General features: G+C 39.1%; 2 protein-coding genes across 2 annotated transcripts; both read left to right on the forward strand.

Annotated features, from left to right (window-relative positions):
* The first annotated feature begins 22,918 nt into the window (after positions 1-22,918).
* PRLR (prolactin receptor) lies at positions 22,919-39,499 on the forward strand. The gene is made up of 12 exons (XM_075138453.1): positions 22,919-22,988; positions 24,119-24,251; positions 26,366-26,535; positions 27,225-27,391; positions 28,968-29,109; positions 30,598-30,730; positions 31,947-32,116; positions 33,357-33,526; positions 35,759-35,903; positions 36,734-36,833; positions 37,771-37,840; positions 38,474-39,499. Exons 1-12 carry the CDS (start codon positions 22,919-22,921, stop codon positions 39,497-39,499), a joined length of 2,496 nt encoding a protein of 831 aa, XP_074994554.1.
* An 8,622-nt stretch (positions 39,500-48,121) lies between these two features.
* On the forward strand, positions 48,122-62,616 carry AGXT2 (alanine--glyoxylate aminotransferase 2). Its single transcript, XM_075137112.1, has 14 exons — positions 48,122-48,191; positions 49,608-49,693; positions 50,102-50,286; positions 50,594-50,717; positions 51,842-51,936; positions 53,093-53,186; positions 54,274-54,367; positions 55,401-55,501; positions 56,616-56,708; positions 57,541-57,673; positions 58,347-58,435; positions 59,972-60,121; positions 60,482-60,580; positions 62,110-62,616. The coding sequence occupies exons 1-14, from the start codon at positions 48,137-48,139 to the stop codon at positions 62,218-62,220; spliced, it is 1,509 nt and encodes a 502-aa protein (XP_074993213.1). The 5' UTR covers positions 48,122-48,136; the 3' UTR covers positions 62,221-62,616.
* Positions 62,617-63,525: the final 909 nt, after the last annotated feature.

Consider the following 63,525-nt stretch of genomic DNA (forward strand, 5'->3'; position numbering starts at 1 on the left):
AACAGCAGTAGCTTACTAGGGTTCATTTTCATGATCTATTTGAATTTTGTTTCCTTTTGTAGAAATGTACATGTTCATATTAAATTGCTGCTGACATGCCCTTTTTTATGTAGGTCAAGTGCACTTTTCTTTTTCCTTGATTGTTGGTACTTAGCCAATGTGACTGAAGGAACTGCAGTTTTTGTTTTACACTGTTTTCATTTGCTTCTAAGAGGGAGAAAGGGCCACAGACATCACAGAATGAATATGCAGTTACTGCATCAGGTGGTCAGCCTAAAATTCAGATAAGTGCTCCAAGAGAGTAAAAGTTTTGGATTACAACCAGACAGTGACAACAGGACAGTAGAGCTATAAACAGAAAGGAAAGTATCGGCCTGCATTTTCCTGATGGCAGTCTTCCAGTACCTGCAGGGAAGTTATTGAGAAGATGAGAGCAGGCTCTTGCTGCAGTGCATGGTAGGAGGACAAAAGACGACAAGCATATATTGAAAGAAGAGAGGTTCTAACTGAATATAGAGTAGTATTTGTTCACCTTAAGGTCAGTCAAGCAGTGGAACATGTTGCCCCAGAAAGGCTGTTACAGTATCCATCCCTGGAGATTTTCAAGCTATAAGTGCACAAGCCCAGAGCAACCCGATGCGGTCTCACAGGTGACTGCTTTCAGCAGAGGATGGATTAGAGATCCCCCAAGCTCCTTTCCAACCTGAATTATTCTTTGATTCTGTGGTTCTAAGCTGTTCTACTTAACCTTAATAGGTCCCATGAAATTTAGGTGACCCTGCTGGGTCTTTCTACACTTTTGTTTTCCAGTTTTAGTGCATTTCTTACAATTTGCTTCCATACAGACACATTGTCTCTTTCTGTGTGCAGCATTTCCTGAATTTAGTGATTCCTGTGTGCATGTCTGTGCTGGTTTGGAATGGAATAGAGTTAATTTTCTTCATAGCAGCTAGTATGGGGCTATGTTTTGGATTTGTGCTGGAAACAGTGTTGATAACACAGGGATGTTTTCGTTACTGCTGAGCAGTGCTTACACAGGGTCAAGGCCTTTTCTCCTCACCCCACCCCACCAGCGAGTAGACTGGGGGTGCACAAGAAGCTGGGAGGGGACACAGCTGGGACAGCTGACCCCAACTGACCAAAGGGACATTCCATACCATATGACGTCATGCTCAGCATATAAAGCTGGGGGAAGAAGAAGGAAGGGGGGGACTTTCGGAGTGATGGCATTTGTCTTCCCAAGTAACCATTATGCGTGATGGAGCCCTGCTTTCCTGAGGATGGCTGAACACCTGCCTGCCGATGGGAAGTAGGGAGTGAATTCCTTGTTCTGCTTTGCTTGTGAGCACGGCTTTTGCTTTACCTGTTAAACTGTCTTTATCTCAACCCACAAATTTTCTCACTTTTACCCTTCCGATTCTCTCCCCCATCCCACCGGGGGGAGTGAGCGAGCGGCTGTGTGGGGCTTAGTTGCTGGCTGGGGTTAAACCACAACAATGTCCCACACAGTTACCTCTGCTTTTTTAATTCTTCACTAGCAGTGCCCCCAATAAGAAGTAAAACTTCAGTAGCTTGTACTTAACTGGTCTTTTTAGTCTTGGCAATAAGATTAACCTGCCACATCTAGCTCAGTGTAATTAACACATGTAGGAGAATATATGGATACCTTGGTTCCTAACCATAAACCTTGCTTGTTTGTTTACTGCATACTACGTAGCTCCAAATGTTCACAGCATTTCATGGGATTCTAAGCAAACAGGTTGTATTTGGTTTTCCACTTTCCTAACTTAAACAGCTGTTGTACGTTTAGAGTTAAGGTCAACTAGCTTTTTTGGCTATCTTACTTGTGTTCAGCCAAATACCATTGATTTGTTCTTCAAGACTATTTTTAGAACGTTTCTTTTGAACGGAAAGTTAAATATATGCTTCTGCATGTCTAACTTGACAAACACAGATAGTGGCTAATTTCAGACTCCAAGGATGGTGACTCCACAAGCTCTCCTATGCAAACTTCTGCTATTTAATACGCAGCTTGTGAAATATCAATTAAATTGCTGAGTAATTGATTTCTCTCTAAAAAAAATTGCAAAAGGCAAGTCGCTTTGTCCCTTTCCCCCTACAACTGTCTTCTCTTCTTCCTCAGCCTCCCCTCCCTTCTGCGTACACACGTGTACGGACATACACACAACAGGAGACAGAAGTTTTCCTTTTATTTCTGTCTTCCCTAACTCTCCTGACTACTACAGCATGTCTTCTCTCTTCTTTCTCTGCAGGAGTCTACTCTTGATCCTCTTGCATTCTCCCTCCACATATTATTCTGAATCTCATCTGAATCGACAACTCACCTATCTTCTCTGTGGTGATAACCCACGAATCTACATCTACAAACCTTTCCTTTTGCCTTTTGTCCAAACAAAAATATTGGCCTGTGTCTCTGACATTTCTTTGTGGATTTGTCACCAGCAAAGCAAGCTAGATAGATAGGCTTGAGGACAGTTCCTGATCAGTCACCCAAATCCTTTATTTCTCACATTCTTCCGTAACTACTGCAGAAGACCGAACCACTCTGCCAGTTAAGCAGCAAATCACTTTTCACATCTGAATTCAGATCCAGGCTGTCTTGCACATTCCTTTGCATTGCTGTTCCAAAATATTGTGTTTCCTGCCCACCACATCTTTTCATGTATTTTACAGCATCCATTTTAAGCATCCACTGTACAATAAACAGAAAATTTGGGCAAGGAGCAATCAAACCTCATTCTTTCCCAACAAAGTACTCTAAACAGTAAGCTATAGTCACATTCTGTCCTGGTTATCTTTTTTCTGTCTCTGTAACTCTTGCATTCATAGCCAGAATGGAAACAAGAAGGGTAAAGAACAATTCTAGCCTAGATTACTCTACACCATAAGAAATAAGAGATTTGGGATTGAATTTCTCTAGGATGAGATGAGAATTTAACTTATGCCTCCTGGTTTGAGGCAAATGGCCAAACAGGTCTATTTTTATCCAAGTGAGGCAATAATTTGTAGTCCACATGTTTTTTGAAAGCCTATGCCCTGTTTGCTCAGGTGGCAACCCATAAAAGAAAAGTGCATGCTCAGAGTGAACAGAAACACTGCTACAGACTTACCAGAAAAATAAAATTAAAATTGCTCTAAAATTACAAAATAATCATTGGAGATTTTGATATGTGAAACTGCTCTTGGTTTACTAGGGAAGTGAGGCTAACTGATCTCATAATCTATAGGGCCCATTTCTCCCAATATTGTATTATCCTGTTGCCCAGTATAAATCATAATTAAAAGAGGGTAGAATTCCCAAAGATAATAGAAGCATAAAATTTTTCTGATAATTGTCAAATGAATGGAAAAGAGAGACCCTAATTAGCGTTCTTCGTCATGTGGAAGGAAAATTGTGCAGAATTTAGCTAACATGGCATTCCATTTGGCAAAAGCCCGTTAGACCGTCAGCATATACATGCTTGCCATTCAAGCCAACTCGTGTAGAAGCCACCTCATCAGCATAAGTTTATCTCCAGCCCAGCCATAGCCTTTCAGTCTCTTGGCCAATGGAGTATCATAGAGGATGTCATGAAGGAGGAAGCAGGTATTACAGTGGCAAGGTGAAGCAAATTTGTAGAAAAATCAAGCTTTATAAGTTCAGTGCTCATGGAAAAACATGATTTTTTTCCAGGCTGGTCTCAGCTTTAATCATGTGTTATTGCCATGTTTTAGAACTTAACTCCTGTTGACTCTGTATTGCAAAACTGTTCGAAAGAGCTTTTGTTCTCACAAAATTACAGGCTTACTATATTCAAGGGCAAAAAGTGTTAGCAGTGGCCAAGAAATGTTTGATGCACCTGGAGGTATAAGAGATAAGCAATGTCTCTAAGCCACGCATTACACCTTGGCACCATCAACATAGGTCAATACCACTGTGTAGAATGGAACTATTTGAAAATAATTTTGTTTCATACTAGCTGTCTGTGATTCAAACCTCATCTCCTGGCTTGAGAAGAAGGATGGTATATAAATCATTACAAACACCGGGATGAATAGTCTCTTCCTCCGTGCTACCATAGTCATAACTGGCAGAGAGCCCATCTCCTCAATTCACAAGGTCCTTAGGTACTCCACCCAGTACTACTTTCATGATATAAGTAGGAGGCTTTGCTGGGTTTTAATGTCAAAAATAGTTATACACGTAAAGCTGCAGGAAAAACACAGACCTGCATATTTTGTAGGTGCTAAAAAGAACAAAGACTCATGTTCCTCAGTAATGAGAAATGTGCTGCCACTCCGAGGTTTCTGTAAAGTGATAATCATTAAAATGTTCTGGGATGTAATTTCAGTGCAATCATTGAAAATGTCACTCAAATAGAAATGCCAGGCATATAATTTTTGTTAGGGGTTACCAACCTGCATGCTAATGGAGGGAGAGAAAAAAATATCAAGAAATGACAAAGCTTTTCTTTTCCATGCAGTTAGCCAAAGACAAACAGATGAACTTTCTGAAGAATGACAGTTTGTTCCCAGGTTGAGAATTTATATGACTTATTTAATGGTTTGGCTGTAAAGTCAAAAGTAAAGTGGTTTGTAAAGGAATTCAGTTATTGGCTGCTGCTTTTGTTATGAACACAGTTCCTTTAAAAAAGGAATCAGATTTTGACTAATGGAAAAATATCATATAAAGGAAAATAAAAAGAGATTCAGGATTAGAACCAGAATTTCCTGAACCTCAGTGCCAGTTCTTATACATATTCACTAGTGGAAAATGAGTATAGCGGAGCTCTAACGCAAAGTTCTTCTCAGAGCTGGCCTCATAATCTCTCCCTTTCTCAATGAATGGAATTAGTTCTATATTTTAGCTTTGTTTTTTGAGTGTTGTCCTGAAGGGTTAGATAGTCCTAAGTTTAAAGTACCTGGAGTGCTGTGTCCAATTCGGGGCTCCCTAGTAGAAAAAAGACATGGGCATACCGGAGTGAGTCCAGCAAAGGACCGCTAAGATAATTAAGGGACTGGAGCATCTCTCCCATGAGGAGAGGCTGACAGAGCTGGGACTGTTCATCCAGGACAAGAGAAGGCTTGGGGGAATCTTATCAATGGGTGTAAATACCTGATGGGGAAAGTAAAGAAGATGGAGCCAGGCTTTTCTCAGTGGCATCCAGGGAAAGGACAAGAAGCAATGAGCACAAACTGAAGTATAGGACAATCCCCTTAAACCTAAGAAAAAACTTATTGACCATGAGGGCAGTCAAACAGTGGAAATGGTTGCCCAGAGAGATTGTGGAATTGCTATCCTTGGAGATATTCAAAACTCAACTGGACATGACCCTGGGCAGCCTGCTCTAGGTGACCCTGCTTTGAGCAGTGGGGTGGGACTAGACAATCTCTGAAGGTCTTCCAATCTCATCCATTCTGTGATTCTTTGAAATGTTTACTAAAATTCCTGCCACTTGGGTTTTTTTTTTTAAATTATTTACAACCACTATCAATAATTCTGCTCATGAATAATCCCTTCAATCTGAAGTCCTCAAAGTATCTTGGAAACATTAATTTCAATCAACATGGAAATTATAAATGTAGTTAAAAAGATACACATCTCAGTAAGATTTAGCATCTGCCCATTTTGCAGGTGGGCAAGAGATGTCCAAGATGTCAGAGACTGAGCTATTGACAGGGGTGGGGGAAGAACTCTGGAGCTTCGTCAGCAGAACATGCACCTGCTTTTTGATATTCACTTCTGTCTCCCCCATTTCTTGGATGGTACCTGGAAGGCTTGGTGTCCTCCATGATTCTCTGCCCTAGAATTTTTTTTTTCCTCCTCTTATCCACAAATTTGTGCTCCAGAACCTAAGCTTTCACTGAGGAAAGTAAAAATAGTATCAGGTCTTACACAGCAGCAGCAAGTTTCTTAACTGAAAGCCTAGTTTCAAAGCCTTTGAACCAATGCAGATTCCTACCATTGTCACTTGCAGACAGCCTGCAGAAATGCCTCTGATTTTAACAGTTGCCCCCTGTATTTCTGCAGTGTTTTTTAAGATAATGATATTACTGGTGTTAGCAGTGCTTCCTGCTGATTGTTTACATATCCAATTGATGCATTTAGCCCATAATCTGGAGTATTTGCTCTGTCATGGTACAAAAAGCACAAACTGTTTCCCATCCTTTTTAGTTTCTAGTAATGGATTGATTTATTATCAGTATTTAATTTACTTAGTGGCAAAAATGCATTAATTCAGTGAAATAAAATTTATTTCATATCAGAGTATATACTAGTGAATTTAATTCCATAGCAAAACTGACCTTGAGAAGCTGCTATGAAGCCCTCACATTCCTCCAGGAAAACGCTTACTTCCTGAAGAATTTGAGCAAAAATTGTGTCAAATCAGGCATCACTCCATAAAATTTTTCAATAATTCACGTCCATTTAACTGTTTTAAGACTCCACTTATGATATATTTTACTCCACATTATATATTTTACATGTAGCAATTCATATTTTGTAGATATTATATTTTAAAAAATCTTTAGATGCTATGATACTTAGGGTTAAAGAAAAATCTAAATAAAGCAGTGTGTAACTCCCATTATGTTCATCACACAGAAGACTGAGAAATCTCAGAAAGTAAGTTCAGATCAATAGGACTCTCAAAGGAGCAAAGAGGTTCATGCAGACAGCATAGTAAAGGACTAAGGCCATGTGCTTGATTGCTGAGCCTTATGAAGTATGAACATATCATTCCTAGAAATTATGCTTGGTAATAACACCAAAAATTAAATCTGTCTGGCCTGTGAAATTCTCATGAGAGTGAGTGAGTTTTAACAGGTGAAATTATCAGATGTGGAGCATGTAAAGAAAATATAGTATTAATGATATGAAAATCCATCACATGGAAAAATAGGATAACAAATGATTCCTGAAACACCAATGGTCTTAATAGCCTTTTTCCTCAGTAGAAGAGTCTTGCCTTTGCCACATAAAGGATCTTAAGACTGCTTTTTTCTTGCATCTGCTATTTGCAGTTGTCCCATGAATACATCATTGACATCTAACAGAGCTTTAATACTATGCTCAGAGGAAATATTCACGTATATCTAGTCTCATAAATGTATCTGCTCAGGATGTGATCCTGTAAAAGGAATCACAGCATTTGTTTACATTTTTGAATGTTGTAAGTTATTTGAAGGACAAAGTGATTCAGGATTGAGTATTAAAATGAAAAGGAATAACCTTAAGCTAATAAATAAATGAACTAAAAATAAATAGTCATACTTTGTACAGCAACACGATTGTTATTGTGCACTTGTTGACTTGGTGATTTTCTGTTTGTGTATACTGTTGTATACACGACATATGCATACATACATATATTGTGAAACTATTCTAAGTATATGCAGGTATAAAAAGTAAGCACTCTTGCTCAAATCAGAGTTTTTGAGATCTAGAAAATAGCCCTTGACCTTTTCCTTTCATATGCTTCTACGCATACATGAGTATTTTCAAGTACCAGTTTCACCTTTCAGAGAATGAATTTTGTTTAAGCTGTTAAAGAGTTAGGCAATTAAATTAGAGTTGGAAACTGAAATAGTGGAATAGATTTTGAAATGCAATGCGCATCAACATTGCAGAACCAGTGTTCTTCTGCACTACTGGAGGAGGAATGTACCAGAAATCTCTATTAAAAAACTTTCCTCTTGATTTTCCTTTCATATCAAAGACAAAATAGGCTGTGAGAAGTGGCTAAATGTTACTGTGTTTATTTAACCTTCCAACAACTGAGGCATTGCCTATCTCTTGTCTGTATAGGATAACACAGCATTCTGACTGCACCTAGAGCTTCTGTCGAAGGGCAGTAGTATATCCATACATGAGGTTAGTGGTTGTGTGTTCAGATCTGTACACCTGTCACTCTCAGTCTGTGTGATTCTGGATGCCTGCCCTGAGTAGCCCACACTATAGTCCAGAACGGAGAAACGAGGTTTGCATCTGCATGCGGCTTCATTGGCAGTAGGCATCTGAAGCAGTTCCGGAACATTGCAGAGGTGGTGAACTGAGTGTGTCCTTAGTGTATGTTATTCAGCAGCATTTAACTGTGAAGAAGAATTGATCTGTATTATTGAACAGCTAGTAATTTCTGTGCCAGTCAGCATACTTCATAGAAGGTAGCTATGTAAATGGAAAGTAAGACAGCAAATATTTAAATGCAGCTAGGGCTCTGAAAGTGAGGTAAAAATCAGTTTGAAGAAATCTGAGAAAAAAAAAGCAGACAAACGGTATTTATAACCCAATGGACTTTGATGACTCACTTGGTCTACTTATTTCTAAAATGTATGTTTACATCTAAAGATTTCAAAATGCCTCAATTACCCATCCATATTGTCTGCAACTAATTTACCTTCTTAAGGTCCTATTGCTATTTGTGCTGTCTTGAAAGACCACCTCAAGGCAACCCTCAAAACCTGTTCTTCATCCAGTTTTGCAAGCTGAGTCCCTACACTCTCTGAGCTGCACCTGGGACAAAATTCCAGAGAGGAGGAAGGACAGGTGCCTCTTCCACCCACTGCCGAGGCTGGTTCTTAGAGCCCGAATAGTTTCTGTGTGCTTGAGCTGCTTCACAGCTGCTTTGTTCTGGGTGCTGGTGATAGCCGCCCAAGACTGTTATACCAGCAGCCTCGTCAGAGGTGTAATCATCCTTTTCTCATGCACCCTGAAGGATGCACAAATTTTGAGTGGAAGAAGACCTTAAGGGAGACAGAGAGCTGACTGTTCTGGCTCAAGGTTCCTACCATGCCCAGTTAAACAATCAATCTGAATTGGATTTGAAAGTCTGGTGCCAGTGTCTATTAAACAGTGTCAGATCATATATTCAACATACTGTCAGTGGACCAACTCAAGGATTAAATTAAAAGAGTAATTTAAAACATGGTTGTGTTATTCTTCAATGATTTTTCCATTTAAATAATATAAAATATGCTGCTACCTAGGGCGTGCAGCCAAGAAGATGCAGGCATATGGCCATAAAAGGCATCACTGAAAAGGCAACTTGAAAAGATACAGATAACAATAATGACTGAAAGTGTGGATCCAAGTTTCAATAAAAATTACTTTTATATCAATTGAAAAGGTCAGGCTTTATGTAAGCAAGGACTTAAAAGCCTGTGTGGTTATTACCTAAAGCAAAACCCACAGTTACGGCATTTTTTCCTCCTGCCATTTCATAAATGTCAGCATAAGGTTTTTTTTTCTGGGATTGTGGAAGAAATATTGTGGATTAAACACAAAATGAATGTTTTTACCATTTGAAATATGATTGGGTCACTGGGTGCCTACAAAAAATTACTAATTAAAGTTGATTGTAATGGGATATAAAACAAAATGTGTTGATGTTAATTATAGAGGCTGATAGTTGATTTATAGTGATCTAAATTACCACGCTTAAAATTATTTCAGCTGTTAGTAAAATGTACTAGTTTGCTGCAGTTTACCATGAAGTCCACCATACAGAGGGCAAGCATGAAGATTCCTGATGCTTGCCCTTTTTCTTTGATTCCTTGTAAATATCAAATACTTCTAAAAGAAGTATCTTTGATATTTCACATTTATTACCTTCACATTTTCTTTTTTTGACATTCTTGTGAGATGATAGTTTTTGTCTGATTAAAACATGCAGATCTGACATTTCAGATGCTTGGGCATAAAAGTCATCTTTGTCCACCTGCAGTTATTGAAACCTTTGAATTTTCATCAGAGTTTTCTTTTAGGTGAAAATCAGATGGTTTTACTTGCAAGCAGTTCTGAATTGACCACCAAATAACAGGAAGGTACTGAAGAAAAATGCTAAAATAGATTTTTGCTCTCGTACAAAATATATTTTTTGTTCCTTGAAATCTTTTCTTCTCCAAATTCTGTTTAGTAGCTATTTCTTCATTATTTAACCAAGAAGTGTGCAAACTCCACAGGGCGAACGGAAACATTCATGTTAAATTTAATTGGACATATTTGGTGTTACAGCAGAGCTAAGGGAGAGGAAGTCGACCGACCTGGCTGAACGGGGAGCTCTGGCTGGGACTTAGGAAAAAAAGGAGAGTTTATCACCTTTGGAAGAGGGGGCAGGCAACTCAAGAAGAGTACAGGGATCGCGTTAGGTCGTGCAGGGAGGAAATTAGAAAGGCAAAAGCTAGAACTCAACCTGGTCACTGTCATGAGAGACAACAAAAAATGCTTTTACAAGTATATTAATGACAAAAGGAGAGCCAAGGAGAATCTCCATCCTCTATTGGATGCGGGAGGGGGAACATTGCCACTAAGGATGAGGAAAAAACTGAGGTACTTAATGCCTTCTTTGCCTCAGTCTTTAATAGTCAGAGCAGTTATCCTCAGGGTACTCAGCCCCCTGAGCTGGAAGACAGGGACGGAGAGCAAGATAAACCCCCCATAATCCAAGAGGAAGCAGTTAACGACCTGCTACGCCACCTGGACGCTCACAAGTCTATGGGGCCGGATGGGATCCACCCGAGGGTACTGAGGGAGCTGGCGGAGGAGCTTGCCGAGCCGCTCTCCATCATTTACCAGCAGCCCTGGTTAACTGGGGAGGTCGCGGACGACTGGAGGCTTGCCAATGCGACTCCCATCTACAAGAAGGGCTGGAAGGAGGACCCGGGGAACTACAGGCTGGTCAGCCTGACCTCGGTGCCGGGGAAGATCATGGAGCGGTTCGTCTTGAGGGCGCTCACAAGCCACGTGCAGGACAACCAGGGGATCAGGCCCAGCCAGCATGGGTTCATGGAAGGCAGGTCCTGCTTGACCAACCTGATCTCCTCCTATGACCAGGTGACCCGCCCCATGGATGAGGGAAAGGCAGTGGATGTGGTCTACCTGGACCTCAGTAAAGCCTTTGACACTGTTTCCCACAGCATTCTCCTAGAGAAGCTGGCGGCTCATGGCCTAGACAGGTGCACTCTTCGCTGGGTAAAAAACTGGCTGGACGGCCGAGCCCAGAGAGTTGTGGTCAACAGAGTTAAATCCAGTTGGCGGCCGGTCACGAGCGGTGTTCCCCAGGGCTCAGTTTTGGGGCCAGTCCTGTTCAATATCTTTATCAATGATCTGGATGAGGGGATCTGGATGAGGGGATCTGGATGAGGGGATCCCTCAGAAAGTTTGCAGATGACACCAAGTTGGGCGGGAGAGTTGATCTGCTGGAGGGTAGGAAGGCTCTGCAGAGGGACCTGGACAGGCTGGATCGATGGGCCAAGGCCAACTGTATGAGGTTCAACAAGGCCAAGTGCCGGGTCCTGCACTTCGGCCACACAACCCCAGGCAACGCTACAGGCTTGGGGAAGAGTGGCTGGAAAGCTTCCCAGAGGAAAAGGACCTGGGGGTGCTGGTTGACAGCCGGCTGAACACAAGCCGGCAGTGTGCTCAGGTGGCCAAGAAGGCCAACGGCATCCTGGCCTGTATCAGAAATAGTGTGGCCAGCAGGAGCAGGGAGGTGATCGTGCCCCTGTACTCGGCACTGGTGAGGCCGCACCTCGAATCCTGTGTTCAGTTTTGGGCCCCTCAGTACAAGAAGGACATGGAGGTGCTGGAGCGTGTCCAGAGAAGGGCAACGAAGCTGGTGAAGGGCCTGGAGCACAAGTCTTATGAGGAGCGGCTGAGGGAACTGGGACTGTTCAGTCTGGAGAAGAGGAGGCTGAGGGGAGACCTCATCGCGCTCTACAACTCCCTGAAAGGAGGTTGTAGCGAGGTGGGGGTTGGTCTCTTCTGCCAAGTAACTAGCGATAGGACGAGAGGAAACGGCCTCAAGTTGCGCCAGGGGAGGTTTAGATTGGACATTAGGAGAAATTTCTTTACTGAAAGAGTGGTCAGGCCTTGGAACAGGCTGCCCAGGGAAGTGGTTGAGTCACCATCCCTGGAAGTATTTAAAAGACGTGTAAATGTGGCGCTTAGGGACATGGTTTAGTGGGCATGGTAGTGTTGGGTTGACGGTTGGACTTGATGATCTTAGAGGTCTTTTCCAACCTTAATGATTCTATGATTCTATGATTCTTATGTCCTTAGTTTGTTAAAACTAAACACTATCCATAGTCTGAAACCTAATATCCCATATTTAGTTAATCTTTATTCATGAAGCCATTTGCTTGCCTTGCTGCACAATGATGATTTCTCTCTCTTTGCAAAACGAATTTCTTCAAGTAGTTTCTTGACACGTTTTATCTACTGTGTCACAGATGCAAATATTACCTGGTAGAAACTCATTCATCAGTAGTTGACACAATACTGTCCTTGCAGTTTCTAAGGAACAGAGCAAGTGAGTTAATGAATGAATGGGTTAATGAATGAATACATTAATAAATTTACCTTTAACCTCCAGAGATTGCAATGTAAGTCTTTATTCTGTAAACAAGTACATAAAAGTCTCACAGTCTGCAACCTCAGGGTCATTTCCTTATACTGCAAAACAAACGAAAAATCTAAACCACAATTCACCATGACTGAGAATCTCCAAGGAATAGCAGCCTGGGGTGAAGATGGGGGGTAGATCAGGTTAGTGCTATACTTCATTCAGTTTATGTATTAACCGTGAAGAAATTAGGAGGGAAATTCACACTCCTGATCAAAGGGTGAATTCAGTTCCTTCAGAACACATATTGCAACTTTAAGGAGCTTCAGTATTCTTCCGCTGCAAAACTGTAATTAAACAGATATTTTTGCTGGAAGATGAGCATCTATGTGGAACTTAACAGGGTTGTGATACATCAGTATTGATACTGTTACTGATTTGGCATGTAGAAAGTTCAGAGTAGTTTGAACATTTGACTTTCTGTAATGAGACACTCCCCATAAGGAAGCTGTGTGGTTTTTACTGACATTAGAGATTAATGCCACCTATGTAAACACCTGTAGAAAATAATCTGTTTCTAAAATGTGTTAAACACTAGTCTACTCAGGAATTATGCACCAGAGGAGATTTACAAAACGCCACCAAGATTAGAGCTAGGCATGGGAAAGATACTTCTCTGCATATCCACATATTTCTGTATTAAAGGGAGTATAATGCTTTAGGTTAGAAGTGCCAAAAGATTAATTATTTTAAGCTCAGGAAAGTGAAGGTTGAAGGTTAAATATTGTTTTATTCCCTTTATTGTCAGCAGTTTCTCTTAAATAATTGTAAGAAAAGATTTTTCGCTCAGTTTTAGATTACCAGGATAACATTGTTTCATTCCTTTAGCTAACCAGTGTGCCACTTGGTCTGTACATGGCATTAGTGGTAGCCTTTAGCATGCAACCACAAAGGTCTTTTATCAACAAGTTTGAAGCTCGGGGAATATGTTGAGAAATGTTCATGTTCACAATTAATAGGCCATTGAGTGTTTATAGCAGTTTGATTGGAGTAGTAATTTTTGGTAATTGTGTTCTTTTAAGCACTTAAGCAATTCAAGTGTAAATGTACAACATGTACTCAGAAAAAGACAAAGAAACAGCTACTTTTACGACCTCATACTGAGGACCTCCTGAAAAAGAGAACACTGAAACAGAAAACAATTATTTCTCCAATAGTTTTCTCTGCTCCCACTGATATTGTTAATTACTGAGCATATTTGCAATTGAACAAGAGCATTTATTCCCCTGCAGCCAGGTTCTTTCTGTTACAGTCCTATCACAGTCATAAAGCTTTGAAGAGAGACTCCAGACACAGACTCAGCCAAAATGCACTGTCTCAGTGAGAGGGAACAAAGAAACGGTGCTAGAGCTAAGGGCACAGCTTTCTTCAGCATTGCCCTGCTGATGCTTGCAGGCACTAGGATCCAGAAGATGCTTCTCCTCCACCCAACCCCATTGCCTGTGTTCACCAAGAAAAGGCTATTGGGGGATGGCATCCAATGGATGGAGTTTTGAAACTCAAAGGGGATATTGGAATACATTCAAAATTACAACTTTAGCTGACACCTTACTGCCCAGTGCCAACAGATTATTTGTTCTTCCCCCTTCTGTGTCCTTCCTCATTGTCTCCTTCCCTCAGATTCACTACATAAACCTTTCACACTTTTCTCTGTTAACTGTGTTCCCTTTACTACTTTCAAAGTGCTGTTCCTTTGCTTTCTGTAAGGTTTTAGTCATTTCAGTCTCTCCGCAATAAACTTCCTTACCTCTACACCAGCATCTTCCCCCAGAAATGTCAAAATAGCAAGACATTTTGTGCCATTGCGTTGCTAATTGAAATTCTGTGTATAATTAAAGATTATCAGAAATCTTTCATCACAACATGTTTTCATTGGGGAAAAAAGTTATAATAAAACTGCAATTATTTGCTTAGATTTCAGAAATTGTTTTACTGGAAAATTTCAAAACAAAATGCTTTATGTTGATATTTGGTGATATTTGTTCATTTTGGAATTTTTAAAATTTGCATGCATTGGCTTTGGTTGAAAAAGAATTTGTGACATTCTGAAATTACATTCTGAAGAGAATTTTCTAAAACTGATTCTTCACAGGCAGTTTCCAGTTTATTGGAATCCAGGGATATTTTGAAAATATTTTATGATGAAAATAATCTTCGGTTTCAAATGAAAAATGTTCAAGTTTTGACCTGCTTGTTATATCCCTTTCTTCCACTCTGTATTATTAATTAGTTATTTATATTTTCAGTTCTTAAGAGCAGGAACTCTTTCTTTGTACAGTACCTAAGACAGTGGGATTCTATCTTTGTTCTCAGGACTATCATAATAAATATGATTTGAGTAATGATTATTTGATGTAGAAATACTTGAGTGAGAGTCATTGTCCTGGTTAATGCAGGAGGTAAGGTCAATTCTATCATGGTCCTTTCCAATCACTGATATGAACAAGCCAGTGCTTATGGCGCTATTGTGGCTTTGGTAAAAAACACATTTTATATCAGTCATGTTATGTAGGGATGCGTCACCAGTTAACAGTATCACTTCCTGATGAAAGCAGTCATGAAAGCAGAATAAAACTTGCTGGTAGGATAGAATGTTTTGGTGTACTACCAAGTAGTAGAAATCAGAAAAAGTAGAGGAAACTTTATTTTTACTTAGTGATCACAACCATACATTTTCTCTTAGAACTAGGCTTCTTTTTAAATGTGGAACAACTGCGTAATTTTTGAAATGTCTCTGTGAAGTGATCTAGGCAGATTGTATTTTCGGAGAATTCTTCTACTTAGCCAGTCTTGAGTCAAACTGTGTTCCCAGCATGCACACTGACAACTAGATTTCTGTCCTCTCTAAAACAGGGAGCACTTATTAAGCTCCATCTTTAAACTACATTTCACCTCATGTCATGGTTGAGTAGCTTCACTGCAAACATTATTTCTGCCATATTCAGTTGTACGTTATGTATGCCATTTCATATATGCACACAAAAAAGAAACTGTTTATCGCCCTCAATTAAATCTGATCCTCTGTAACGGCATGATGTCTAGCTGCCAAATAATTTCATGGTATTTTTATTGTTCTCATCAGCTTTACTGAAATATGCTATTTTGTTTCAAATTGTTTAGAAAGAGAAGATTTTGTAAGAAATAGTATGATGAAGTTAGTTATTTCAGAGTTAGTAATTTAATGTATAAATAGTTTTTCTTGCTTTGGCAGATAAGTTGCCCATTGAAGCTCATCTAAATTATTTCTTCACAGTATAGTGTATTCAGATGGGATGACAAGAACAGTTAGTTAAACATAGTGGCTTTTTTTGGGAAAACATTTAATTTCAGCCTGTTAGAGGCAGCTGAATCAGGCAGCCCCATAGATGTGAGGATGCTGTAGGTCCATATTCTCAGGTTCTGCCAGTAGCGAACCTGAGCAGCTGCTCCCGATGGGTGGACACACGGACACAATAAACACACACAAAAGCCACACACATCAACAAAGATGTTACACATACATTCACACATATATGTGTGTATTTGCACAAAAAAAATGGATCACTTTAGTAGCTGGTCTTAGATGCTCAGTCGACCCAGTAGCTGGCCCCAGGCCCTCTGGTCTCCCCAGTTGCCAGGCAGTTGTGTATGAGCCCAGAGGTTTGCAATCCCACTCCTCACTGGCTAATCCAAATGCAAGTTCACTAGCATCCAAATGTACCCGCTCAGAACAGAGCATACCCAGACAGAAGATAGTTAGAAATAGGAATTAATGAGAGTATAGGGTAGACTACGATGATTAGGAACACATCTCAGTCAGACAAGCCACCAGTTTACACTTAACTGATACATTTATTCCCCTTTTCACCTTATTTTCCCATGCTTGTTTCTCCCCAGTCCACTTTGATTCCTTCCTTTCCTCCCCAAATTCTTTCCCCGCTGCATCCCCGAATGAGTGCTACACCTCCTCCAGTCTGTGAGGCATATGGGGAAGGGGATTTGTTTGGTTGGCTCCTCCTGGTGCGTTCCACACAAGGGACAATGGTCTGACTGTGCTTTGGCAGTTTTAGGCGCAGCCAATTCCCTCCACCCATTTTCACTGATTAATCTGCTAGGGTTCCTACCCTGACCCCATCAATTTTCATCTGATCCTGTCCTGGCCTTTGTGTAGATGGTGATTAGCCTTTAATTGCATAGCCTAGCACAGTCTACTGGTAAATCTAAACTGCATCCTAAATTGCCTCAAAATTTTGTGCTTTCATTGAAGCAGATAAAGGAAAGAGTGTACAGTAACACGTATTTTACCATAGTTGCTATTGCTTTCAATGTTTAAATGTATTGACTTTGTATTGAGTGTATTTGTCTGAATCAGCTAATACAAAGAGTGATTTTTTTTGCTCTTTTTGTTTTAGGAATAAAGTAGTGATACTTCCAGTAATATACTAATCCTGGGATTTTTTTCTCTTGCAGATTATCAAGTGATCTGATGTTCATGAAAGAGAGGAACAAAAATCTTCCTTGCACACATGAATCCTTTAGGTAGGAAACTGGACTTTATATATATATATATAAAAATATATATGCTACATATAAATAATATTTAAAATTTTTATAGCAGATAATGACTGTGGAGTTGAGCTTGGTAGTTGGTAGAGATGAACTTCCATCACATTTCTTGAGCAATTTTCAAGTTCTAATGTAAATTCTAACTTCAAACTCTAAAATTTTACTCTTTACAGCTTATGCTTTTCTTGTCTGCAAAAGCCTGCTGTAAAAATAATAATCCTGAAATTATGGCTAAACGTACAGATCACCAGGGAAGAAAATAGAATATTCAGGACCTGTGATACTGGTAGAGGAAGATTGTTATTGTTAGCTAAATCATGCTTTACAGGGAAAACAAAGGCAGTAGAGATGATATTTGGAAAAGGAAAAAAAAAACTAGTAGGGAGGGATCAGTTTTTGGCTTTTGTTACATTTCTAGTATGAGTCTGAGCAAAGTACTTAATCGTTCTCTGTCTTGGTTCTCCATCTATAAAGTAGGAATAAGGGTGCTTTCTTCTTGTTGTCTTGACTTTTCCTGTCAGTTCAGTTGTTGAGAGTTTTAAAAAGAGTTTCAGGCTCAGTTCTGTAAAATCAATAGGAGTTAAGTGCATAAATACTTTGATGGAGAAGTAAGTGTCTGCTTTCAAGAATCTGGAGTTTCATGATTTTTCTTTTTCAAAAATGACTTAAGTCTTTCAGACTCAGGAGCACATCCCCATGGGTGAGAGAAGTTGTTCCATTCATCACCACATGTTTACTGCTAATCAAAGGAAGGACTACAAAAGGTTGTTAGGAGAAGGTTTATTTAAGAGAGAAATTTAGGAAAAATATATTAGAAACCCTTATAGGCTTTTCAGCTGAAATTTAAAAGAACTTGTAGATCCTTCCAACTTGTAGATCCTTTATGCAACAGAAGTATGAAGTGCTTGGTCCCAAGAAATTAACTGGATGTGTAGGTTCCCTTACATAGCCAACAGCAGGAACTAAGCATCCTTACAAAGCACTCCACAAAACCTATGTGCTAAAAGTAGCCACCTGGAATCAGTCACGAGAAATTCAGATCAGAGACATGCCTGAACTCCCTATCTTCTCTGGAGCCTATACATCTCCATAAAGGCTGTACTGGGTGCCTGAGGGATTCAGAATTTGGATACTTCCAGTTAGGGCTCGTTCAGAGAGGGAAAGCAGAGCACTGCATATCCACAGATTTTAATTTGCAGTATAATCCCAACCATCACTGTCATTCAGAAACACATCTAGTGATAGTGATGCCCAAGTCTTGGCTAGGGACATATATCAGTGTGGCATTCGAGAACTCAGCATGGGAAGACAGACTGATGCAATGTCCACGGTATAGTTGGATGTATGGCCAGCAGGATTCTGGATGGTCTAACAGACTGTCACATTCTTGCTTTATTCTGTTCTTTATTTGTATTTGGTTTCATATAGCTGTATTTCAGCCTTTCAAATGGTAATGAACTGCCGTGTTTTGAGACTCCTTAAACTGCCTTCCCCCAGGCCTGGAAGGTGAACATTGTTTATCATCATAATTAGTGGGAATGTGTACAGATTGGTAAAATACTTTCAGCTTTAGATTTCTTTAGCAGCACAAGCAAAGCTTGTGATGGACATGATGTCATTCCCAGTGGGGGCTCTACAGTTGTCCCCCTTCCTGCAAGCCTGAAAACATTGGAGATAGAAAATTTTTCCATCGGTGCAGAACTGAGTAAAGACTTCTCTGTCAATCTCAAGAAATTTATCCATCAGCATAGGCAAGAAAGGGAGAGAAAGGAATGTAAGGACTAGAACTCAGTTACGACAAGGACATTTTTCTCTCAACCCTGCTCCACACCTGATTTCAGTATTGGTATTTAACTTTCAGCTTCATCTAGTAGCGTTGTAAGCACAGTTTTCAAACCTACAATTTCATATTATTAATTGCAGATTAGGGTTATTTTACAGGAATATCTAGCACTTCTGTGCATTCTAAAACCCCAGTAATCATTTCTATTTCCATCAAGGCACACTGTTTTCTGGGTGCAATGTGCAGCTGTTGAATACTATTTAACAGCTGTGTTAAAAGGGAGAAATTCAACTATAACGTCAGAATATAACAACTTTGTTGGAATTAAATCAAAACCTTCAAAAAGTAGGCATATGATCTTTTAATTTTAAGTTACTCAACCCTTGGTTTTGCATGACATTTCTGGCAAATCAATGTCCACTGTGTCCCTTATAAAAGAATGCATTCAGTCCTAAAAGTGAGGCATTCCCTGACAGCATCTTCAGTAATGCTAGTTAGCCTTCTATGAAAACATTTTCAAGTCATAGATAGGGGAGACACACTTTTGATACTGTTATGACAAAGTGGGCATTATTTTTTCTATTAAAGTAAGTATTTTTAAAAAACAAGACATCTCTCCAGAAGCCTTATAAACAACATTTGAACCACAAATACCAAATACCAGGCAACCATGGAAACATAGGCACTGGAACAAATGGAATATGGTTAATGTGCCTGCAGCCTCCTGGCCACTGCTCTGCTGCTGCTTACATTCCTTCAGAAAGCAATACAAATATCAGAATGAAGCTTTTCTAAGATGCTTTTAAGCATGATCTTCAAATAACAGAGGTTCTGATAATTCTTTAATAGAAAATATTTTGAAAGCATTAAATCCTGAATGTAAAATAGGACATCCAGCCATCTCATACTTCTGCACAGTTTTCTAACTGTTAATAATTCAAGGTATTTAACTTGAATTGAAACACTGGCCTGGAAAGCATATATTGGGTCACAAAGTCCAGTCCTCAGCTATCACAAACAACCATGTCATATATATTTCATAATAGATCAGACTGCCTGGGAAAACTAAATGGGATTTTTGTGTTTGGAAGACTATTCTAGAAACCCACTGCTGTGATGGTAACATCTTTCACTAATTTTTGGCGCTAATTATGGCCATCTATTCTTCTTCCAATATTTGCTAGAGTTTATACATTCTTATTTTCCCTCTTTTGATGCTAATCTCCTGCTATGTTTATAGAAGACAACCATCCTCGCATGGAGTAAAAAGCCAATTCTTTAAATTGCCATCATAAGACAGGCTGTGTGTCCCCTGCTCATCTTCGTAGTTGTGTTCTAAATCTGTTCTAAATAGGTTAACCTGATTTTTTTTTCCCAAGTATAGGTGACCAGAATTGTACATAGAGTTTAGTCTGTGGCACTAATAGGTCCATATTGCTCGCCTGTATCTCTCCTGTTCTTTTTCACAGCCACATTACAGAAGTGGTTCACGATCATCTCATTTTTAAAAAATGAATGCTCCCAAGGAAAAATACTTGTTTTTAAATGCATTAATTTCATCGTATCTCTATTAATCTGATTCTTTAGGTCTTCGGTTTCCAAAGTTATCTCACTTTTCCTTGCAGAGTGCTCTAATACAGCTCTTTCTTAATGATGCCTCTCTCTTTTGTCGTATTGACAAATTTAATTCTTTTACTCACTGTAATCAGTTTCTCTTATCTGTCAATTCTTCACACAGAAAAGATACGTCTGTAAAAGCAAAAAAAAAAATCATGATACCAGTTCCCTATAAGGAAGCAAAGCATGAATCTCAGTTTGAAAGTGCTGTATTTTGCAAATGTTCCACCTATTTTTAGAAATAATAAAATATTGTAATTGGTATCATATGTACATGAAATAGTTACTGTTTATAGTTCATTATTTCACCTTTGCTTGAGAAAATTGTGCCTTGTTCTTGCATGAGCTCAATGGTCTGTGCTCCACATTACATAACATCAAGTTTTCAGCTCATTTCTGAAGTTAAACACTAACGTTTGTGCCTGCCGTTTGTTTACAGTCATAAAATTTACATGTGCTTACACAAAACTGGAATTTATGTTTAAATGGTTTGCTCTCCACTGACTGTATATGCACAGATTGCTGTAAGTGAGTTTAAAACTAACCCAGATGCGATTTTGCAGCCTGTAACTCAGTTACATGTGTGAAACGTGCCTGGATATTCAGAAGTGGTATATGGAAATTTAGCCAACCGTTGTTCTTCACCACATTGTCCACAGTAAACATGTTTTAGACTCAGTTAAATTAACTGATACTTCATTTGCCTTTGTGCTTGAAAAACATAGGCTGACAGATTATAGTTTCTTGATACAGAAAATGAATTGCGTAATGAAAATTGAGTCATCTGATAAACCACAAAGAATTTTTCCTCAGCAAAGAGACAGCTTGTTCCCACGCTGTGCTACACTGAATGGGTTCCAAGCATACAAATACCTGTCAGATGTGCTTGGTAGGAGTGGAAAGCTGAGGTAAGGAGTTTCCTATTTAGATAGTACATTGTTCTTCTTTAGTTTCAAAGAGTGAACCTGGCTACTGAGAATCTAATAGCCGACTCCAGTCACCATCTCCAAACAGGAAGCATATTGGTGGGAGAAGCAGGAGTTTTGCATGCAGTTATTCTGTCTTTTCTTCAGGCTAAGCAAACAGATTTAGCAGCAACAGCGACTCCTGATCACCCTGAGCTGTAACCTGAATTATGAGGACATCTAGTGGTGTCAGCCCACTGCAGGGACTGGATCTTCACAGCCGGTGGCTTCCCACTTGCACCTCTCTATTTCAGCCGAGTTCTGCAACACTGCCTCTGGCCTTTACAGGTTGAAGAAAGAGGGTTAATTGCATCCCATCCTGCATTTTCACCTGATAAATTAACTGTAACTACGCTACTTTTTCCTTGGTTTTTTTTTCTCTGATCTTGGCATTTCCAGTTTACTGCAAAATCAAATGCAGTAAAAACAATGAGTTGAACGCACAGAAAGAGTAGCATTTTTCAGCTCAGGTGATCTTGAATTCAACATTGACAGTCCCAAATATTCATAAGTCATGAGATTGGCTCAAAAATCATAAATTTCTAAATAAATTTTGGATTTTTTCTATTTGCTTTCTGTTTTCAAGACTTTCAGAGTTCAAATATGTTGAGCTCTTCTTTGTATTAACAGGGATAAAAATGTATTTTTTGTTACTGAAAGACTGATTTCTTAGGTAACTTAATGAGTCTAAAAGTTGAAGCTTTAAGAAAAGCACCCAGTATCCCAAGATGCTGTTGTGGTTTAACCCCAGCCAGCTGCTAAGCACCACACAGCCGCTTGCTCACTCCCTGATGGTGGGAGGGGGGAGAGAATCGGAAAAAAGGTAAAACTCATGGGTTGAGATAAAGACAAATTAATGCGACAGAAAAGGAAGAAAATAATAATAATAATAATGGTAAAAGAATATACAAAACAAGTGATGTACAATGCAATTGCTCACCACCCACTGACCAATGGCCAGCCAGTTCCCGAGCTGTGGCTGCACCCCCCCGGCCAACTCCCCCAAGGTTTTTTTTGTTCAGCATGACATCATATAATATGGAATATCTCTTCGGCCAGTTTGGGTCAGCTGTCCTGGCTGTGTCCCCTCCCAGCTTCTTGTGCACCTCCAGCCTCCTCGCTGGCAGGGCAGTGTAAGAAGCTGAAAAATCCTTGACTTAGTCTATGCATTGCTCAGCAACAACTAAAACATCAGTGTGTTATCAACATTATTCTCATCCTAAATCCAAAACACCGTACTATACCAGCTACTAGGAAAAAAATTAACTCTATCCCAGCCAAAACCGGGACAGATGCCAAATAAATATGCAAGATTTGTTAATGCTATGGAATTGTAATCCTAGCACTGCTAACCATTCAAAGACCTTCAGGAAGATGTACTTACTACTCTGTGACTCAGGTTTGCTACTTCTGAAGTGGAACTGTAGGTGTTGCCACACCTTTCTGAGAAATAAAAAGAATCAGTTAGCTGCAATTCAAAAAGGACTTTGATCAAGCCAAGTGATCCATATGACATGTTAAGCATTGTTATTGACTATTGCATGACGGCCTGTTTTTCAGTGAGTCCTTGATCTGATATTTCCTCCTGAGGAGAAGCAGACATCATGAAGCAGAAATTGACATCACCAGTTCAAATTATTTTGCTACTTGCTCTGACTGCAGTGGGTCTGACTGGTAAGTACAACACTTCCTGAAACACTTGTTTTTCCTTAAAACACTTTCTTTAGAAAAGTCTGAGGCTTTACCTGATCTATCCTGACCACCGCTGGAGCCTATACATATTTAAATTACTTTCTTCTAAAGTTTTGAATGGAGATTTTGAAAATGGCTTGAGTCCTCTTTTCTTTTTGTAGTATTAATTTAATGATTATGTGGTGGTGATGATGAAAGGCACTCACTCCATCCCTACACTCACTCCATGCTTGTCACCTTCCTGGGAATTAGCATCATATGAGTAGTAACACTATTAGAGATAATGGTATGGAACTTTAATGAAATAAAGGTAAGCTTAGGTTGAAAAGCCACATGCTTTTCATGTCAAAATATATGTAAATTTATGGTCTATGTTCTTGGTAGAAGTTAATGACAAGTATCATAGAATCATAGAATACCAGGTTGGAAGGGACCTCAAGGATCATCTCGTCCAACCTTTCTTGGCAAAAGCACAGTCTAGACAAGATGGCCCAGCACCCTGTCCAGCTGAATCTTAAAAGTGTCCAATGTTGGGGAAGTAGTCTTAACAGGAAATATTCTTAAACGTACAGGGATTATTAGGGCATATTCAAATAATTAATGAATAAATTCAGGTTGCCAATACACAAAATACTCCATCCAGCCCATTGATTCCTTCTTTTTATTACTTCTCTTACCTTTATTTACCCCAAATATGTGCAATATGGTTCTGTTGCAAAGTTGAAAGTGAAATTTAATTTTAAGATGACTTGAAGATAAAAATTTTGGTTATTTTAGGAAAAAAAAATGGTCATATATTTACTTCCAAGCTTTTTAATTTAATTTGGAGATAACTGTACACATAAGTGTAGATAAAAATGAAATTTTCATTTGAAAAAGAGAAGTAAAATAATTTTAGTAGCTATTTTAGAAATTTGAGGTAAAATATATTTACTTTTCCGAAAGTTTTGACCCTTTTTCCAGGCAGATTTATTTGCCAAATTCAGTCCATAGTTTCAAATAATTTTATTGTCCTCAAAAAAGCATTCCATGCTGAATTTATCATTCAACAATAACAACAAAAAACATTGTCCAACTCTAATATAACTAGCTGGATTTCTGCACTTCCCTAGGTCAATCATACCCTGGAAAACCTAAGATAATAAGATGTCGTTCTCTAGAAAAGGAAACCTTTTCTTGTTGGTGGAAGCCTGGCTCAGATGGAGGACTTCCTACCAATTACACCCTGTTCTACAGCAAGGACAGGTAACAAGCGGTGAATACGTATTCTGTAAGTGATCAAGTGATGATTATGACAGAGTCAGGGAATGATAGCATTAATTTATAAAGGTGTTTTTATGAATCCATGTTAAACCTCAGGTAGCCAACAAGGGCTACATGAGATGAATGGCTTTCCCTTGTTGGAAGAAAACATGAATACTACCAGTCCTAAACCTTCAGTCTGTCCCTACTGAAACTCATCTGACCTAAAATCCCACTGGTCTAAAGACATGCTGGGAAAGGTGTAGTTTGTCCATCCTATCAAGAGGCACACAGCTTTCAGATGCTTCTCTGAGGAGGGGAGCATCAAAGCACCACAGGGCTGTGGGGCCTCCCCCGGGGCAGGGCCTCCATCCAGGGCCCGTCCCTCCGCCCCGGCCAGGGAGCAGGGCAGGCTGGGGGCAACCCAGCCCTGGGCATCGGGCACCTCCTTGGGGACAGGGACAGGCTGAGGCCAGGCTGGGCCAGGATGTCAGCCTGCGGGTTGGGGCTGGCTCGGCAGGGCCCATGGCTGGGAAGGGCAGGGCTGTGGGGAGCTGGAGAGCAGCCCTGCTGCGCTGGGCTGAAACGGGGACCCGGGCCTCAGGGAGGGCATGGGGAGGCCCAGGGGAGGCTGGGCAGGGGCAGTGAGGGCTGGCTGAGGAGCTTTTCTATTACCGTGCACAGCAAACCCCCACCTGGAGAAAATCTATAGAGAGTCTTTGCTCCCCCTTCTGGATTTGTAGCCAACCTCATGGTTCCCAAAATGGAGTAAAATCAGATGTGGGTATTGTTTTGGAAAAGTCTGTGATTCCCTCATCCTGTTTAAGAATAAAATGTGTATATGTTTAGCAAGTTTGCTTAACCTGTGCTTCTTTGTATAACTGCCCTTTCTTCCTGAAAACAAGAGTCTCAGAACAGGGCCAAGTAAGCAGGGAGGCTCAGAGAATAAATTTCTTTGAATAGATCCAGTGAGGTTCAGAATAGATAAGGTAAAGCCTCAGACTTCCCTTCTTCAATTAAATAAACTCCAAATAATTTGGTATTAACTCAGGAAAGATGCAGCCTTTAATGAAGTTGCCACACTCAACAATGATCTGAGAGCTTTTATTTTATGAAAGTCCAGATATTTCAATCTTGATCAAAACAGAAATTTTAATGACCATTTTAAGTCATACCTATCACAGCCCAGAACAGTCCTGCTTAGGGATGGATAGGAGAGCTTCTCCTTTTCATTAAATCTGCTGAACACCAGGCACTGCCAAGCACTCCACATCTGGACCATGGCTGCCTTTCTTAGCTCATTGTCTCTCAGGTACAATCCCCTTACTCCCATCTTTTCTCTGTGAACTGGGACAAAACTGCCTAGAAACTAAGAGACCTTGTTATTAGTAGTGCATAGAGCGTAACAGTGGGACTAAAATGCATCCTTGAACCATCTCAGCTGGTGCTTTGGGTTTGTGCAGTTCTTCACACCTGGGATAGGCTCTGAGTACACCACCCAGTTCAGCTTTAATTGAGTACAAAACAATTCCTCTCCTAAAAAAGCCGAAGACTCGCATAAAGGTAATAGGTAAGAGATCATGAATTAATCAAATATTTTTTATTCAGACAGTTGTGATGATGATCATGTTAAAAAGCAAATAAATTAACATTTTGCTGAAAACAAAATAATCAATAAAACACTCCTCTGCCATAGGGCCTATCAGGTTATTTTCCAGGGGAAATACGTAAAGAAGATGATACTTAGCAAATTTTCATCTTTAATCAAACTGAATGTGTTTAATTTGCCTTTTAACTTGCTTTTAAATATTTTTAAAACTTGCCTTGTGCTGTCTCTGGAAATTTCTTTTTCCATTCTTTTGTTGACATATTCCTATGTCTAAAAAAGAGGGTAAAAGCGTTCATCTTGAGCAACTGCAGTAAAAATAGCAATGAAGCATTTATACTATCTGGTAATAGCATTCGACACTCATCAAAATGTTTCCCAGAGGTGGGATTATATACAAGTTTAAAGGTAAACATTTCCAATTTCTTTGTTGAGCCTAGGCCATCACTAGAATATTATCTGCTTTGCTTCATTTCCCAAATTTTTAACTTTTTAAATCATTTTATTTCAGTGAAGAAAAAAACTATGAATGTCCAGACTACCGAACGTCAGGTCCCAATTCCTGCTACTTCGATAAAAACCACACTAATCCCTGGACAACATATAATATCACCGTAATGGCAACGAATGAGATTGGAAGTAACAGCTCAGATCCTCAGTATGTGGATGTGACCTCCATAGGTAAAAAGAGAAGAATGAAATGGAAAACAAACTGGTTGTTGTATAAGGAAAACTGCATTTTACTTATAAATTAAGTAACTACATATTTTATTGTCATTTTAACTTTGACTGAAAAATGGGCTCCAGTTTCTAGTTATGTCGAGTATTTCAATTAGACTCAATGATAGTTTTGTAGGTTCCTAGCACTGTAGATTATAAAACTTTCAAATTAGGTTAAGCTACCTAAATTTTCGAAATGTAAACATCTTTCTGGCTGCTGGCGTTGCAGTCTTGGGAGGGTAAAAATAAATGCCTAAGCACTCTGCAGGTTTTTTGTAATATTTCATATTCCTAACTCCATTCTGCTTTCTGGATACACATTATCTACACATTGTAATGATAAATGTATTTAGTCTTTTTAGCTATGAAATGTCTGACATTTTAATTTTGCAAGAGTGGCCTAATGAAATTATGATTTGTATTTCCTTAGCCTGACAAATTCAGAATAAAGTCTAAGATTTGCTGATACTGTGGTAAATCCGTAGCCAGTTAAACATTACTAGGGATAGAGGAAAAAAAGGCAATTGTACTACTCCCTTACAGAAGTGCTGAATGATCTGAAATTAATGTGATGAAATACAAAACTGTACAGGAGGTGTTTTTTCTGGGAGAAAATTAAATCATTAATGGCAAACTTTTGATTTATACAGTTCAGCCAGATGCTCCTGTGAACCTCTCTCTAGAAACAAAAACATCTTCTAGCGTAATGTACCTTTGGGCAAAATGGTCTCCACCTCCATTAGCTGATGTCAGCTCTGATTCACATGTATATCACTACGAGCTACGAGTAAAACCTGAGGAAAAGGAAGAGTGGGAGGTAATGGAAAAATATATTTATTGTATAAATGCTGTTTTCAGTGAGTTCTCTTGTCTAAATTTAACGGGTATTATAAAAATTTTAGTTTCTGTAAGGATAGAAAAATTAATATAACCAAATCCGATTAAAGAAAGAAAAATACTGTAGTGGTTTGTAGAGATGGTGAAATTCAAGGTATTTGTATAATTATCCTAATGTCATATACTAAAAAAAACATTTAGTCCACCGATATAATACTTAATTTTAATTTTCGTCAATGTGTCTGTTCCCAAGTGTCACACTAAGAGACTGCTCAGTTCATCTAGTTTAAACTAAATCAGGTTCAAAGCAGTTAATTGATTCATTGACATGTAATTAACAAGCAATCAGTTAACTATGCAGGCAAGGTCAGTAATAGCAATACAACAGATAAATCACAATACTGGGCACTTAAAAATGTTAATAGACACCTACAAATTTATAAACACACTTCTGTAATTAGTCCCAGAAATATGCTATATACAGAAATTCCCCTCTCCCAGGAAGGGCAGGTTACAAGCACCCCCCAACCTCCTGGGAGTACAAATTCCCCTGTTTACGCCCACTTCTGCAGGGGCCATGGATGCTTTAACTTAACGTGAACCCACATCCCTTCTTACACTCTACTAAGACACACATCACTGAGAAAGCACCCGCACGGTCACATGCATACACCCAGGTGTGGGTTCCTCCTGCTGCAGCCCATGCTGTCTGGAGTGCAGCTACTCACAGCATCAGAGAGGGAGGCTGCTCTGTTTGTCCCAGGCAGAGGTCATGATGCTAGCAGAGCAGCTTCTGATAGCATCAAACTAAACTTCCCCTCACTAATACACATTTTCATACTTCTTTAATACTGCTTTTCAAGCTGACCCTTTTGCTTTCAGAAGTCTCTCAGTTATTCCCTAATTACTATTTAATTGGGCTGAGAGTCATCATCTTCATCCTCTTCAACATGATCAGTTGGGGGCAATCCCCTTTTAAAAAGTTTGGGGTGTCCTACTCACACACACTATGTCCACTGACAATCCCAGCTGTTGCCATTTTGCTAGGAGTGGGCCACAGTACTCGCACAGCTGAAACACCAGGACAAAATATCATTCTTGAAGTCATAGTCAGATGGCCTCAATGTTACCTAAATTGTTGATGCCTTAATGATGGAGAAAGCTATGTGTCTTGAAAGACTTCTGAAGAGAGATTCAAAGGGCCTGAGGAAGGCACTTAATAATAAGCACTAAAATAGCCACTAAGGAGCATTATACAGAGGGTTCATCTGTGAGTTGGACTACCTATAGTGTTCCTTGCATTGTGGATCTGATGGAGTACTAACTTACAGGAAGTCTATAATTAAATATGTTCTCGAATATCAGAATCTCAGTGTCACTGAAGTGAGTTTTTCTGTTAAGTCACTACCTTTGCTTCTTTGCAATTCGTATCTTACAAAATACCCGACTGAAACCCTTGCCTTTCAGAAGTCAGTGACACAAGCCTACTCCTTTACAGTTTATTTGTTAAAATGTTCCAATTCTTTATTATTTTTCCAGTCCATTTTCTTTTCCAGATAATACCTGTTGGAGTACAGACACAGTACAAAGTGATTAGGTTACAAGCTGGGGTGAATTATATTGTTCAGGTCCGTTGCATGTTAGACCTTGGAGAATGGAGTGAGTGGAGCTCCAAAAGATGCATTCAGATCCCCAATGGTGAGTGGATGATTGCTGTTCTGTTAATTGTTTTTAAATTCTAGCCGGTTCAGTGTTGTGAAAGGTGCCTAAATGGCAGCCCTGAAAAACCAGTTCCTCACATAGATACTTCATAGTGCTGGAGGAACAACTTACTACATCTTACCGTACCTTGTGTGTAATTGCGTATTTAGTCTTGTTGATCCACTCAGGATACTCTGCTGAAACTGGCTATGACAAATAGGCTGGGATTTACTAGGAAGTCACTTCTGATACAGGTGTGCCTAAATAATTTATTGTTCCTGTCCCTCTATTTAAAAATCATATTGATTTCATCTGTAGCTGTAGATTTCAGGTAATAGTTCTTGTGTAAGAATCATTCATTTGTTCGTCAGTAACTGGACTGAAAGCACTGCTATGTCTAACAGTGCATAACACTTGCAGCTACTATCACATGGAAATAATTACCTGTGTTCTCTTGGGTTTGAGTGGACACATTAAATATGCATGACATCGTATCTTGTTGTCAGACGCTTTAGCCAGGTTGTTTCAAATCTTCTTCTTTTGTCACTAATTGTGTTATTCACTATTTGACATGGAGATTGCTGAAGTACTGTTAATAGAAAAATATTTTTTAAATGTCCCATTTTCAGGCCTGCCTTAGGCAATTAGAAATTTGGAAAATCAATGTCCTACTCTAAATAGTAGAAAATATATATTATTGATGTAATAGGACCATATTTTGCCACAAATACATAACTGCAAACGTTTCAATCACATCAAGGTTTTGACTAGCATCATCCTATTCAAAATTTAAGCACTTTCCTCTGCCCTACTCTAAGTGCTTTGCTTGAGTCTATAAAAACATCATCAGGAATCCAAATAATTACAAATTATTGCTTGGCAGCAATCATGCAAGTAGCCTGAGTACTGAACACAACGTCACTTTACAAGGAAATATGAGAGCTGCTTCTTTGTATCTTTGGAGTCAGCTCAGTGTAGGTACTTCAGAAGAGAATTACTGGCAAGGACATAAACAAATGGGCAAACAGTTACGTTCTTAATTTTTTTTCTGTAAAAGATAAAAGAAATGTCAGCATATTTTTTAAACAAACAAAAGCATCTTAAAACAGATTTTTTGAAGAAAAAATGTTTTTTGTAGGAAATAGATTGGATAGCAGAGTGTATTTTAAATCATTTTATGGAGCCTGCTATGACAGTATTTGAGCACCCCTTATCAGATTTGGGGGCAGAGAAGAGCCACAGCCAGGGAACTAAAACATAGTTCCTCAGCATAACAGCAGTGGGAAAGGGTTTTGAATCCAGGTCAAAGTAGCAGGCTGCTGCCCTAACCGTCCTTCCTTTCCTATATTAATATGAAACAAAACTACTTTTTTCCTTGTAGAAAAAAAAGTATTTTCCTGTGCTCTACTTGACATTGTTTTATTAATTCAGGGTTGACCTAATGCATTAGACTTACTAATTAGTTCATTTCTTTATCTCTTACAGGGGATTCACCTCCTGAAAAGCCTACAATAATAAAATGCCGTTCTCCAGAAAAGGAAACATTTACCTGTTGGTGGAAACCTGGTTCAGATGGAGGACATCCTACTAACTACACTTTGCTTTACAGCAAAGAAGGGTAATAAGTTCTGAATAATTACTCAATGTGTTACTGAAAGGACCTGGAAAATCAATCCTGATTGATATTGCATTTAGGAGATGTCATTTTCCGTAGCACATGGTTTTGTCCAAGTAACATATTCTGGAATAGCACTAGCAGCAACATATTTAAGGTTGAAATAGGGTCTCTTTATAATGTCAGATTTTTCAAATTTCTCTGAATTCTTCTGTCTTGAAAGATAGACTGCCTTGAAAGTTGCCATGGTGCAGCAACTGCATAATAGTATGCAATACAAATGCACAGTCCTGTAGCTCTTTGGCCACGCGGTCCCAGAAATAAAGCTTTCCAAAATGACAAGATATTAAAATTTTCATCTTCTGATAATGCTTATTTTGCATAAGTATTCATAGGCCATGAATGCCTCCTGGCTTCTGCAGTAATCTTGGTCCTGGAACTTAGATCAAGTGCTAAACGTTCATTTTAAAGGAGTAGTCAATATTTTGTTTGGGTCCTGTGAACTATTTTTGATTCACCCAGCACTGCTCAGCCTCACACTGACCTAGCTGGATGCTAAACGTTGTACTTGTCAGCTGAGAGCCAGGTCTTCTTGGAAAAAGACAGATACTGGTCCAACCAGCCAGGGCAGAGTGTGAGGTCCACATCCACAACTTTCTCTTTCATTATTGTGCATCTCAGAGGAGCCTGGAAACAAGTACTACATACTCAACTTTCTCTCCTATCCCTGCTCCCTTTGGGAAGTTTGGGAATGGATTTGGAGGACAAGTATAAGGCAGATTTTTTTGAAGAAGAGGTGATGAAAGACAAAAACAGATTCTGAAAGCATATTAATGTAATATGCAGAACTCATGTAAGTATGAAATGAACATTGGAAATACTCAGTTTTTAATAGATGGGTTAGAAGAATTCAACAATCACTCCTACTGGCTCTCTGGAACCTGTAAGGGCTATGCAATGGACAATGGCATTCAGAAAAGTAAAGCTCTGCTAGCCCACTCCTGCATCTACAACAGCCTAACTTCTTCAGGTTTTGTAGTCTTTATTTTGGGGGCGAAATGCTTACTACAGTCTCTGGAATTGTGCAATGACTCTTTAGTTTGAAAGCAGTTTTCTGATTTTTTTCACATTGCCAGGCATGAAAAATGCTGAACTACTAGTAATCAGAATCAGTTGTTTTAGTATGAATAACCTAATCACTGTGATTCTTTCATTTCAGAGAAGAACAAGTTTATGAATGTCCAGATTACAGAACTGCGGGCCCCAATTCATGCTATTTCGATAAAAAGCACACCTCTTTCTGGACCATATACAATATTACTGTGAGGGCAACTAATGAAATGGGAAGTAATGTCTCTGATCCTCATTTTGTGGATGTGACTTACATAGGTAAGAGATAAAAAGTATTTTCTATGAAACCAAATAATTCAAAGTTATGGGTTTTGACACAAGAATTTTAATTCCAGCTCTTCTCATATATAGTATTATATCCAAATTAAAAAATTGTAAGAACAAGTGAGATCTTATCTGGTATAATAATAAATCAATATTCATCCCTTTACCATTTTATTTTCAAAGGTTTAAAACTGCATTCACATAACCATTTATTGGTTTTCCATATTTCTTTCAGTCAAGCCCTAAGAAATATCATCCAGCTAAAATCTTCTACCACTCTACCAGCAACTGAAATCAAATTTATCTTTTAACTAATAACACTTAAATTTTATTACCTAGAAGTAGTTTCCAGACCCAAGAGAAGCTGAATTAGTGCTTTTTATAGCAGTGTACTGATAATCTCTTTTCTCAGACTTCTTCCACAACAAGTGCAAATAAGAAGTATTTACGGTTTTTTCTAGGGGAAGGGAACATTATCACAGATAACCATTTTGTTAGCAAGGATCTGGTTGCCAGGAGTATGGCAACTGGAGAAGGGCTGTTGGCAAAAAGGCTTTACATTTTGCCTCTATGCCCTGACTACTGATGAAGCTTTGCATCAGACAGTGGTAAAATACATGCACGATATGCAGAAGCTCTACCCCTGAACTGAGGAAGCTGCAAGACTGACTGTAGCAGAAACCTGCATTCCATTTTGGTTTATTTTTGAGATACAGACAGGGCTTTAATATTACTGGTTTGTTTTATTTTTAAATATCCTTACATATGCATGTAGGGATTATGCTGTTGTGTTTTCTGAATGTAAAAGATGGGGGGAGGGGGCAAGTTTCATCAGCTACATCTGTGTTTTCAGCATTCCTAAATATATATGCCAACTTTGATAAGATTATGGTAAAACACAACTTTCATAGCACAGCATTAAAGATGTTAACTTTGAAACATAGCTGTGGGGAAAAGCAACAATAAATGGTAATGTAAGAAAAAATTATTCTGGTGATAAAAGATTAAGGCAAATCTCAATATGAACTCAACATATTTACTGCTCTTCCATTTTTTCTTCAAATTCATAAATCCATGTTTACTTTATCAGGAAACTCTTGATCCCTGTATTCCAGTACGAGTTCTAAATTACTAGATACAATGGAGGTGGCAACTCACCACTCACACCATTTTATGTGGCGATGCAAGGGAAAAATCATTTAGACCCTTATTGTCAGTTCTTTTATTTCAACAGTACAGCCAGATCCTCCTGTGAATGTAACTCTGGAATTAAAAAAGCCAATAAATAGAAAACCTTATCTGGTATTGACATGGTCTCCACCCCCACTGGCTGATGTCAGATCTGGATGGCTTACCCTTGAATATGAGTTGCAACTAAAGCCTGAAGAAGGGGAGGAATGGGAGGTAAGGATGTTGCAAGTTTTTGCTAGATGATGTTTTCTGATCAATTAGATTTTGTCAGCCAGGTCCCATGCCTGAATGTAATGAAGCAGGCACACTGAATAGTTCATAATTTTTCAAAAGTATTTGTGTGATCAACAATTTCCTACTGAGAATACTGGTATCTCAGATGCTGTTTTAGAATCATTATCATTAGGGTTGGAAAAGACCTCTAAGATCATCGAGTCCAACCATCAACTCAACACCACCATGCCTACTAAACCATGTCCATAAGCGCCTCATCTACACGTCTTTTGAATACTTCCAGGGATGGTGACTCTACCACTTCCCTGGGCAGCCTGTTCCAAGGCCTGACCACTCTTTCAGTAAAGAAATTTTTCCTAATATCCAATCTAAACATCCCCTGGCACAACTTGAGGCCATTTCCTCTCGTCCTATCGCTTGTTACTTGGGAGAAGAGACCAACCTCACTACAACCTCCTTTCAGGCAGTTGTAGAGTGTGATAAGGTCTCCTCTCAGCTCCCCTTCTCCAGACTAAACAGTCCCAGTTCCCTCAGCCGCTCCTCATAAGACTTGTTCTCCAGACCCTTCACCAGCTTTGTTGCCCTTCTCTGGACACGCTCCAGCACCTCCATGTCCTTCTTGGAGTGAGGGGCCCAAAACTGAACACAGGATTCGAGGTGCGGCCTCACCAGTGCCGAGTACAGGGGCACGATCACCTCCCTGCTCCTGCTGGCCACGCTATTTCTGATACAGGCCAGGATGCCGTTGGCCTTCTTGGCCACCTGGGCACACTGCCGGCTCATGTTCAGCCGGCTGTCAACCAGCACCCCCAGGTCCTTTTCCTCCGGGCAGCTTTCCAGCCACTCTTCCCCAAGCCTGTAGCGTTGCCTGGGGTTGTTGTGGCCGAAGTGCAGGACCCGGCACTTGGCCTTGTTGAACCACACACAGTTGGCCTCGGCCCATCGATCCAGCCTGTCCAGGTCCCTCTGCAGAGCCTTCCTACCCTCCAGCAGATCAACACTCCCGCCCAACTTGGTGTCGTCTGCAAACTGACTGAGGGAGCACTCGATCCCCTCATCCAGATCGTTGATAAAGATATTGAACAGGACCGGCCCTAAAACTGAGCCCTGGGGAACACCGCTCGTGACCGGCCGCCAACTGGATTTAACTCCGTTCACCACAACTCTCTGGGCTCGGCCGTCCAGCCAGTTTTTTACCCAGCGAAGAGTGCACCTGTCTAGGCCGTGAGCCGCCAGCTTCTCTAGGAGAATGCTGTGGGAGACAGTGTCAAAGGCTTTACTGAAGTCCAGGCAGACCACATCCACTGCCTTTCCCTCATCCACGAGGCGGGTCACCTGGTCATAGAAGGAGGTCAGGTTGGTCAAGCAGGACTTGCCTTCCATGAACCCGTGCTGGCGGGTAGCAGGTGGTAAAGTACTTATTTTTAATTGTGGCCATTATACATTAATCATATTGGCATTACAGTTTAAATTGTTCATTCTCATTTAGTCAGGTTTCTTTTCTGATAATTTGTTCTTAGCCACAAGCACTTTTTAGGTAAGAGAAAGCTCAGTGACATTATGTAAAATCATTTAAATTTGTACAAATAGCCATTAGGTGATAGTTGTCATGGCCACAAAATAATTATTGTCTATAGCCAGGATCTGCAACTCAAACAACTGGGCGGCAAATTAAAGACTCCAGCTATTGGTATTTGGCTGCATCTCCTTCTTGTCTGCTGCAATACTTCCCAGCCACCTCTGTATCTCCCCCTTCCTTCCCCCTGCCACCGCACTTCCCAGCCTCCTGGCCGTTGCAAGGTCCACTTTTCACTACCCTGTGCAGTTCCACCAATTCCACATTCCTTCTTTTCTCTCTGCATTTTCCTCCCCCATCTGTTTCTTGCCTCCTTCTCCTCCTCTCACCATTGCAGTTCTCACCATTACCCCGGTCCCTCCCCATTTGCCATATGCTCATGATGTGTTTTTGTAGTATTTTAATTTGCATAGTATACCAGAGCCAGATCTCACTCCCACTGAATTACGTTAGAAAGCTAAACTATAGAATAAAATAAATGTATCGTTATTCCATGCCTGCATAGCAATTATTAGAAAGCTATCCAGATTCGTTCTATATTCCCAACTTGGTATCAAGACTCAAACCTAGCTATGATTTTTGTAGAAAAATGTCTCAATTTTATATGTATTTTATGGTTTTTATTTAATTTCCAGACTATTTTTGTTGGACAGCAAACACAATATAAAATGTTTAGTTTAAATCCTGGAAAGAAGTACATTGTACAGATTCACTGCAAACCAGACCACCATGGATCATGGAGTGAATGGAGTTCAGAAAAGTATATTCAGATCCCTACTGGTGAGTGGCTAGGCATCCCTTTCGTAATTGTTATTACATGGAAGTTCATGTAATACTTTTGTTAGCTGTTTGGGGCACCCATGCAGATTGACATCCCATAGTTTCCCTAGGACAGATAAGAACGTCATTGCTAAGGTAACCGAATTCTCAGCATCCCTGCACCACACCCAGTTAGCTTTCCCCGTCATTACTTTTTGGAGTTAAGAAGGTGAATTAATTTATTTTCTTATTTAAACCATGTCCTTTCTGTTTATTGCCTCATTTGTTCTCATGATGGTGGTTTTTAATTAAATGAATACCGGTAACTGCATTAAAACTGCTACACAGACAACAAAGAGTGATTGCCTTCAGACAGTAACAGCTCTTCATCAGTCTTTACCTGGAATGAATTTGAAATAAACACCTCAATGTAAAAAATGTCATGTTACAATAAAAATCCTTAAAAACATCCAGTCCTAGATCATTTAACCCACCATTTAATTAATTGTATGATATGTATTTGATATTAAAATGACTACAGTATTGGCATAATTGGATTTGAACCCAATTGCTATAACTGGCTGTGACAAAATTTCCCTCTTCATATATTTTTTTATCATTTCTCCAAGAGAATTTATTTCCTGCACAGTGCCATTAACAAAAATAATATTTATTATCAGATATTACAATGATTGTTGAGATCCATCTATGCTAGTAAAGGCTTCTAGATTTAATACCAAATTTGGCAGTTTAGACCAATTTTAAAAATCAAAGTAATCTGAGACTTTTTTTGCATGCTGACTATGCATATGCTAGATGTGTGTCCTTAAATAATTCTGTTTGTTTCCTAGACTTTAGAGTAAAAGATATGGTAGTGTGGATTGTCGTTGGTGTCTTGTCATCTTTTATATGCTTAATCATGAGCTGGACAATGGTTTTGAAAGGGTACAGGTAAGTCACCAATTTCACAATTGCATGGAGTGGAAAATCTCAGCACGCTTTTCAAAAATAGACTTCTAACATTTGATTCCATTTTCTATAGGTTTTGCGTTCTCTTATAAACTATAAGTTACAGATATTTGACTTTAAATTTACAATTGATAAAGAGGTATTTCTGTTCTTCAGGGAAAGCAGGCTAAATTCTCAATTAGATCTGACCATCTTGGTTAGCCATATAAGTATTCAGCAAACATCATTTGGAGTATCCCTGCTCCTGAAGAAGACACGCCTTTTGGTTTTGCCCTAATTTCCTAAAGGAAACGATGTTATATTATGAGGTTGTCTTCTGCCCACCTGTCTGTTATTTCCCCAAAGAATTTATTAGAACACTGGCTAATTTCAACCAAATAAGAAAGAGAAAGGTGTCGCAAAGATTATCACTTTTGTACAAGTCTTGCAAAAAATACTGGCTGAGTAGAAGAAAGAGATGGGAACTGTTGATGGAAAAGCCATCAGAAGTCATTCATCATAAATCCTGTTTAATAATAGTCAGCTGACAATCAACTATGTACATAAAGGCCCACTAGTCCTCCTGAACTGTGCCCCACATAGCTGTTTCTTGGCCAGTGACGAAGTTACAGTGATATTAGAGAACTGGAGGTTAAGGGACAAAGGACAATGAAAGAACATTAGCAGTGTCACTTTTCCAGCTGAGTAACTTTTGTACTGTTCTCTTTCCTACAAATACATCTAAGGGTAACTTGCCAACTGTAACTGGGTTACAGCCAATTACCTGGCTTGAGAGGTAGACAGGAAACAGAGGTCCAACAGGGAGGTATCAGATGTGGGAGAAGTGTTTAAAATGTCAGTCACATTCCGAGGAAATGGGAGAACAGATAGAGAGATAAGGCCCATACTTACACCTTGCGTGTTTGTTCTGTTTTTTTAGAATGATAGCCTTTATCCTACCGCCAGTTCCAGGACCAAAGATAAAAGGCATAGATACACATCTGTTAGAGGTGAGTACCACTGATAACAACAAAAGAATTCACCATTACTTGCTTTTCATACTAGCAAACACAATTACCATAATAAAGTACAAACCAGCTTCAATTAATTTAATCAATGTTAAAAATAAGCGACACTTTCAGGTTGATGGTGTGGAGGGTATGTGGAAGACAGAGTCTTGCCTTGCACTAGTAGTGGGAGGGTGTTTGAGAACAGGGTTTGTGACTGCAGCTGTTCCTGGGACACCACAAGAGCCAATGCCTGTGTGATCTTCCTAGTAGTTCTTATGGAAGTTCTTATGGACTCTCCACAGCCTCTTGCCATGCTGAGGAGACAGGACATGGCTGCTCTATCATTCTCTTCCATTTCCTTCTTGTTAAACCCATGAGACCCATACCTGCCAAAAGCTCCCTAGTACTCCCATTTTAGAAACATGAATTCTGGGATTGTGTCTCCCCACTGAGGGAAGTCAAATTTTCTTCTGTTCTTCCACTATTTTCTGCAGCAGCAGAAATACAGTTTGTTTAGATCTAGTGATATAACTGTTAAAGTATTTGTATATTAAATATTGTTCACAATTGTTCTAGTCAGATAAACTCTACGGTTAACAGTGAAAAAATATATCTTATTTCTTATGCCCTTAGACAGGAAAATCTGAAGAATTATTGAGTGCTCTTGGTTGCCATGGTTTCCCTCCTACATCAGACTGTGAGGAACTACTGATAGAATACCTGGAGGTAGAGGACAGTGAGGATCAGCAACTCATGCCAAGCCATGACAATGGTCATCCCAGTAAAAATGCAAAAATAATACCCAACGAAACAGATAGTGACTCGGGCCGAGGGAGCTGTGATAGCCCTTCTCTGCTTTCTGAGAAGTGCAGGGAAACCAGCGCCCTTCCATCAACACTTCAAACAAAAGACATAAGAGATGTTCAAGAAAATAAAGGAGGAAAAAGCAGCTGGGAAACTCAGTGTATAGCCTCAGAACAGAAAATACTGCATTTTAACAATGAGAGTACAAAATCATCCACATGGCCTGCAGCTCAGTTACCTAATAATCAGCCTCCTATGTTTGCCTACCACAGTACTCTAGATGCACATAAGGTAACACTGAGTACCACAAATGTGAACATTGCACCAGTTTTGGTGGGAAATGAAGAAAAGCATCAGTCACAATATCCTACCAGTGAAACTGTCCGCCACGACATAGAAAAGCAAAGAGAGACGGAGAGTTTGCATTCCAAAATTGACCAAATCACAGTGCAGGTCAAACAAAACAGACCTAATGACAAGTCACCTTTTTTGAATCCTAAACTAATGGATTATGTAGAAGTTCACAAAGTCAGACAAGATGAGGAGCCAGCAGTATTACTGAAACATAAAGAAAATAATGGAAAGACCGAAAAATACACTGTTCCAGGAACCAGCAAAGAATATACCAAGGTCTCAACAGTTGTGGACCGCAATATTATAGTATTAATGCCAGATTCACGCATCCAGCACACATTTCTGTCTCAAGAACCTGCAATGGAAACATCTCAGAACCTTCAGCAAGGTCAAGCTGAGAAAAATATGAGCTACTGTCTGACGGTTCCAAGCGAGTGCAAAAGAGAGACCAGTGGATCAGAGTACATGGACCCATCTTCCTTTATGCCCTCCTTTAAGTAACTACTAGTTAGTACAGTACATACTTAGTAGTTATGTCCAGTAAAACAAAACCACATAGCAAATAGTTCCTTAAAAAGCCTAGCCTTCTGTGTGAGAATAAAATAAACTATGGGTTGAGGCAATGATCATGGGAGTAAATCTTGGATCATTAACACATGTTTCTGACACAGGGAAATGAGGAAATGGATATTATCTGCCATGAAAAATACATTGTAAACTAATTATTCAGCTCTGCACATCTTCTATTAGTTGATTAAACCTGAGGGAATACTGCAGATTCAACAAAGATGAAAGTTGTTACAGGTCAGTCAGTACATCATAGTGATCTGAGCAGTTCCTAAATCAGATAAATCTTTGCACAACAGCATTCTGATCTACAATGTATTTTCTTCTGAATGCATTCTGACATTAGATTAAGTTTTCTTTATATTTTTTCTCAATCCTTAAGAAAAAAGGAGCTTTTATATATGACAAAACATATATAAAAGATAACATATTCAACAAATTACAGTAAAATAACAAATTCTTCTAAATATATTTTTGCTTTGTTTCAATGTGACAGAAAATTTTGCATCCCATTCATATCCTAGTCCAATCAAACCAAACATGAAAAAAATAGCAGGACAATATTTGTTATACTGCCTTACTGTATATAATATACAATTCTACTTTAGTACATGCCCATATGCTTAACAATGTATTTTTACAGGCTATTTTTCTATTACCAAAAAAAATTATTTTTTAATTTCCCAGTGCTATTTAGGTACTTAGGAACTTTTCTGTTTCCTTCTGCTGAGACAGCGGTAACAAGTAAAGCTACCATTTCTATACAAAGCATAAAATTAAACTTTATACTAATTAAGAATATGAAGTAATTTTTAACTATATTTCTAATATATTGCAGATGTATTACTATTTGAATTGTAAATTATTTCTTTCACATGTTTTTTATCACCTGTAATTATAAAATTAAAATAGAATCTAGGTTTTAAGAGCACAGCTTCTTTCCCAATGAATTTGTACGCTGATGCCAAACATGAATGGAGAGGTGTTCTCCTGCATCCTTAGACACTGCACTTTTCTCTGAGCCTGGAAGGAAAGTTTGAAGTCAGATTTTTCATAATAGACTTATCAACATTAATTTTGGAATCCAACCTCCAAAGTCAAAGATATGAGGCATAAAGTCTGAGTCAGAGCTCTGCTGAAATAGCGGTAGGAATGAGGAAAGGAGTCCATGTACTTAGGCTGGACAGATATTCCCGGAACAGCAGTGGGAACAGTAAGGATTCCTCATATCCCATGTAACAGAAAGCAGAATCAAAATGATACTCGAATGGCTCTGCATTTACTGTAGTCCTTCCTTCTTGAAACAAAAGTTTAATTTACTTCAGGAAAGTATGACCAAGTGATGACTGATTAAAACTGGGCCAAGTATTTAGCCAGTATCACTAGCTTCAGGGGAAATTGGAAACATAAGGTAAGGGAAATTGTACTGTACATGCGAAGGAAAGTGTATTTACTATAGATAAGCTCTCTTCTGTTCTTGTCCTTCCTGAACAGCTCTACATTTCTCCAGTTTTTCATGATTTTATGCACTGAACCAGCCTTCCTGCAGTATCAGGTAACCTGCTGCAGAGCCAGCCAGAAGAGACTTTCAGATTTTGAAGGTCCCAGAAGGCCACACCTAATTTGGCGAATCAGATTCTCACCTTTTACCTTCATGCCATGGAACTGCTCAAGTATAGATTAGTCAAGCTGTCTTCTGCTGGCAGGACTTTAGAATTTAACTAATTATCTGTGTGTCTGTATTAGTGTACACTGTAACATTTAATTTAGGCATCAAATTTAGAGCCTGTGTCCTTCATACAGGCAACATACTGCCCACTTCCAGAGGTTGATCAGAGCAGTCTGGATGCTCTGCTGAATGTGTAGGGAGGTATCTTAGATTCTTAATTCAGCCTCTTATTTAACACTTGAAAGACATGAAGTGGCTACTCCAGAGGGCAGGCAAACATAAAATTTTGTTTGGTTATAGTTAACAGGACAAGTTTACTGTAGCATTTGTAGTAGATCTTACAATTTTCTAGAGATGTTAAAAGTACTGCAAAGAAACTATCAACTTATTAGTCAAAACTGGAATGTTTTTCAGGGCAGCAACTTGTGTGTAGGTAAGCGTGTAGGTAAGCTGATAATACACTCTTTCTGACAGTGCTTCACTTACACCTCAGTCTTCTGACTGAATCTGACAGAGCTGATCTGGATCACACATTCTCTTTCTTTACACAGATAGCTATATCTGAGCCAAGCCGTTGTTTTGTACTCCTAATGCCATGAGTAAAGACATGCTGCTACAGGCCTTCTGTGATGCAACTCATGCTGCATAGGGTCTATAGAATCTTACCAAGCCACAGCTTAAAGATTTTCCTTATGTAGTGGATTTCTTAGGGTAAAACACAGGTGACTACACAGATGTTATAAACCAAAGAAAGCATGGAGTAAGGTGTCAGCAGCAGGCAGTTGCTGTCATACCAGTTACTTTGGACCTGAGGCAAACTGATGCAACTCTTAGCAGATTTTAAGTGTATGATTCATCCTGCCTAACTGTAAGTGTCTATATGTGTACCTCCAGTAATCCACACACAAAGAGAATGAATGGAAGAGTTTCTATGCTTTGCCATAAACTGGTACTGAAGCTGCAAAATAGTTGTAGTCTAAATTAGATTGTGAGGCATAGATTGTCTCTCACCTTTGCTGATGAACGTCTCAACATGCCAAATCATCATGGCTTTCTGTGAAAAGGGAAATTCAGCCACAGTGGAAAAGGTGCATTTGCTTGTTGCTCTGAGGTAGCAAGCTTTTTGAGGGATTTGAAAATGGAACATGATTTTCATAAATATATTTCATTCTTTAAGCTGAACAGAAGTGCAGGTTGATTATTTTTCCCTTGGATTTGCTTTTATTTTCCAAAACACCTTGTTACTCCCAAGGTGGGAGCAACACTTTCTGAAAGCGGCCTTTAACATCTGAAAATACATTAAGAAGAGAATGAACTAGTGTTCTGTAAAATCAGAATAACCTTCAGCTAAGTGTGTGGGCCTTTGGATGTTCAAATATTTCTTTCTGTTTGCAACAACATTTTTGCTTGCAGCTCTTTAAGGAATAGCTTTTTGTTAGGAAATATATGAGATTTTGCAGCAGTTGTACATGGTCATTATTGTAAAATTATGACACGCTAGTGGGGATATAGCAGGCTCTTGACACCTCCATTGATATACAGAGGGATGAAGTATGTAACAGAATTTACCCCAGGAATGGGGATTAGCCCTCTAACTCTTGCACCATTAGTCAAATTTCTCACTTGGAATAATTATTTGAAAAGTTTGAATGATGTTTTCAATGTCAAATTTATGCATGTGTCACTTAAAGTGTGAATTAAATTTAGTAGCATAAAGCCCTAAAAGAAAGCATAAAGGCTTTTCAGAATTAATTTTATAAAATTCATAAAATTTAATATATAAATTTCTAATTGGTTACCTTTCCTTTGGACTCAGACTAATTTTATTAACAGATTTCTTCAGTATTGACAAATATGACTCATTATCTTAAATTATCTAATTAGACTTTTTTCTTTAACAAAGACATATTGCATGTACAATTTTAGTATTTCAGTGTAATATTCCTGGCTTTTAAAGAAATACAATTTATTGAAGAGGGACACATGCTCCCAAAACTCACTGTCACAGAAAATTCAGGCTTGAAGAATGGTCTTGATGATACTATGTAACTACAAAGATTATTTAATAAAAATGCAGTAAACTGACCTTATATAATACTAGTAAGAAGATATATGTATTTATGGAACAAACTGTAAATCAAATATGTAACGATGATTTATGTTAAAGCGGTGAATTCTGTGGTATATTTGTTTATGTGTCTATGTTTAAATGGCTGGAAAATATACAGTTGCTTTAAACGTCATTTAAGTATTTAAAGTGTAGTAACAGCAGGTGTTTAAAATGAATAAGCAGAAATTTTTTGTGATCTCTGAAGCATTGTATATGTGGAGTTCACATCATGAAGCCTGTAAATGTATTTCATAATTTTTCATTAACTGTAAACAGTTTGAAGGTGTTGTGCAAGGAAACCAAAGTCATCTAAGCCAGTTGATGGATATTAGACAACTTCTACAAAGCCATAAAGACAAATGAAATGAAAAAGTATCATGAGATCAGGCATCATATTCTCAAGGAATTGCTACCTCAGATTATTTTTTTTCTCCCTTTAAAAAGGCAGACAAAAGCATTTTACTTTGTGTGTCAAATTATGAATCATTCCATCAAGATTAAAAAAATCTTATTTGTAATGTTCAAATTATTTTTGTTAACTAACAGCTTGTCATGGAATCATCACTTGTTTTGCAGTGGTAGTACTAGGATGGGATATTTGAGATGTGTAGCAAAATGAAATGTATTTAATACGAAAAAATAACAGAGAAATTTCCATCTTGTAGGGAAAGCCATACTGACCAGCTTGGCAGCCAAGCATCAGCCCCTTTCCTGGGCTGAAAAGTTTTTTGCCACTGCCTGTGTGCTCAGCTCGCTAGAACTGAATGAGCCGAGTTGTCAGAGATGCTCTGATTCTGGATCTCAGCAATGGAACTATGCATTTATCAATACTTGCTATTTAGAAAGACCTGTTTTCAGCTGAGTTCCTGAGAAGTAAATCTTCAAACTCTGTCCCTAAATGAGTGAAAACGGAGTTAGCCCTGCTCTCAGTTGTCTCAAACCCTAATACTAAATTCAGACTCCAGTTCCTGTGAGTGTGGAAAGATGGACTGAATTACATTAATTGGAATAATCTTGTGGCCCTGCCTTGAAAACCATTTTGAAACAAATAAGGGAATTTCTTCATCTTTCCTGTGTATGTCAAGCATGAGATTAAAGATAAATGAAATACAGAAATACATAATATATGGGGATAGAAAGAGAGCTTAATGATTGGAAGAGGGACACTGTTGTGGCACGTGGCAGAATGGAAGAGGAGTACAGTCACTATAGGATGGTACATAGGTAGATAATTAGAGAAATCAGAAGGGGTAAACATGCACTACAGCTGAGAAGAGAGGGAAGGAGAACAGAAAATGGAAGCAAAGGAATCAAATGTAAGAGTAGATAGGAAAAAATGAGACCTAGTAGAGCTGAGAGGAGTGATAAATGAGTTTGTCAGAAAAAAAGGAAGAGAAGAAAACACTTTTATATCAGAAGTGGGAATATGCACAGCCACCTGAGATAGTCCACAAAAGTAGTAAAGCCTTGTTAAAAGCCAGTTAGGCAAAACGCTGAAATTGCCTACACATGAGCTATTATATATGAGCAGAAAAAGTCCTATACAGGAGAAGTGGTCATTCACTTTCTATCAGTTACAGGATTTTCTTCCACGTATGTGACATTGGTCCTGGGCAAACAGAATACTTGAAGAGCTAGACCCCTCATCTGATCTGCTGTTGCATTTCCTACTTTCCTAAGGAAAAAATCAAGAGAAATAAAGTGTACCACACTGTTTTTAAAAGCAACCTTCAATTTTTCAGACAGATCTACAGATGAGGTGTATTTATCCATTTACATTGTCTCATACATATACCTGTTGTTCTTAAGCATTCTTGTATTTTTTATTTATTAAGGGTAATGTAATGACCTAGAAGCTCCAAGAGGAAACGGACTTTGGGGATACTAGTAAATCGTCTCTTGGTATTTCTAGACATTGTTCAGTTTGTACCTGTGACAATGTATCTGTTAACATTTTCCTTCATCAGAAAGTCCCTATCTTGGTGATAAATTTGGAAAATTACCAAGTCAGGCTTAAAATACATCTCTCCCATTTAAGCTAAGTTTTTAAGATAAACTATTACACCTATCAAAAGTAATTTAAAAAAATACCTGAATTAGTTGTGTGGCCTCTTGCAGCACTGATATGCCAAAAGCTGGGCTTATACTCAAGATGTTGGTGCATAGAGAAGTTAGATATAATGAAGTCTTTTTTCACATCTTCCTCTTTTATTTTTGGAAGGTTTAACATCCTGTTCTACTTTGTGATGCTGCTTGTCTTGGACCTTGTCTTTATTTGACTTTTTTTTTTTGGAAAATGCTGCTTCTGGGTCTGTTTTTGTGAGCTGCTGAGTACCTTCACCTCATTTTGACATCAGTAAAAACAGAAAGATTTCACTTCAATTCCTACAAAGACTGCAATGGTCAGTTTTACAGACATGTAGCACTGAGCAGAATTTTTATAGGATGCTGGAAATCTTTGTAGAAGTCACTTGTAAAAAATATCTCTTCAGTAGGACAGAAAATTATACATGTCTAGGAAGTGCCAGATTTTTCTAAATGCGGAATACATGCAGAAATATAATGATGTCAAATTGTACTTTTTAATATTCATAATGCTGTAACTACTCTTAATTCTCATCCCTGTGTCCTTCATTATAAAAGGAAGGGGAAACTACTGCTCAGATATACTCAGAAAGAGCTCCTAGGCTGCTTTAGTGTTGTTTATTTTTCATCTTGGAAAGTAATTTTTTTAATCTGACTACAAATACCATTCATCATCTGGAATAACACAACCATCAGTTCCATATATGCATTTATATTGCTCAGAGATACTCAGCACTATCTGGGCTTCAGCAATCTTTATATTGTGCTTCATATATTTTTTTAGTCATTGTGTAAAATATAGCAATAGTGAGGGTGCTGGTCTGACAAAGTATTGCCCAGAAAAAACATGTCAGCAGTCGTTAACTAATTGCATTTGTTCAAATTTCTGCCATGCTATTAAGTGCAGGTAAAGTCTCTGGAACTTCCTTGCCTTTAATTTTGCCAGCAGGCCTCTCAAAGAAACATATTTATAAATTAAATTGCATGTTCTGAATAATATGCAGAATAAACAATATATTTGCCAGCAGAGAAAGAGATGATCCAATATTTAAAGCAAACTTATTTCCATTTGCATAAACCATTTCATTGCTAGCCTTGCAATACAAGCTAGGATTTTTTCCATTACAATTTCAAAATTTGTATGCAATCTGATACATCCAATTTATCATGGCGTCATTACTGTAGCAACAGAATGACCTGAAGCACAATTATTCTATGAAGCAGATCCAAATGTTTTGTAAATTTCTAAAATTTAAGAAATTATAGAAAGTAGATTTCATATGCAGTATGTACATTGGTTGGAGAATACTGGTATAAAAATAGTTGCTCAGGAATTCTTCATTGTTTCTAAGTGTATTTGAAGAAAATGCTTTAAAATGTATTTTTTAAGTTCTTAATATTGAAAATGCTGGCTTTCATAAAATCTGTTAGCGATTTCACTTGTAAGATCAATATTGTTACTGAAGTCTGTAGCTTTCTGATGGACTTTTCAATCTTTTGTCATTGTAAGATCTCTTTGCAATGGTGTTTGCATTTCAATTTAATAAAAGTTCTTGAATAAAATTCACGAAGTGTAGCTTTCTTCATGAAATATAACAATTCCAGTATAGAATATATAAAAAGGAAAAGCCAGGCATCCAGCACAGTCTGTAGGACAGGCTCCCACTGTTCTGCCTCAGGAAGGCCCCGTGATAGATGTGCTTAACCCACTTTGCATGCACTGAGCAATTGAACCAGTTAACACAGATAGCTCATGCACCAGGTCACAACTTCTATACTTATGCTTCTTCACGGCTCTTTGTGTTGATGAAAATTATCTTTATCACTGAAATTCAGGAATTTCAAGTTAGCAAAAGTAATGTTTGATTGAGAAAGGTTGAGCATTTGGGAATCCTAAGGTATGTAAGCACTGCCCTGGTTAGTAGAAAGTACAAATCTCTGACCCTTTGCAGCAGGATCAGGCAGTTTTCCTTGCAAAACTGGGACTGTACCTCAGGGTAGGTGAGGTAAGTAGTCAGCCTTCTGCCTTAGGAACTGCTAGGGTCTCCAAAACCATAGTGAAACATCTTTCACTGGTAATTGTGTCTAGTTACAGTGTATGCCGATTACCATTCTAGGGAACACCGTCACAAATTTTATTTCTTTCAGTATTATAAGGAACTGGAAGGTAATGGCGGGAGGCAACGGAGAGCTTCCCGCTTTTTGCATCCTTGTAGGAGGTTGTGCTAGTACTTTTTACCGAGGAAGCAAAAAAAAAAGAAGGAAATGGGTCATCAGTTATCCCTCTCCTTGTAACATCTTTCAATTTCTCCTTATCTTCCGGTTGTATTTAAAGATAACACCTCCTTCTGGTTTGTTTTCGGATGCGGCTTTGTTTTGCCGGCCTGCCTCACGCCCCTTGCTGCCCAGGCCGAGCAGCCCGCCCACACAGGTTCTCTCAGGATAAAACACACTCCCCCACAACCACTTTTTTAATTAACGCACAGAAAACGACTCGAGATGGGATAGAATTGGATTACGCCAAAATTAAGCTGCCGGCCGTAGCACAACAGCAATTACCGTTCGGCGCCTCCGGCGCCAACGGCCCCTACCCGCCGGGCGGCAGTAACGGCCGCCCCCGCCGGCACGTGCGGACGGGCCCCGCGGGGGCGGGGCGAGGGGCGGGGCCGCACCGCCTCAGCCTGGCGCTGCCCTGCTGCCGGCCGACATGGCGCGGGGGCTCGGAGGGCTGCTGCGGGGGCGCGGCCGCCGGCTCGGCAGCGGTAAGGCACCGCCACGGTAAAGGCAGGCGGCTCGGCTGTGCGGCAGCCGGCCGGAGCAGCCGTCCCAGTCCCGGCGGGACGGGGCAGCCGCTGTTGCCCGGACGGGTGCTCCCCCGGGGCCGTGAGGGGCTGAGGGGGCTCTTCCCGCGGTGGGGGCTCGCTCCGGCGGGGTCTGCTGGAGCAGCTGCTGCGCACGGAGCCCAAAGCCCCCGCAGGCCTGGGTTGGACGGGTCAGCGTATCTCTCTGAAAGCCCGATCTCGTGGGGGTTTTGGTTGCAGCACCATGTTTGTACGTGGGGGAATGAAGCACTTTCAGCGTAGATGTAGATCCCTTTGAAAGAGGTCCAACGGCAGAACTTCTCTAACTTACGGTTTTTAATTAATATTTTTGAGACTGGACTCTTGTAGGGAAGTGACAGTGTATGTTATTTATTTCAGGAAACTTTATTCTTCATTCATTTACATTTTAATGTGTTTTAGAAATTGTTTAAAACCTTAGACATTTAAAAATAAATGTGTCGTTCTCAGCAAATAATGTTAGGGATGCAGAAAGAGAATCTATTTAAATGATAACTTTTTCTGATAGCTGCTTAACTACGCTTCCAGCTAAATGAAAGGTAGGACAGTGTGATGTCGTGGAACAAGGACGGCAGACGGCAGCGGGAGTTGTCAGGGCCCCGAGCACACCTTGCCTGCCCTGAGCAGCCTCACTCGGGGCCTCTGCCTGTGCCCACTGCCCAGGAGCCCTGTTTCAGCTCAGCCCTGAGCCTTCGGTCCCTGCCTCAACTGTGCCGTGGGTGTAGCCTTGCCACCAGGCCAGCCTCTGGCCCTGTCTCCTGGATGGACCTTGCACCTATGTTGTAGCTTTGTCTCCAGCTCTGTCTCTGGCCCCATCTGCTGCTGCTCCTGACTGGACTCCCTGGGTGGACCCTGGACCTAATTCATCTCCTCCACTTACGTGGGGCACTGTCAGTGGATCCTGCTTTGCCCACCAGCTTCAGGTCTGTTGGGACTGGACCCTGGTCCTGGAGAGCACCGCCTGTGCGGTGGTCACCCTGGGCTCCTGGCTTATGCCCTTGTAGAGGATTCCTGCTCTTGCTGCTCCAGATAAGAATCTGTATTAGAAAATGATTTTTTTTTTTTTAAAGTCTTTTTCTGCCAAAACACAAGTCCATGTGAAACTGAAAGCTGAGTTTTAACAGATGAGAGAAGCGCTGTTTTTTTAATTGACATATATTTTGTCTTTAAAAGATATGTTAATTAATTATTTTTTTTCCCCCAAGAAAATCTCTTAGACAAAAGAAGAAACTGCCTTGCTTTGACCGTAGCTTGTATGTTCTGTGAACAAGCTTATTGAGAAACTCTTTCTGATGTGCACTGTGATAAGTGTTTGATAATACTCTTACTATTTTGTAGTTGCCTTTAGGCAGCAGAAATGGAAAAGGTCTGTCTCCACAAAAGCAAAAATGCCTCCTTGTGATTTTGTACCTGAAAAATACGAAGTAAGTCATACATATTACACTGAGTTTAAGTAAGACTGCATTACTAGATCTGAGTGATAGGCTCAGTGCATTAAATAGGTTTATGAAATTTGCTTGTTTGGGCAAAAAACAATTATGTTACAACCAGGATATAACCTATAGATGTACCTGCGTGACAATTCTGTAACTTACGGCTAAATTATTGCTTTGAAAAACTTTAAGGAAGAGATAAGTGCAGAACAGCAGTCTTATTTCAAAAGCTGAGTTTCAGAGGCTTGTAGAACCCTCTGTGTGCCAGAATTTTTTAAAATCTTAGTTCTGTGAACAACTGCTGTAGACAGCTGTATAGTCTGTGTGATCTATTACAGCTCCATTAGTCTGGATCTTTAGAAAGCATAAATGGATACTGACTTTTTTTATTCCACTCAGTCCTATTCGTATGAACATATGCAGAAGATTCGTGAACAAAATATTTCTCCTTCATTGCGAATGTATTACAAGAAGCCATTGTTGCTGCATCAAGGACATATGCAGTGGTTGTTTGATTATAAAGGACGAAGATACCTTGATCTCTTTGCTGGAATTGTAACTGTCAGTGTTGGTCACTGTCACCCGTAAGTTTGCTACTGTTTGATTTGTACTATAAAATACAGGAAGAGATATCTATGTTGTTTTTGTTCTTTGTTAATCTGTGGCACTGTGAGCCTAAAACCAGAATATAATTCACTAAATGGTCATGTATATCTTACATTAAGGTCAATTCCCACTACATTTTGAGTAATTAATTTTGTCTATTTGTTCATTTCTCTGGCAAATGGCCCAGTGTCTGCATTTTCAGAATTAGTAACAGGTAGGTGTGTACATGTATGTGTGCACGTGTGGTGAATTTAATCCCTTTGTGTCTTCTTGCGCTACATGCAGGAAGGTAACTATGGCTACCCAGAAACAGCTTGCTCGCCTGTGGCATACCACTAATATCTACATGCACCCGTCAATCCAAGAGTATGCTGAAAAGCTAACTTCTCTTCTTCCAGATCCACTTAAGGTACTTTGCTTCTGGCAGGAGCAGGGACTGGTGAAGGGGGTGTCTGTTTATAAGAAATATTTAGCATAAAAATATCTATTAAATAAATGAGAGCCATGATATCTGTGGAGAGAAAACCTGTATGGGACTACAGACCGTCGGATAAAGAGAGCATGATGACCCTCAATGCCTTTTCTTTAGACTCAGATATAGATAAGCATAATATCCCAAACTCCTGTTCTGTTTGTTCTCTCCTTCCAATTGTCACTGTGAAGGGGCATTAGCAGCTTAAAAATTACTGAACGAACTGAGATGATGTTAACTATTCTTACATATAGCCAGCCTTAATGAAAATTAATTAAATTAAGTGAAAAGTATTTGGCAGTACTTTGTGTAGTGAGGTTTACTGACATTTAAATAAATAAACCACATAAATATCACGTTTCATATGCCCAGAAACAGTAAGAAAAATATTGTGTTTGCTTTCAGGTAAGATAAAGTGGAAATCAAATGAAATTAGGTTAGCAGAAGAGTGTGAAGCTATCGCAATCTTAAAAATGGAAGGAGAGTTAAAAAAAAAAATTTAAAAATGTAAAGCATCTGCATAGTTTAAGCAGTGGAGAATCTCAGTCACTTCTGAAAATTAACTTTAACAGCGGTGACGCTAGAATTTGAGCTGTTTTTAAATCTCAGAACTTGTATTCAGGATATCCCCTTAATTCTCATTTGCTCGCGATAAGCAAGCTCTGCTTACCTCTTCTGTTCCACGGTTGTGTCTGTGTGTGTCTCTCCTAGTAACTAATATGCAGGGGTACTGTACAGGCCTTTTTACCTGTGTGAAGGTTATTTCTATTCAGTCAGTCATGCTCAGTTTGACCCAGACACTTTCATTTTTCTTTGAATCACTGTTCCATCTTAGGAAAACATGAAGATCCAACTCTTAAAGATTTTCTGTAGTCTCCCTGAGTAAATCAGCTTGATCTTAGTTCTCATCTGTAGTGTATGGACAACATTAAGTTTATTTTGGTGAAGTCACCTTATGGTAGTGATAGGTTATAGCTCATAATCTACTAAGTGACATGATCTGATGCCAAACAAGAAGGTGGTGGTTGTGCGCCGTACTGATCCTAAGCATTCTGCCGTAGGTGGTTTATCTAACCAACAGCGGGTCAGAAGCCAATGATTTGGCTATGTTCATGTCAAGGCTATATACTCGTAACTTCGACATCATCTGTTTCAGGTAATGGTGATAGATCTTTACAAAATTCATTTGCGTGTGTGATCAGTCTCTATATGCCTAAACCGAGAAATAATAGAGAACTCTGTAATGCCAGATCTGCTGAGGAGAATACTATAAAATTATTTTACTTGACAAAGAGTAGTAAAACACCAGTTGAAGATTTGATACAGTATATTAGGACTAGTTACAACTAGTCAACTTACAATTGACAACTTACAATTTTTGCTTTTGTTGTTTAGAAAAGGGTCTAATCTCTGTGTTCAGGGTGTGCTTTGGTGGATCTTCGTTCAGGGCCAGAGCAGGCTTTAGCAATTGCTGCTTTCTTCCTTCATTCCACCCCTGCAGTGCTGCCCTTTGTGGGGGTACAAAGGTACCTCTGGAATAGCAACGCAGTGAACCGCAGCAGGGAGCTGCTCTGGCTGAAAGCTAACCTGGTGGAAGGATTTTTTGGTTTGTTTGTTTTGCTGCCTTATTTTTCTGCCAGATCCTTGAACCATAGTTCACTGCACAGGTACACAAACAGCTCTTCTGGCTTAACGACAGAGGTGGTGCAGGGGTAAGTACTATGTAAGCACCAGTGTAAGTAGTTCTTCTCTTTACTGTGCATCCCAGGCGGCCTCAAATATTAGAATAGAAGGCCTTGTTATGAAGAGCTGTATTTTTCTGTTATTCTGTTCAGCAGAACATTGAGTACCCACCTAGCTTGTATATTCTCATTAATGAACTTTTGATTTGTGTATAAAACTGGCAGCAAACCACCATGTAGTTTAATGATTGGCGGCATCTGTTGGAGAGAGCAGCAGTTCCCAAGATTCAAAGAACAGAGATGTTTGCTCTGTAGGGCTCAGGTGCTACAGCAGAACTTCATGAGGCACTGTCTGAGTTGCTGTTGGTTGCATTCATTGTTCTCTTCTCCTTGCAAACATTGCCTCACAATTTTAACGTTTGAAATTTCAGGAAACCAATGCAGATGGGCAGTCATGGGTCTTCCAAAACCGCAACAAAAAATGGCAGTAGGAGTCTTTTTGTTTTGAGTGTAACAATGTACATTTTCCCCAATAATTTGTAGCTCAGAAGCATGCCTTCTCAGAACTAATGCTGCTGCAGTCTCTTCTTTGAAATGAGTGATGTTCATGTGCTTTCTTTGTTTGCACAGAGGAGCATACCATGGAGGCAGCCCTTACGCGCTGGGATTGACATCTATAGGTTCTTATAAGCATGGTGTTGCCAATGGCTTTGGCTGTTCAACAGTGAGATTTTTATTATTTTTTTAAAATAATCTGGGTAACTAACAGTTTATTTGAATATTTCAACAATTAGTAAGTTTTCTATCCTCAAAGTGCTTTATGGTCACTAACTGAACTGCAGTGTAGCTGTTCCTGCTGTGTAAGCACCACAAGAGCCATAGTCCCCTTTCCTTCTCCATATAGTTACTTATGCTAATCTGGAGTCAGGACAGCCATAACATGAGTGATCATGATTTACAATGCTTTAGTCATGCTTGGTGCTTGCATGGAAGTCTATGTAAGATGCAAAATAATAATGCTCAGAACCCCTTTTCTCAAGTTTATTTTGGCAAATCTGTGCAAAGCTGCTTTCAGCTGGTCTGAAGTAGATCCTCCCCTGGAATGAAAAAAAACCTACGTCCCTCATCTCAGTGAGACAGGAGACATAGCTGTTAACGAGATCCATTGGGGATAAATACGTTATCTCCCTGCCCTTGAGCAGATGGGAATGACTTTCTGTCTGCTAGAAGCCGTCAGTGGCTGCTCTGATCTGTATTGGTAACAGCTCAGCCACAGCACTGGCTATAGGAAGGCTCCCTTATAGCAGCCTCCCAACTTGGCTCAATAAATGAGTTGCCTGAAGTCACGCAGTGTTTCATCAGCAGCCAGGATGAGAAGGCTGGAGCTCCCAATTTCCAGCCTGTAATTACTCTGCTAGATCTGCCTGCCTTCCTGTATTTTGCAGATTTTTATCATACTTTGGATTACTGAAGTACTACCGGCAACTCTAAAAATGTTGCTATTACTCTTAGATAACCAAAACTGCTGACTAACTTGAAGAACAAAACAAAGGAAATCATCAATTGAGTGACTATTGCTGCAGTAGTCTAAACTTGTTTCCAAAACTTCTGTCTCTGTTCTACCATTCCTTGAGGGGGAAGTTTGGTATTATTCCACAAGTGTTCTTCAGACAAGTCTCTTGAACTAGGTGTGCCCTTTGACTCGTAACAGACTCTTTTTAGGTTTTTTCATTAGTCATCCCTAAGTATGATCAAAACATCTCTTAGAAAGGTGTCATCAAATCTGTAGCTATTTCTCTTATGCTTGACAGACAATGTTACCAGATGTTTTTCGTGGTCCATGGGGAGGCAGCCATTGTAGAGATTCTCCAGTGCAAACTGTTCGAAAATGCAGCTGTTCGGAAGGTTGGTCAATGACAAAAAGTATTTGGCTTTTAGATTAGAGAATACTAGAGGGCTGTGGAAATAGGTTATATTTACCTCCTCAAGAGAGGTAGACCTCTGGTTAGGATTTGCAAGGGCAACCAAAGAAAATATTGCAGAGAACCTCAGGCACCTGCTTCCCACAGAGAAAAATTTTGGGCAGGTGTCACCTCATATTCTCAGATTTCTTCTTAAATTCCCAGCCTTTGTTTCCAGCATTTGTCGTGATCAGCTCTGGAAGCTGTGGAACTCGGTTTAGCACATCTGGAGGGACAGAATGTTGATTGGTGTTTTCTGCTGTTTCTGAAGTTTTGACAGCTTCTGTTCTGGAACAATATGAGCAGTAAGGACAACCTGAAGCCAGTGATAGGCAAAAAGTCTTATATGAGGCAAATAATTTCATATGCAGCACAATGTGAAAGCCCCTCTACTGCTCTCCTGTTAACAGCAATTACAGTAATTCTTTGCTACTGTTTCAACAGGCACTCTTTTGTATTTTAATTCACATGCATACATAACAGAATGTTTTCTTTTTAGCTTTGCCCTACCTAGTGAATGGGAACATTAGCTATACTAATTACTCTGTTCTTTATTTCAGTATAGACTGATACGCAGCTATGTTCTCCAGAATCCTCATACTTGCACTAACCTAACAATTCCTTATGTCTTATGCTGATATTTATTAACCCTTGAGAAAGTGTCTGCTTGTTCCTTCTGCTAACATAGGTGATTCATAAACACTTTCTCTAACCTACAGCTTACTGACCTGTATAATGTGCAACATCTTATTGTCTGGCAGCTTTGCATTGCTGTTTTGGAACTGACATTCCTTACAGTATAAAGGTTTAAGAGAAAATAAGTGACTCTCTCCTTTAATGTTTAGCCTTTTATTTGAGAGATGGTATTTATCATGCAGTCAGATAATACTTGTTGCTTAGATGTGTAATTTCACGTTTGAAGCTAGTTTTGTGTCGTTTTAAGTAAATTCCCATTAAACTATTTCCCCTGTAAACAGGTGTATGTCATGCAAACGACCAATACATTGAACAGTTCAAAGATACTCTGAATACCTCGGTGCCAAAGACAATAGCTGGATTTATCGCTGAACCAATTCAAGTAGGTAGTTTGCCATTGCTCAATTGTAATAACAGAAGTAGTGTGAAACAATCAAATCTGATATTCTTTAGCTACATCCTAAACACAGACTTCTGCTGATTTTTTTTTTATTATTTCTTAATTCCTTAAACATCTTAAATATTTGAAAGAATGGATGCACTGTCTTAAAATTTCAGCTTTTGTCACTGATTTCAATGGAGCTAGAATTTTGCTCATGGAGTTAAATTAAACAGAGAATCATGATTAAACATACACACTTCTGCATTTAAATAGTGAATATGGAGCATGCTATTGTTTAGTTTCTAATACCTTCTTCCAAACTTCATTTTGCTTTTCTTTTTACTATGTCTGTAAACTTTAACTCAATCCCCCTTCCACCTCTTCCCAGCCACGTTGTTCACTATATTTTTAGCAGCTGTCCAACAAGTGGTGGCCACAGGATTCATTCTCTTGGTGCTTCACTCAAGTTTCAGAACTGCTGTATATGTGGTTCTTAAATAGGAAGAATGGAAAATATATCCTGGGAACAGAAAAGGGAAGAAAAAAAAATGTGAGAATTGTGACCATAGAGAAAATTAGAGCTGTTCTGTGGTTTTGCTGTCTTCTAAGCCTTTACATACTTCAGTCTTAAGAAGCCATTGCAGTCCAGATGTGGAGTGGAATTTCCGGTTGAAATGAAAACTGGCAAGGTGAACAGAAATTGAGGAAACAGTGTTTTAAACAAATTAACCAAAAGAAGGGACATGAATTCTCTGGTTAACTTTGTCATCAAGCACAGTTTCTGGGTTTCTCAATGTGTAGGTTTTTAAGGTACTTGTTTTGGCAGTTTATCTTTAATCAATTCTGTCTTTCAGTGATCCAGTTTACAGTATGGCCTCATAAACATTTATACCAGCACAACTAAAGGAGCAGCAGACTGATCTGTGGAATGGGAATGAGTGACCTGAGCAGGAACTTTTTGAAGCAGTTTCACTGCTGAAGCCAGAAACTTGAGACAACAGTCTTGCTGTTACCTGAGGGCTGCTGGTATTTTTTCTTATCATAGGATAGTCACACAATGGAACTCCTGTTTCCTTGTCTATTCCTGAAGATATTGTCTTTTTTGTCTTGGCAGGGTGTTAATGGAGCTGTTCAGTACCCCAGAAGTTTCTTAAAGGAAGCTTATCGGCTAGTACGGGAAAGAGGGGGCGTTTGTATTTCAGATGAAGTGAGTTTTTTTGACATAAGAGCTCTAGAGTTTGGGGTACCTCTGAAAGTTGTCTTAAACGAATCCAAGTGAATGCAAACTGGAAGCCTGGAAATAATCTAAATGAAATGCTATACATTTTGTAGCTTAAGTTTAGCACAGTGCATCTTTCCAAGCATAGGAGCTTCCCAGTTTTTACTGTCTTTATTCTGCTGTGTGGTATTCTGATTTTAGACACAGGTAATGTTAGTAGCAGACTTCAGTCCTTACCTTTTGGGAGCAGTAAATTTATGCAAATATGCAGCTAATAAATGCCAGCTGTGATGTGAGGTGTATTACAATAACAGGTGCTCTTATGAGTGTGTTGGCATACATAAACTCTAGAAGGGAGGTGATAGCTGTACCTCTGCAAATACATTTTACAAATAGAATTTGCTTAGCTAAAGCTGTTTTGAAATAGTAGCAAATGCTTCAAAGTGACAGTGATATATACCTCAAGCATTGCAGTAGTAGAAATCAGCAATCATGGGGTTTTGATTTTGAATCAGCAATTTTGAAATGTGATAAGCAATTGCATTTCCTCTCCATTTTGAAGTGGAAGCTGCAGCTTATCTGTACATCTCACTATGCCTAAGACGTGGTGACGTTATCTCTTTCATATGCAAAAGAAAAACCCAGTCACAATAAATAGTATTTTGTGCAAAGCCATCTGAGTAAGGATCCTAATACAAGTTGACTCCAGATGTAGTTGCAGTTTAATGCGAATCAGTAACAATAGAAAAACAAGAAAAAGAAATCATATTGTAAAATGTGAGAAAGTGATGGAGATTTCTCTGGATTTTTCTTTTGAAAGGTACAGACAGGATTTGGACGGACAGGCAGCCATTTCTGGGGATTTCAAACACATGATGTAGTCCCTGATATTGTTACTTTGGCAAAAGGAATTGGTAATGGCTTTCCAATGGCAGCTGTTGTTACAACAAAAGGTATAAGTGTTCCGTTCTGCTAAGGATTAAAATAGAGCAATTACAAAATATACTATGCAATAATTACTTCCTGGAGAGATGTGTGTTCAAGCAGCTGAGCTTTATTAATAATCTTTGTCTCAATCTATCTTTTGACAAATTAATTGGATTCTCATTACTCACTTCTTTTACCAAGTGCTGTGCTATACCAGTGCAAAGCTTTATTTAAATGGGGTTAGTTGTGTAACTGAAGCAGGGATGACCTTGTGAGTCATTGGTAGAGCTGGTAATAGATCCTGGAAATCCCCACTGAATTCACTGTTTTACTAATCAATGTACTGCGAGTGTATAAGGTAGCATGTTAGCCGACTATGTGATTTATACAAATGACTGGCTGAATCTAGTGAAGAAAATTTGTAGATGTCAGTTTAAGGGGACAACTGACAGCATGTGTTAGAAGTGTGATGTTTTTTATAAGTCCGTTTTTAGCATCTGCTAGACACTATAATTTGAGGAAATATCATATTTTGCACAGACTACTTGCAGGAAAAAAAGAAAATCTTCCTATTGTGTTGCCTCCAATTGAATCAGGGTTGAAGCACAGCAAATTTAACTTAACAGTTAAAGCAGATAAGTACTGCTACCAAACATAAAGCAACTGTAAAAGTAATCAATGTTGTTCTTTTTCTTTTAGAGATTGCAAGTTCTTTTGCTCAAAACCTTCACTTTAATACATTTGGAGGAAGCCCTTTGGCCTGCGTAGTTGGAGCTGCAGTTCTTGATGTAGGGAGAACGTTATATAAATTTATATATTTCACATTCTTTCTTGTAGCAAAAGATGAAAAATGTTTATATTTGTTCTTACTATAGAATTATATGTGGGCAATTTTTAAAATAAGTGTATAAAATGCATAAACATATGCATGTGTTATGGCCAGTGTGCCCTATGTGTAAGAAAAAATAAACTCCTGGTTAGTTCCATTGCAAAATTTTTATCCCTCTAGCAAGAATAGGAGTCCTCTAATTATATTTTCATAATCATCTTTCTTTGTCTCCCTTACGTTCTTTATTTTGTTAATAAAAATGTAGGAAAGCGCTTTTCTCAAAAGCCTTAGCTACCTCTCTCATAGTACTACGCAAATCCTCAGCTAAACCAAGTTTATTCTCTGGTGCACATGCCTAACAAAATTGTTTCAACTCCACAGCTTTTACCTTACACCTAAAAAGCCTTAATGACCAGATAGTTAAAAATATTTAATGTCAGAATTCTTTTTGAAAAAAAATCCTTCATGAAAAAGACAATAGAAAAATTTGCAACATATTTCACTTATTATCCAGCAGAGAATCAATCTGTAGTAGGTCGCTATTTAATTTGTCTTGATCATGTAAAGACCATTTTCCTGTAATCTCACTTCATTACAGCAGACACTGTTTCTACTCATGTTACTTTCCTGAGAATAGGGGTTTTTTAAGCTAGTTTGTAAGGTGGCTGACCATATAAATAAAAACATTTTGAAAAAACAGTTTACAAATAAAAAAGCCTGAACCCATGTTTTGGACTTTTTTGGCTCTGAAGTAACTTGGAGCCTAGATCTGAAATAAGTCCAAGAAGGTTGTCAGAGTCAGGAAGAATAAAATGGATTTGAAAGAAAAGAGAGGGGAGGGAAAAAAAAAAAGAAAAGAAAAAGGAAAAGCACCCACTTTAAATTCTGTAATTGTATTTTTTGTTTTTTTCATGTGAATATTCTTAATCCGAATATTAAGTTCATAAAATGGTTTTTGTGTGTCAGTGCTGATAGCTGGCTGCATGTCAGAACTTTGATTAAGGAGAGCAGAGTAAGGAACAAAAAAAAAAATTGTGATTAAAAAGCATGGTGTTGATGAATCTAATTAGAACACTCAAGTTTTTTCCTAAAAGGCAGCCAGCCTAGTACACATAGGTACGACTTGTCAAATTATATTCTTCTCATGATAGTGGAGAAAGAATTAAAATATTTCTGGTAAGATTTTGAAAATAATCCTGCTGGTGAGGTATTTCTCAGTTATGACTACACGTGAGCATGAATTACTGGATTATGTTTGTGGAATAATAAGTAAAATGTGAAAAACGCCACAGCAACATCAAAATATTGTGTTCAATTGTATTCTGATGCCATTAGAGGATTTTAAGAGAAGAAAAATATAAGGACCGTAGTAGTGAAGGAGCATAGTCTGCCAGGAAGTGAGATAAACATAATGTGTTGTCAAGCTAAACAGGGATTAACCGACTGTATTGGAAGCTTTTCCTGCAAAACTGTCATTGTATATCATTTTAACCAGGCTATTGAAGAAGATGGTCTACAAAAAAACAGTGAGGATGTGGGAACATACATGCTACTGGAGTTGGCTAAACTACGGGATAAATTCCAGATTGTTGGAGACGTCCGTGGAAAGGGACTTATGATTGGAGTAGAAATGGTGACAGATAAGGTTAGTGATTTACTTTCTTTCTTTCAATTTACAGTACCATTGCAAGTTTTATCACATTTTATTTCATTTGAGATAATATGAAGATTTTCTATTAAAAAACAACTACTGAAGTGAGAGAACATTGCTCTGGCTAAAAATGAGCCAGAACATTCCAGCATTTCAAATATTTCACAAGCTTTCAGTAAACAGTGACTTGTGTACTTAATTGCATAAACTCATCTTAGAAAGCAGATAAATTATGCATATAAATGTTCTCAGCTAAAGATGGGGGTGGCATTTATTGGAGAGACTGGAATATACATTTTTTTCATAGAACTAATTTAGAATATCTAAGTGAAGTTTAATGTTCACTTTCATTAGGACAGTCGCCACCCTCTTCCAGCTGAAGAAATCAATCAGATCTGGGAGGACTGTAAAGACATGGGGGTTCTGATCGGCAGAGGAGGACTCTACAGTCAGGTAGTGAACCTCTGGTTATACATAAAGCTTATTTTCTGTGCTCATAAACTATACCCCATTTCCCTCAAGCTAAATTAACTTTAGTTCAGTAAATAAACTAGAAAATGTATACAGCTAGCTGTTTAATTTTGCGTAATTTACAAATTGGGCAGGAGCTATTTGTTTCTTTTCAAATACGCTGAACTAGCTCTAAGCTTGCAATTTTCCTTGAGAGGGACCACCTCCCCTAGAAAAGTGATGTGCTATAATGTGTGTAAATTAGAAGAAATCAGCAATATTCAGGTCTGCTAAGTCTTTGCTACTGTTCAGGTTATCACCTGACCTGCTGGCACAGAACAAGTTTGGTTTTGCTAGTTCTTTCATTCTGGAGAGCTGGTAGCATTCCACCTGAACGGTAATAAAAGAAAAAAAAAGTCGTTAATAGCAAGTTCAGCAACGCAGCACAAAAGTGAGAATTGCATGTGAACGGGCATCAGCCCACACCAATTGAAGATGCACCATGCTGTACCCAGGGCACTCTGCCACCAGCTTCTTAGAGCGTGCGAGTTAATAGCAGAGAATTGCCTCAGGCTGGTCAGGTCAGTGAAGCCCTCTGAGGTAGAGGAAGCAGCTTCTGTACGAGGTAGATGAAGGATGGCTAAAAGAAGTAGGATGCTGCATCTCTCACTTTATTGGTTCTTCCACAAGTCACAGACTAACATGCTGCAGCTCGGAGTGTAGTAAGATCTGATTCTTTCTCAGGAGAGTGCTGTTCATCTGTGAGTTTATCTGTTTATCAGTTGGGTGCTGTGGGTGGGAGAGACCATTATTCCACTCTTGCTTCTTAAAGTCCTGGGATATGACGACAGAAGAACTTCAACTGTAAGTTTTAGATTCTTACGGAAGTTAAATACTCTTGGAAACATCATAATATAGATCAAACATTTGGATTTAAGAACCTAAGTTCTTGACAAGTTAAACTGTGCATATATCCATTCCTGATCAACATGCATTTAAGCTATAGTACCCTAACTGAAAATTAGCATTTAGTGATTCTTTGATAATACATTCTCTAAGAAGCCTTAAAAAAACCCCTATAATGTAGCAGCAAATCAGCTGACGCAATGCAAGAGGGTGCCACTCAATAGATATTACTTTTCCCTGTGGCAAAGCTACCAGAAAGGAAAATACATCTACATCCCTGTTCTTTCTTAGTACAAACCCATCTAAGGTTTTACACGAGCTCTATCTGGAATAACAGAGCTGCAAACATGATCTACTCTAGTCAGATCTCTTTTGGAGACAGTTGCTTTGTCACGAGTGGAGTGGGGAGTTGGATGCAGTCAAGTCCAAAATTGCCCCACTTCAGAGTGCATTTATCAGAAGCCTTAGTCCCTGCTCTGCTGGTCTCCTATAATATTATTTTTTACACTTTTGATTAGATTTTTTTGGGCAGAAGGTGAGTGCTGACCTAGGTGGGCTGCTAGAAACTGTGTTCTTTCCATACAATGTTAAGGATTTCTTTTTTTTTTTTTCCCCTCTCTTCCCAGACATTTAGAATTAAACCTCCTATGTGCATTACTAAAAAGGATGTTGACTTTGCTGTGGAAGTATTTCATTCTGCTTTACAGAGACACATGGAAAGAGCAGCTGCAAAATAGACTTGATTTGTTTCCTTAGATGAGATGCATACAGAACCCCTGATACTTGCCACCTGGACTCTGCACCAATCGACACTCGATAAGAAAATCGTAGTCTGAAGATGAGATACTTGTTCAGTATCATAAGAGCAGTCTGACAGATCCAGTGTTTAATAAAAAATATGCTCTAATCTGTTTTGTAAACATACAGTTCAGTTCTACAGCAGTGTTGTGTATTAGCTATACACCTATTCTAGCATTAGTCTAAAAAACCCTGATTGGATTAACTGGGTATCAGATGAAGAGGCAGACACATATTCATCTTGCATCTATGAAAGTCATAACAAAATAGGTAATTTTTAGAAAGAGTGACAGCAAATTAATAAAGTTGTTTTGGGGCAGTACGTGCTGTTTGGACTTTGTAGCATCCGTAGTCTCCTTGGGGGTGGCACCAGTGCTGCCATGGAGAGCATCCTGCTGCTCTGGCTGCGTTCCTTTGTACCACAGCGTTAACCGTTGGTCCTGAAATGTGTTTTCAGAGAAGCACCACACGCTCCCGAATGGCTGAGCATTGGCGTGCGGTGGCTCTGGTGCAGAGCTGGCTGGGACCAGGGCAGGGTGGTCCCTGGCTGCCTTCCCCTGCGGCCACCACTGCTGCTGCCCCCACGCCCAGTACCAAAACCTTGCCATTTATACCCAATACATACAAGCATTTGTAAAACACACAAATGATAAAGTATTTGTTTTTATTTAAATATGAAAAACATTTAAGTCAAAAAGTAAGACTGTGAGATTTCACTTAAATAAGCATGGTCAATCTCTAGCGGAAAACCACCCTGAGCAGAACATAACTGGAGGTTTCAAACAGTTAGAACTGTTTACCCTTGCTACAAGGTTACACTGTAATTAGAGCATGAAAAAAATCCGTGTGCACACAGAAGTTGTAAAGTTTCTAATTACAGTAATTATTTTTATCATGGGGCTCTAATCCAGTCATCGTCCTCTCCCAAATATGCTTGCACAGCACACCCATTCGTCATTTAGCAAAGATGTAAACTCTGGCTGGTGAAGTAAGAAGCCACAGTTCTTTCTTACATAATCACTTTTTATGATGTTTTAGTTCATTACCTCCTTCAGTTTCCAACAAAAAAAATGGTGTTGTGGGCAGGCAGCAAGAATTGTATGTTTATCATTTCACTTGCATTCAAATTTTAACATTGGAATAATTCCTTGAGCCAGTAAAGGTACCATGTCAACTTGTGGGGGAAGGAGAGTATTCTGCCATTGCCTGTGATGAGTTCAAAGTTTAGAGGAACTCAGTTAACA

This window comes from Calonectris borealis, chromosome Z, assembly GCF_964195595.1.
Source record: "Calonectris borealis chromosome Z, bCalBor7.hap1.2, whole genome shotgun sequence".
Classification (NCBI taxonomy): Eukaryota; Metazoa; Chordata; class Aves; order Procellariiformes; family Procellariidae; genus Calonectris; species Calonectris borealis.

Coding starts and splice junctions, on each gene's coding strand:
- PRLR (XM_075138453.1), top strand. CDS start 22,919: ATGAAGCAGAAATTGACATCACCAGTTCAAATTATTTTGCTACTTGCT. Junction 32,117..33,356: donor TGTGGATGTGACTTACATAG/GTAAGAGATAAA, acceptor TTATTTCAACAG/TACAGCCAGATCCTCCTGTG. Junction 37,841..38,473: donor TAGATACACATCTGTTAGAG/GTGAGTACCACT, acceptor TTATGCCCTTAG/ACAGGAAAATCTGAAGAATT.
- AGXT2 (XM_075137112.1), top strand. CDS start 48,137: ATGGCGCGGGGGCTCGGAGGGCTGCTGCGGGGGCGCGGCCGCCGGCTC. Junction 56,709..57,540: donor GCGTTTGTATTTCAGATGAA/GTGAGTTTTTTT, acceptor TTCTTTTGAAAG/GTACAGACAGGATTTGGACG. Junction 58,436..59,971: donor TTGGAGCTGCAGTTCTTGAT/GTAGGGAGAACG, acceptor CATTTTAACCAG/GCTATTGAAGAAGATGGTCT.